Source organism: Phyllobates terribilis, unplaced genomic scaffold (genome assembly GCF_046119375.1).
Source record: "Phyllobates terribilis strain yellow unplaced genomic scaffold, ASM4611937v1 Scaffold_370__1_contigs__length_1879735, whole genome shotgun sequence".
Lineage (NCBI taxonomy): Eukaryota > Metazoa > Chordata > Amphibia > Anura > Dendrobatidae > Phyllobates > Phyllobates terribilis.
This window is the reverse complement of record NW_027363130.1, coordinates 94033-166121: the sequence shown is the minus strand read 5'-3', so window position 1 is coordinate 166121 and position 72089 is coordinate 94033. Positions and strand designations below refer to the sequence as shown.

General features: G+C 46.0%; 1 protein-coding gene across 1 annotated transcript; it reads left to right on the top strand.

Annotated features, from left to right (window-relative positions):
• Positions 1-22268: 22268 nt before the first annotated feature.
• LOC141223152 (uncharacterized) lies at positions 22269-52348 on the top strand. Its single transcript, XM_073666778.1, has 4 exons — positions 22269-22371; positions 26497-28370; positions 50298-51175; positions 51345-52348. The coding sequence occupies exons 1-4, from the start codon at positions 22305-22307 to the stop codon at positions 52234-52236; spliced, it is 3711 nt and encodes a 1236-aa protein (XP_073522879.1). The 5' UTR covers positions 22269-22304; the 3' UTR covers positions 52237-52348.
• The last annotated feature ends 19741 nt before the right edge of the window (positions 52349-72089 follow it).

The following is a 72089-nucleotide window of genomic DNA, read 5'->3' as shown; positions in this document are numbered from 1 at the left end:
TACTCAGCCTCATCAGGAGCATGCCCAGGCGTTGTAGGGAGGTCATACAGACACGTGGAGTCCACACACAATACTCAGCCTCATCAGGAGCATGCCCAGGTGTTGTAGGGAGGTCATACAGGCACGTGGAGGCCACACACAATACTCAGCCTCATCAGGAGCATGCCCAGGCGTTGTAGGGAGGTCATACAGGCACGTGGAGGCCACACACAATACTCAGCCTCATCAGGAGCATGCCCAGGCGTTGTAGGGAGGTCATACAGGCACGTGGAGGCCACACACAATACTCAGCCTCATCAGGAGCATGCCCAGGCGTTGTAGGGAGGTCATACAGGCACGTGGAGGCCACACACAATACTCAGCCTCATCAGGAGCATGCCCAGGTGTTGTAGGGAGGTCATACAGACACGTGGAGGCCACACACAATACTCAGCCTCATCAGGAGCATGCCCAGGCGTTGTAGGGAGGTCATACAGGCACGTGGAGGCCACACACAATACTCAGCCTCATGAGGAGCATGCCCAGGCGTTGTAGGGAGGTCATACAGACACGTGGAGGCCACACACAATACTCAGCCTCATCAGGAGCATGCCCAGGCGTTGTAGGGAGGTCATACAGGCACGTGGAGGCCACACACAATACTCAGCCTCATGAGGAGCATGCCCAGGCGTTGTAGGGAGGTCATACAGGCATGTGGAGGCCACACACAATACTCAGCCTCATCAGGAGCATGCCCAGGCATTGTAGGGAGGTCATACAGGCACGTGGAGGCCACACACAATACTCAGCCTCATCAGGAGCATGCCCAGGCGTTGTAGGGAGGTCATACAGGCACGTGGAGGCCACACACAATACTCAGCCTCATCAGGAGCATGCCCAGGTGTTGTAGGGAGGTCATACAGGCACGTGGAGGCCACACACAATACTCTGCCTCATCATTAGCATGCCCAGGCGTTGTAGGGAGGTTATACAGGCACGTGGAGGCCACACACAATACTCAGCCTCATCAGGAGCATGCCCAGGCGTTGTAGGGAGGTCATACAGGCACGTGGAGGCCACACACAATACTCAGCCTCATCAGGAGCATGCCCAGGCGTTGTAGGGAGGTCATACAGGCACGTGGAGGCCACACACAATACTGAGCCTCATCAGGAGCATGCCCAGGCGTTGTAGGGAGGTCATACAGGCACGTGGAGGCCACACACAATACTCAGCCTCATCAGGAGCATGCCCAGGCGTTGTAGGGAGGTCATACAGGCACGTGGAGGCCACACACAATACTGAGCCTCATCAGGAGCATGTCCAGGCGTTGTAGGGAGGTCATACAGGCACGTGGAGGCCACACACAATACTCAGCCTCATCAGGAGCATGCCCAGGCGTTGTAGGGAGGTCATACAGGCACGTGGAGGCCACACACAATACTCAGCCTCATCAGGAGCATGTCCAGGCGTTGTAGGGAGGTCATACAGGCACGTGGAGGCCACACACAATACTGAGCCTCATCAGGAGCATGCCCAGGCGTTGTAGGGAGGTCATACAGGCACGTGGAGGCCACACACAATACTCAGCCTCATCAGGAGCATGCCCAGGCGTTGTAGGGAGGTCATACAGGCACGTGGAGGCCACACACAATACTGAGCCTCATCAGGAGCATGTCCAGGCGTTGTAGGAAGGTCATACAGGCACGTGGAGGCCACACACAATATTGAGCCTCATCAGGAGCATGCCCAGGCATTGTAGGGAGGTCATACAGGCACGTGGAGGCCACACACAATACTCAGCCTCATCAGGAGCATGTCCAGGCGTTGTAGGGAGGTCATACAGACACGTGGAGGCCACACACAATACTCAGCCTCATCAGGAGCATGCCCAGGCGTTGTAGGGAGGTCATACAGGCACGTGGAGGCCACACACAATACTCAGCCTCATCAGGAGCATGCCCAGGCGTTGTAGGGAGGTCATACAGGCACGTGGAGGCCACACACAATACTGAGCCTCATCAGGAGCATGCCCAGACGTTGTAGGGAGGTTATACAGGCACGTGGAGGCCACACACAATACTCAGCCTCATCAGGAGCATGCCCAGGCGTTGTAGGGAGGTCATACAGGCACGTGGAGGCCACACACAATACTCAGCCTCATCAGGAGCATGTCCAGACGTTGTAGGGAGGTTATACAGGCACGTGGAGGCCACACACAATACTCAGCCTCATCAGGAGCATGCCCAGGCGTTGTAGGGAGGTCATACAGGCACGTGGAGGCCACACACAATACTGAGCCTCATCAGGAGCATGTCCAGACGTTGTAGGGAGGTTATACAGGCACGTGGAGGCCACACACAATACTGAGCCTCATCAGGAGCATGCCCAGGCGTTGTAGGGAGGTCATACAGGCACGTGGAGGCCACACACAATACTCAGCCTCATCAGGAGCATGCCCAGACGTTGTAGGGAGGTCATACAGGCACGTGGAGGCCACACACAATACTCAGCCTCATCAGGAGCATGCCCAGGCGTTGTAGGGAGGTCATACAGGCACGTGGAGGCCACACACAATACTCAGCCTCATCAGGAGCATGCCCAGGCGTTGTAGGGAGGTCATACAGGCACGTGGAGGCCACACACAATACTGAGCCTCATCAGGAGCATGCCCAGGCGTTGTAGGGAGGTCATACAGGCACGTGGAGGCCACACACAATACTCAGCCTCATCAGGAGCATGCCCATGCGTTGTAGGGAGGTCATACAGGCACGTGGAGGCCACACACAATACTGAGCCTCATCAGGAGCATGCCCAGGCGTTGTAGGGAGGTCATACAGGCACGTGGAGGCCACACACAATACTCAGCCTCATCAGGAGCATACCCAGGCGTTGTAGGGAGGTCATACAGACACGTGGAGGCCACACACAATACTCAGTCTCATCAGGAGCATGTCCAGGCGTTGTAGGGAGGTCATACAGGCACGTGGAGGCCACACACAATACCGAGCCTCATCTGGAGCATGCCCAGGCGTTGTAGGGAGGTCATACAGGCAAGTGGAGGCCACACACAATACTCAGTCTCATCAGGAGCATGCCCAGGCGTTGTAGGGAGGTCATACAGGCACGTGGATGCCACACACAATACTCAGCCTCATCAGGAGCATGCCCAGGTGTTGTAGGGAGGTCATACAGGCACGTGGAGGCCACACACAATACTCTGCCTCATCATTAGCATGCCCAGGCGTTGTAGGGAGGTCATACAGGCACGTGGAGGCCACACACAATACTCAGCCTCATCAGGAGCATGCCCAGGCATTGTAGGGAGGTCATACAGGCACGTGGAGGCCACACACAATACTGAGCCTCATCATTAGCATGCCCAGGCGTTGTAGGGAGGTCATACAGGCACGTGGAGGCCACACACAATACTCAGCCTCATCAGGAGCATGCCCAGGCTTTGTAGGGAGGTCATACAGGCACGTGGAGGCCACACACAATACTGAGCCTCATCAGGAGCATGTCCAGGCGTTGTAGGGAGGTCATACAGGCACGTGGAGGCCACACACAATACTGAGCCTCATCAGGAGCATGCCCAGGCGTTGTAGGGAGGTCATACAGGCACGTGGAGGCCACACACAATACTGAGCCTCATCAGGAGCATGCCCAGGCGTTGTAGGGAGGTCATACAGGCACGTGGAGGCCACACACAATACTCAGCCTCATCAGGAGCATGTCCAGGCGTTGTAGGGAGGTCATACAGGCACGTGGAGGCCACACACAATACTGAGCCTCATCAGGAGCATGTCCAGGCGTTGTAGGAAGGTCATACAGGCACGTGGAGGCCACACACAATACTCAGCCTCATCAGGAGCATGCCCAGGCGTTGTAGGGAGGTCATACAGGCACGTGGAGGCCACACACAATACTCAGCCTCATCAGGAGCATACCCAGGCGTTGTAGGGAGGTCATACAGACACGTGGAGGCCACACACAATATTGAGCCTCATCAGGAGCATGCCCAGGCGTTGTAGGGAGGTCATACAGGCACGTGGAGACCACACACAATACTGAGCCTCATCAGGAGCATGCCCAGGCGTTGTAGGGAGGTCATACAGGCACGTGGAGGCCACACACAATACTTAGCCTCATCAGGAGCATGCCCAGGCGTTGTAGGGAGGTCATACAGGCACGTGGAGGCCACACACAATACTGAGCCTCATCAGGAGCATGGCCAGGCGTTGTAGGGAGGTCATACAGGCACGTGGAGGTCACACACAATACTCAGCCTCATCAGGAGCATGCCCAGGCGTTGTAGGGAGGTCATACAGGCACGTGGAGGCCACACACAATACTCAGCCTCATCAGGAGCATGCCCAGGTGTTGTAGGGAGGTCATACAGGCACGTGGAGGCCACACACAATACTCTGCCTCATCATTAGCATGCCCAGGCGTTGTAGGGAGGTTATACAGGCACGTGGAGGCCACACACAATACTCAGCCTCATCAGGAGCATGCCCAGGCGTTGTAGGGAGGTCATACAGGCACGTGGAGGCCACACACAATACTCAGCCTCATCAGGAGCATGCCCAGGCGTTGTAGGGAGGTCATACAGGCACGTGGAGGCCACACACAATACTGAGCCTCATCAGGAGCATGCCCAGGCGTTGTAGGGAGGTCATACAGGCACGTGGAGGCCACACACAATACTCAGCCTCATCAGGAGCATGCCCAGGCGTTGTAGGGAGGTCATACAGGCACGTGGAGGCCACACACAATACTGAGCCTCATCAGGAGCATGTCCAGGCATTGTAGGGAGGTCATACAGGCACGTGGAGGCCACACACAATACTCAGCCTCATCAGGAGCATGCCCAGGCGTTGTAGGGAGGTCATACAGGCACGTGGAGGCCACACACAATACTGAGACTCATCAGGAGCATGTCCAGGCGTTGTAGGGAGGTCATACAGGCACGTGGAGGCCACACACAATACTCAGCCTCATCAGGAGCATGCCCAGGCGTTGTAGGGAGGTCATACAGACACGTGGAGGCCACACACAATACTCAGCCTCATCAGGAGCATGTCCAGGCGTTGTAGGGAGGTCATACAGGCACTTGGAGGCCACACACAATACTCAGCCTCATCAGGAGCATGCCCAGGCGTTGTAGGGAGGTCATACAGGCACGTGGAGGTCACACACAATACTCAGCCTCATCAGGAGCATGCCCAGGCGTTGTAGGGAGGTCATACAGGCACGTGGAGGCGACACACAATACTCAGCCTCATCAGGAGCATGCCCAGGCGTTGTAGGGAGGTCATACAGGCACGTGGAGGCCACACACAATACTCAGCCTCATCAGGAGCATGCCCAGGCGTTGTAGGTATGTCATACAGACACGTGGAGGCCACACACAATACTCAGCCTCATCAGGAGCATGCCCAGGTGTTGTAGGGAGGTCATACAGGCACGTGGAGTCCACACACAATACTCAGCCTCATCAGGAGCATGCCCAGGCGTTGTAGGGAGGTCATACAGGCACGTGGAGGCCACACACAATACTCAGCCTCATCAGGAGCATGCCCAGGCGTTGTAGGGAGGTCATACAGACACGTGGAGTCCACACACAATACTCAGCCTCATCAGGAGCATGCCCAGGTGTTGTAGGGAGGTCATACAGGCACGTGGAGGCCACACACAATACTCAGCCTCATCAGGAGCATGCCCAGGCGTTGTAGGGAGGTCATACAGGCACGTGGAGGCCACACACAATACTCAGCCTCATCAGGAGCATGCCCAGGCGTTGTAGGGAGGTCATACAGGCACGTGGAGGCCACACACAATACTCAGCCTCATCAGGAGCATGCCCAGGCGTTGTAGGGAGGTCATACAGGCACGTGGAGGCCACACACAATACTCAGCCTCATCAGGAGCATGCCCAGGTGTTGTAGGGAGGTCATACAGACACGTGGAGGCCACACACAATACTCAGCCTCATCAGGAGCATGCCCAGGCGTTGTAGGGAGGTCATACAGGCACGTGGAGGCCACACACAATACTCAGCCTCATGAGGAGCATGCCCAGGCGTTGTAGGGAGGTCATACAGACACGTGGAGGCCACACACAATACTCAGCCTCATCAGGAGCATGCCCAGGCGTTGTAGGGAGGTCATACAGGCACGTGGAGGCCACACACAATACTCAGCCTCATGAGGAGCATGCCCAGGCGTTGTAGGGAGGTCATACAGGCATGTGGAGGCCACACACAATACTCAGCCTCATCAGGAGCATGCCCAGGCATTGTAGGGAGGTCATACAGGCACGTGGAGGCCACACACAATACTCAGCCTCATCAGGAGCATGCCCAGGCGTTGTAGGGAGGTCATACAGGCACGTGGAGGCCACACACAATACTCAGCCTCATCAGGAGCATGCCCAGGTGTTGTAGGGAGGTCATACAGGCACGTGGAGGCCACACACAATACTCTGCCTCATCATTAGCATGCCCAGGCGTTGTAGGGAGGTTATACAGGCACGTGGAGGCCACACACAATACTCAGCCTCATCAGGAGCATGCCCAGGCGTTGTAGGGAGGTCATACAGGCACGTGGAGGCCACACACAATACTCAGCCTCATCAGGAGCATGCCCAGGCGTTGTAGGGAGGTCATACAGGCACGTGGAGGCCACACACAATACTGAGCCTCATCAGGAGCATGCCCAGGCGTTGTAGGGAGGTCATACAGGCACGTGGAGGCCACACACAATACTCAGCCTCATCAGGAGCATGCCCAGGCGTTGTAGGGAGGTCATACAGGCACGTGGAGGCCACACACAATACTGAGCCTCATCAGGAGCATGTCCAGGCGTTGTAGGGAGGTCATACAGGCACGTGGAGGCCACACACAATACTCAGCCTCATCAGGAGCATGCCCAGGCGTTGTAGGGAGGTCATACAGGCACGTGGAGGCCACACACAATACTGAGACTCATCAGGAGCATGCCCAGGCGTTGTAGGGAGGTCATACAGGCACGTGGAGGCCACACACAATACTCAGCCTCATCAGGAGCATGCCCAGGCGTTGTAGGGAGGTCATACAGACACGTGGAGGCCACACACAATACTCAGCCTCATCAGGAGCATGTCCAGGCGTTGTAGGGAGGTCATACAGGCACTTGGAGGCCACACACAATACTCAGCCTCATCAGGAGCATGCCCAGGCGTTGTAGGGAGGTCATACAGGCACGTGGAGGTCACACACAATACTCAGCCTCATCAGGAGCATGCCCAGGCGTTGTAGGGAGGTCATACAGGCACGTGGAGGCCACACACAATACTCAGCCTCATCAGGAGCATGCCCAGGCGTTGTAGGGAGGTCATACAGGCACGTGGAGGCCACACACAATACTCAGCCTCATCAGGAGCATGCCCAGGCGTTGTAGGGAGGTCATACAGACACGTGGAGGCCACACACAATACTCAGCCTCATCAGGAGCATGCCCAGGCGTTGTAGGTATGTCATACAGACACGTGGAGGCCACACACAATACTCAGCCTCATCAGGAGCATGCCCAGGTGTTGTAGGGAGGTCATACAGGCACGTGGAGTCCACACACAATACTCAGCCTCATCAGGAGCATGCCCAGGCGTTGTAGGGAGGTCATACAGGCACGTGGAGGCCACACACAATACTCAGCCTCATCAGGAGCATGCCCAGGCGTTGTAGGGAGGTCATACAGACACGTGGAGTCCACACACAATACTCAGCCTCATCAGGAGCATGCCCAGGTGTTGTAGGGAGGTCATACAGGCACGTGGAGGCCACACACAATACTCAGCCTCATCAGGAGCATGCCCAGGCGTTGTAGGGAGGTCATACAGACACGTGGAGGCCACACACAATACTCAGCCTCATCAGGAGCATGCCCAGGCGTTGTAGGGAGGTCATACAGGCACGTGGAGGCCACACACAATACTCAGCCTCATCAGGAGCATGCCCAGGCGTTGTAGGGAGGTCATACAGGCACGTGGAGGCCACACACAATACTCAGCCTCATCAGGAGCATGCCCAGGTGTTGTAGGGAGGTCATACAGACACGTGGAGGCCACACACAATACTCAGCCTCATCAGGAGCATGCCCAGGCGTTGTAGGGAGGTCATACAGGCACGTGGAGGCCACACACAATACTCAGCCTCATGAGGAGCATGCCCAGGCGTTGTAGGGAGGTCATACAGACACGTGGAGGCCACACACAATACTCAGCCTCATCAGGAGCATGCCCAGGCATTGTAGGGAGGTCATACAGGCACGTGGAGGCCACACACAATACTCAGCCTCATGAGGAGCATGCCCAGGCGTTGTAGGGAGGTCATACAGGCATGTGGAGGCCACACACAATACTCAGCCTCATCAGGAGCATGCCCAGGCATTGTAGGGAGGTCATACAGGCACGTGGAGGCCACACACAATACTCAGCCTCATCAGGAGCATGCCCAGGCGTTGTAGGGAGGTCATACAGGCACGTGGAGGCCACACACAATACTCAGCCTGATCAGGAGCATGCCCAGGCATTGTAGGGAGGTTATACAGGCACGTGGAGGCCACACACAATACTCAGCCTCATCAGGAGCATGCCCAGGCGTTGTAGGGAGGTCATACAGGCACGTGGAGGCCACACACAATACTCAGCCTGATCAGGAGCATGCCCAGGTGTTGTAGGGAGGACATACAGGCACGTGGAGGCCACACACAATACTCAGCCTCATCAGGAGCATGCCCAGGTGTTGTAGGGAGGTCATACAGGCACGTGGAGGCCACACACAATACTCAGCCTCATCAGGAGCATGCCCAGGCGTTGTAGGGAGGTCATACAGACACGTGGAGGCCACACACAATACTGAGCCTCGTCAGGAGCATGCCCAGGCGTTGTAGGGAGGTCATACAGGCACGTGGAGGCCACACACAATACTCAGCCTCATCAGGAGCATGCCCAGGCGTTGTAGGGAGGTCATACAGACACGTGGAGGCCACACACAATACTCAGCCTCATCAGGAGCATGCCCAGGCGTTGTAGGGAGGTCATACAGGCACGTGGAGGCCACACACAATACTCAGCCTCATCAGGAGCATGTCCAGGCGTTGTAGGGAGGTCATACAGGCACGTGGAGGCCACACACAATACTCAGCCTCATCAGGAGCATGTCCAGGCGTTGTAAGGAGGTCATACAGACACGTGGAGGCCACACACAATACTCAGCCTCATCAGGAGCATGCCCAGGCGTTGTAGGGAGGTCATACAGACACGTGGAGGCCATACACAATACTCAGCCTCATCAGGAGCATGCCCAGGCGTTGTAGGGAGGTTATACAGGCACGTGGAGGCCACACACAATACTCAGCCTCATCAGGAGCATGCCCAGGCGTTGTAGAGAGGTCATACAGGCACGTGGAGGCCACACACAATACTCAGCCTCATTAGGAGCATGTCCAGGCGTTGTAGGGAGGTCATACAGACACGTGGAGGCCACACACAATACTCAGCCTCATCAGGAGCATGTCCAGGCGTTGTAGGGAGATCATACAGGCACGTGGAGGCCACACACAATACTCAGCCTCATCAGGAGCATGTCCAGGCGTTGTAAGGAGGTCATACAGACACGTGGAGGCCACACACAATACTCAGCCTCATCAGGAGCATGCCCAGGCGTTGTAGGGAGGTCATACAGACACGTGGAGGCCACACACAATACTCAGCCTCATCAGGAGCATGCCCAGGCGTTGTAGGGAGGTTATACAGGCACGTGGAGGCCACACACAATACTCAGCCTCATCAGGAGCATGCCCAGGCGTTGTAGGGAGGTCATACAGGCACGTGGAGGCCACACACAATACTCAGCCTCATCAGGAGCATGCCCAGGCGTTGTAGGGAGGTCATACAGGCACGTGGAGGCCACACACAATACTGAGCCTCATCAGGAGCATGCCCAGGCGTTGTAGGGAGGTCATACAGGCACGTGGAGGCCACACACAATACTGAGCCTCATCAGGAGCATGTCCAGGCGTTGTAGGGAGGTCATACAGGCACGTGGAGGCCACACACAATACTCAGCCTCATCAGGAGCATGCTCAGGCGTTGTAGGGAGGTCATACAGGCACGTGGAGGCCACACACAATACTGAGCCTCATCAGGAGCATGCCCAGGCGTTGTAGGGAGGTCATACAGACACGTGGAGGCCACACACAATACTCAGCCTCATCAGGAGCATGCCCAGGCGTTGTAGGGAGGTCATACAGGCACGTGGAGGCCACACACAATACTCAGCCTCATCAGGAGCATGCCCAGGTGTTGTAGGGAGGTCATACAGGCACGTGGAGGCCACACACAATACTCAGCCTCATCAGGAGCATGCCCAGACGTTGTAGGGAGGTCATACAGGCACGTGGAGGCCACACACAATACTCAGCCTCATCAGGAGCATGCCCAGGTGTTGTAGGGAGGTCATACAGGCACGTGGAGGCCACACACAATACTGAGCCTCATTTTGACGTGTTTTAAGGACATTACATCAAAGTTGGATCAGCCTGTAGTGTGGTTTTCCACTTTAATTTTGACGGTGACTCCAAATCCAGGCCTCCATTGGTTAATAAATGTGATTTCCATTGATGATTTTTGTGTGATTTTGTTCTCAGCACATTCAGCTTCTACAGAACAAAGTATTCAATGAGAAGATTTCATTCATTCAGATCTAGGATGGGGGATTTCACTGTTCCCTGTATTTTTTGAGCAGTGTATATGAATTGAAATGTCTGCTAACATGCTGCACCTAATCTAATACTCTATCTATATATACTGACCCTATAACTAACACATCAGACATTAGGTCACATACATACTCATATATAAACACAGGGTACAACAATATGTGCAGAAAGAGGGAAGAGGCGCATGACCGTCCTGGTCACCCTCTTACACATTTCCTCCCCCCCGTGATATTAATATCTCACTCCTGCTACGTGTTATCTCTTCTGAAATCTGCATTGTATCTCCATGTTACTTGCAATGCTCTGCAGCTAATCACTGGTATATACACTGCTCAAAAAAATAAAGGGAACACTTAAACAGCAGAATATAACTGCAAGTGATCAAACTTCTGTGGAATCAAACTGTCCACTTAGGAAGCAACACTGATTGACAATCAATTTCACATGCTGTTGTGCAAATGGAATAGACAATAGATGGAAATTATTGGCAATTATCAAGACACCCTCAATAAAGGAGTGGTTCTGCAGGTGGGGACCACAGACCACATCTCAGTACAATGCTTTCTGGCTGATGTTTTGGTCACTTTTGAACGTGTAAACCTGCCGCCGTTTCACTCGGGTGCGCCAGTTACGTTGCCTTCACCAGCCTTTGTTGCGCCTTCACCCAGGCTTGCATTGTACATCGCCTCCTGCTCTGCAGCTTAGCAAACAAACCACTGACACCCAAACCTTTGCTGAAGGTTTGCTAATGGATTCTTTGGCCATGAGCCACTTGTAAGACTCGGCTGGAGGGAGTGGACCGCCCCACTGCCCCCCTGCAGATCACTACCAAAATAAAAGCCCACGCTGGGTTTTCTTAAATCCAACTTGGTCAAATAGTTTCACCAAGTCCAAACTTTCCTTTTATTTTGCTCTGCAGCGACAGGTGTTTCTGTGACTCCAGTGCACTCCAGCGGGTTCAATGTGCCTCTATGAGCATCCTGGGGGATACATACCGTCCCCCGCATATAATTCCCCTCACTGCCTCACGACTGTAATACAGGGATAAAAACCTGTGATCCCAATGTATTACCTGTGACAATACAGCTTTTCTTCTCAGTTATTCCAGACGATTAGATTTGTTAAATCAAGAGAAATGGCATTTATAGAAGGGCCGGATGATTGTCTCACAGTGAATGTCATTGTAGGTTAAAATAATTGATAAAGAATGTAGAACTCGTGGAGGCCGGTTGGACTTGATGGACCTGAGTCTTATTTAAACCTATATAACTATGTATTCATGGGGTTAACCGCAAAGGTCAGAGTTTAAGCGCCGATCGCTGCCGTTACAGGTAGATGCTGGATATTGGGAAGGGATTAAATACTTTATAGGAAAATGTATATTTTATTAGAACAGATGTTTTTCGGTCATCCCATCTGAAAATAACTATAAAGTGAAGACCCCGATGGGCTCATACTGGGACCCCCTCACATAGACTCCTCAGGTGCTATTACTTTCAACAATAACGAGGTTAAATAGCCGGAGGTTTACTTATTTCTAGTTCTCAGAAGGAAGAAACTCCTCAGACAACCCCCATGGGGAATCGGCATGTGTCCCTTATTCATTATCCTGTGACTATGACATAAATCTGTGTTGGGAATCCTCCTATAATCCATGTGGTGACGGCTCGGAGGACCTGCTTCTCCCGCTGCTCAGTGACTGGGTTTCTGTGCTCTGCTGATCACCATTATTGGCATCCCTTCATTTTTTTCATGGCCTGTACAATATCTTCAGAAATAATGAAAGTTACAGTATATCCTTAGGATTTTTTTAATTGTTGGTCCAAAGTAATACAACAATAGAACATTGTTTAACCTCCTTGTGGCAATTTCAAAGATTAAACCGAATAAACAGCATGTGCAGCAATAAAGGCCCCCCTAAACCCCTAATTAATACTTGGCAGAAAAACAAGAACCTCCTCCAGCAGTAGCCAGAAATATAAAAAGCAAAGTTTATTGATCACATTAGAAACTGTAGTAGCAAGTCACCAAAAGAGATCCATAGATATTCTATTCTATTTTCTGCTGTTTGTCTCCACGTCCGAGACTGGGACGGCTCCGCGCGCTGCCTTACAGATGAAGACTGCTAATCAACGGTGGGTGAGCTGACTATTCCTTTACCCCATTCCCCTCTGTTCTTCAAGTAATTAATACTTGGTTGCACACCCTTTGGCATTGCTGACGGCCTCCACACATTTCTTGTAGCCATCTATAAGCTTCTTGCACTTCTCAGCTGGGATTTTCTCCCGCTCTTCCTTTGCAGTTTGTTCGAGCTCTTGAATGTTTGCAGGTTCTTTTTCCCAGCGGCAGATTTCAGCTCACCCCAAAGATTTTCAGTGGGATTGAGGTCTGGACTCGTTGCTGGCCATTATAAAACAGTCCATGTTTTTTCTTTTTCAACCATTCCTGTGTACTTTTGGATTTGTACTTTGGGTCATTGTCTTGCTGGAGGACCCATGATCTTTGACTCAAACCAAATTTTCTTTCACTGGGTAGGACATTTCTGTTAGAACCCTCCTGTTTGTTTTTTCCATCTTGTGTTTTGTGGTCATGTGACCATCTGCCTTTATATTCCAGCTCCGCCCTTGTGGCTGTGCTGGACTTCAGTGTTTGACTGTTTCTCTAGCCTGGTGCTTCGGTGCCTTTCTCTGTCAAGTTCACTTGGTCCTCTGGGACCTCCAGTACATTTTTGTCAGTTTGTCTTTTTGTGTTCTGCAACAACTTCTTTGTTTAGGAGGTGTCCCATTTTTGTCCCAGTCTTTAGTGCTTTTAGGGACACCTCCCTTTTATGCTATAGGTCTTCGTTCAGACTAGCCGAGGACTAAGTCGGGTCTGTTCACTAGGAAGAGGCTGCCCGCTACATCGTAGGGATTCAGCTTAGTCTTACTGTAGGGACAGCTAAAACCTCTTGATAATTCTTTGATTTCATGATTCCTGTGATATGGTCAAGGCCTCCAGTACCAGATGCTGCAATGCAACCCCACAGCATTGTGGATCTTCCACCATGCTTAAGTGTTGGTAAGGTTTTCTTTCCTTATATCAAAAGAATCTAGTCAGCACTCCGTACAGCTGGGGTGGTGCACGTGGAAAACAGTGTTTCTAGGAAAAGTCAATCCCGGCACTCACGTATTGATGATTAATTCGTTTATTCCACAGCTCACATTGTGAGTTGTGGAATAAACAAATTAATCATTAACACGTGAGTGCCGGGATTTTCTTTCCTTATATAACCTTCATTGCATCGTCTGTAAACAAACTGTTGCTTTGCATTGCCAAAAACCTCTATTTTTGTTTCATCTGTCCACAGAACATTTTCCCAGAAGGATTGAGGCTTGTCAAGGTACTCTTTATCAAAGATCAGTCGTTCCTTTTTATGTCTTTTACTCAGCAATGGTTTCTTCCTTTGCCTTCCCCCATAAAGCTCTGCTTGGTTTAGTGTGCGGCGTATGGTACTTGTTTTAACCATGACCCCAGACTGTTCCAGGTTGGCCTTCAGGTCTTTGGATGTTTGACGTGATGTTTTTTTTCCACTATTTCCACCAATCTTCGAAGACCTTTTTTGCCAATTTTCCTCTTCCCAGGGAGGTTCTTGACGGTTCCATGCTTGGCAAACTTATTAATGACATTGCACACTGTTGAAACTGGGATACCAAGGTTTTTGGAGATGGCCTTCTACCCTTTGGAAGTCTTGTGTTTCCTAATAGCAGTTCTGATGTCCTCAGGCAGCTCCTTTGTCTTCACCATTGTGACAAAGGAACGGGGCCTACCATGTGGCTTTTTAAAACATTGAAGTCACCATTCATTGGCTAATTCTTGTCACATAGGCACTGACCATCACAGGAGAATCTCTTTTGTGATTTACCACAGGCGAGTCAAAATGTGTTTCCATACTAAATTAAGGTAAAGGTGGAAATACCAGTGACACAGAAAGCTTTAGATTTTTCTATTTTTCCCTCCCATTGGTTTTTGTTTTAAATTATCATTTGCTCTTTTGTATTTAACATGAGTCTCTATACAAAAAAACTGTTTCACTTTATTCATTTTTTTCAGGAGATATTCCACATTATGTACTTAAAGCGCATCTGTCAGCAGGATTGTGCTTAGTAAACTACATAGACTGTCAGGTGGGCGACATTACACTGATTAAAATGATACCTTTTTTGATGAAATCCGTCCTGTGGTTCTTGTGTAATCTTTACTTTCAGTTTGGAGATAATTATATGCCTATGCTCCAGGGCGACCTGTGGGGGGCGCTCTATCTGGTGCTCTGATTACATATTCACCTGTATGCTCTTATGGCAGCTCACTGTGCCTTCACTGACCTGCCTCCTATTTTACCTAGCCACGCACTACTAGATGCATTATGTAAAATAGGAGGCAGGTCAGTGAACGATCAGTGAGCTGTCATAAGAGCATACAGATGAATATGGAAGCAGAAACCCAGATAGAGCGCCCCCCATAGGCTGCCCCGGAGCACGAGCATATCATTATCTCCAAACTGAAAGTAAAGATTACACAAGAACCACAAGACGGATTTCATCAACCAAGGTGTCATATTAATCAGTGTAATGTCGCCCTCCTGACAGTGTATGTAGTTTACTGAGCACAATCCTGCTGACAGGTGCGCTTTACATTTCATGGGTGTCAGCAACGATTACCAGGAATGTATCGCATATGAAGTTGTCCTCTGTTTTCATCTTCTCCTTTTATTGTAAAGACGCCGGCAGGACGAGATCCCTCCAGCTGATCCAGTGTTCATCCCTCCTTCTCCTGAATGACCCCCCGAGAATGGACGAGGACGAGACCACCAGAAGATTATTACACTTCACCCTGCAGATCATCTCCCTGCTGAGCGGAGAGGTAACTCCTCTACATTTCTATCAGCTTTATTGTGTTATGTAACAAGTCCGACATCGGGAAGAGGAAATCCAGAAGAGGAAGAGAAGGATTCTTTACTGTAAGAGCAGTGATTGTGTGCAGCTCTCTGCCAGGAGGAGTTGTCATGGGGATTCCCTATAAGAGCTGTAGAGGGGCCTGGATGTCTGTCCTGAGTGTAATAATATTCCAGGTTATGGCCCCAGATTACTGGAGACGGTTATTGATCCCGGGATTTCTACTGATTGTCAGATCTGGAGTCGGGAAGGAATTCTTCTCCCTAAGTGTCTCTCTCCATACACAGGATTACACAATAGCGAGGAAGACACCGGGGGAGGGAGTGACTCCCATCATCCATCTCCAGGAGTCAGGAGGGCGGAGCCCGGGCCCCATCACAGAGCCTCCCCTGCACCCCCCGATACATGAGAGGAAGAGGAAGATCCTAGAGCTCAGCAACAAGATGATTGAGCTGCTGAGCGGAGAGGTGACTGCTGGGACATTATACAGGACAGCACTGGAGGATTCTGGGTGATGAGCGGAGAGGTGACTGCTGGGACATTATACAGGACAGCACTGGAGGATTCTGGGTGATGAGCGGAGAGGTGACTGCTGGGACATTATACAGGACGGCACTGAAGGATTCCGGGTGATGATAGGAGAGGTGACTGCTGGGACATTATACAGGACAGCACTGGAGGATTCTGGGTGATGAATGGTGAGGTGACTGCTGGGACATTATACAGGACAGCGCTGGAGGATTCTGGGTGATGTCCGGAGAGGTGACTGCTGGGACATTATACAGGACAGCACTGGAGGATTCTGGGTGACGACCGGAGAGGTGACTGCTGGGACATTATACAGGACAGCACTGGAGGATTCTGGGTGATGAATGGTGAGGTGACTGCTGGGACATTATACAGGACAGCGCCGGAGGATTCTGGGTGATGTCTGGAGAGGTGACTGCTGGGACATTATACAGGACAGCACTGGAGGATTCTGGGTGATGACGGTGTCGTTGTTGTCAGGTTCCTATAAGGTGTCAGGACGTCGCTGTCTATCTCTCCATGGAGGAGTGGGAGTATCTAGAAGGACACCAGGATCGGTACCAGGAGGTGATGATGGAGGAGCTCCGGCCTCTGACATCACCAGGTGAGAGGAGACTCTTGTTGGCTCCGGGGGATGTGATGACGTCTCTCGGCCTCCTCCTATAATAGATGAGTTTTCTCCAGACTTGCTCTGGTTTTCTCTACATTTTCTCACAGCTTTCATTCCCTGATTCTTCTCTTCTGATCTGTGAGTCGCGGTTTCTCCGCTGTCGTCTTCATCAGTCTTGAGTCTTCGTCTTCGGCGGCTTCTTTCAGAATCTTTCACCTTCCTTAGAGCATCGGTCACATTTTGTCTGCAGATGTCCCAGCGCTTCTGTCCCTTCTCTCCTATGATTTCTTTCGGGACCGGAGTCTGATCTTTACTCAGCAGAGTCGGGGTTAACTTACTGATGATTTTCCCCCTAATCCGCTGTCGCTCGTCCGTCCCTCTGAATCGGTGCCGGCTGAATGTCGTCATCAGTCGTGGTCGGGCGTCCGGCTTTTTGGGTTTTGTTTCTCAGCATTTATTGGGCGGTAAGAACGACGTCGCTGCCATTTTCCAGGTCAGTACAGTTACAGCAATTCCAAACTTGTCGGGTTTATTTTTTAGAATATATTTTATGGGTTAAATATTCAGAACTGTTCCTGACACCCATCACTTTATCTTCCGTTATCGAAGCTGTGTGAGGGCTTCTCTTCTTGAATGGCCGCTGACCTTTTTGTTGGTGACTTTTTTGATCGTTGTTTTTTCATTGCAGTTTTGGGGAGGTGTTTTTGATGTGTTTTTTTTCTTTTGGCGTTTACCGTGTGAGATAAATCCTGACGTGAAACTGCCAAATAATAAATATATATATATACAGTACAGACCAAAAGTTTGGACACACCTTCTCATTTAAAGATTTTTCTGTATTTTCATGACTTTGAAAATTGTACATTCACACTGAAGGCATCAAAACTATGAATTAACACATGTGGAATTATATACTTAACAAAAAAGTGTGAAACAACTGAAAATATGTCTTATATTCTAGGTTCTTCAAAGTAGCCACCTTTTGCTTTGATGACTGGTTTGTACACTCTTGGCATTCTCTTGATGAGCTTCAAGAGGTAGTCACCGGAAATGGTTTTCACTTCACAGGTGTGCCCTGTCAGGGTTAATAAGTGGGATTTCTTGCCTTATAAATGGGGTTGGGACCATCAGTTTTGTTGTGAAGAAGTCTGGTGGATACACAGCTGATAGTCCTACTGAATAGACTGTTAGCTGGCCATCATTACTTTAAGAAATGAAGGTCAGTCAGTGCGAAAAATTGGGCAAACTTTGAAAGTGTCCCCAAGTGCAGTTGCAAAAACCATCTATCGCTACAAAGAAATTGGCTCACATGAGGACTGCCCCAGGAAAGGAAGACCAAGAGTCACCTCTGCTTCTGAGCATAAGTTTATCCGAGTCAACAGCCTCAGAAATCGCAGGTTAACAGCAGCTCAGATTAGAGACCAGGTCAATGCCACACAGAGTTCTAGCAGCAGACACATCTCTACAACAACTGTTAAGAGTAGACTTTGTGCAGCAGACCTTCATGGTAAAATAGCTGCTAGGAAACCACTGCTAAGGACAGGCAACAAGCAGAAGAGACTTGTTAGGGCTAAAGAACACAAGGAATGGACATTAGACCAGTGGAAATCTGTGCTTTGGTCTGATGAGTCCAAATTTGAGATCTTTGGTTCCAACTACCGTGTCTTTGTGTGACGCAGAAAAGGTGAACGGATGGACTCTACATGCCTGGTTCCCACCGTGAAGCATGGAGGAGGAGGTGTGATGGTGTGGGGGGGCTTTGCTGGTGACACTGTTGGGAATTTATTCAAAATTAAAGGCATACTGAACCAGCATGGCTACCACAGCATCTTGCAGCGGCATGCTATTCCACCCGGTTTGCGTTTAGTTGGACCAGCATTTATTTTTCAACAGGACAATGACCCCAAACACACCTCCAGGCTGTGTAAGGGCTATTTGACCAAGAAGGAGAGTGATGGGGGGGCTACGCCAGATGACCTGGCCTCCAGTCACCAGACCTGAACCCAAAGGAGATGGTTTGGGGTGAGCTGGACCGCAGAGTGAAGGCAAAAGGGCCAACAAGTGCTAAGCATCTCTAGGAACTCCTTCAAGATTGTTGGAAGACCATTTCCGGTGACTACCTCTTGAAGCTCATCAAGAGAGTGCCAAGAGTGTGCAAAGCAGTCATCAAAGCAAAAGGTGGCTACTTTGAAGAACCAAGAATATAAGACATATTTTCGGTTGTTTCACACTTTTTTTGTTAAGTATATAATTCCACATGTGGTAATTCATAGTTTTGATGCCTTCAGTGTGAATGTACAATTCTCATAGTCATGAAAATACAGAAAAATCTTTAAATGAGAAGGTGTGTCCAAACTTTTGGTCTGTACTGTATGTATATATTTTATTATTTGGCAAAATAATGTATGTGTGTGTGTAAATAAATAAATATATATATTTTATACAAAAACATTTGTTCTAATTTTGGGAGACAAAGCAAAATTAATGGGGACTTCAATCTGAGATCCTGGTCTGGTGGTAATAAGTGTAAGTCTCCCTTTAAAGGGATGTTTGTTCAGAAGAATATGTATTATGGAGCTTTTCTGTGGAGTCTGACCAGACAATCTCTCCTTGGCTCCCCGTGTGCATCAGTAAGCGCCCATGACCCCGGTGCCGGCTCTCTAGTTGTCCTTTCTACACATTGATAGGTACTAACCGCTGCGTACCGGGTGCTCCCCACAACACCGTCCTTCCGGGTGCGGAGACTTCATCCGTCAGCCGTACATGTGCCCTTTTTTCCTCCTTTAGAGTCAAACGCAGAACTTGCTGCCTATTTTAGTGTTTATACCGAGGCGGATGTGGAGATTTATCTCTATTTAAAGAAGAAGAAAAATGCGGTAACTCGTCTTTTAATAGATCAGGTTCTCTCCTCTTAGTGATCCCAGAGGATCCTGTCCAGGAGGGAGGCCGTGTCCTCATGGTGACATCATGAGCTCTCAAAATGCAATCACTGGTAAATGGTCACCGTCCTTCCCCCAATCTCCATACAGTGAATTAGGAGAGAAGAAACCAATGGATAGAAATGTGGAGCTTTCTCCAGCTCCTCTGTGGTTACATCCCTGGAGACGGAACTTGGAGAAGTTGTGTTTTTTAGTACGGCTCCTCCATCTGACTGACGAGGGTCTTCTCTGTCCCTCTCCTCAGGGTCCTCATCCTCTCTGCAGAGCATTAGGTTTTGGCCTTGCTGATTATCACTTCATACTTGAGGCCCACAATGTGCTGGGACCTCGGTACCGGTGGTGAGGACCACAACAATGTAATTTAGTCCCTGATACATAAATATAGAATTACCGGTTCTGAGAGACGAGTCTCATATATAGACAGATACACGGCAGGTCATGTATTCAGTCTCTGTGTCTCCACAGATGGATCCAGGAGGAGAAATCCACCGGAGAGATGTCCCCGTCCTCTGTATCCCCAGGACTGTCCAGAGGAGAATCACAACATCCCGGAGGATCATCAGGTAGATGACACTGAAGTCCCCACAACATCTGACCATGACGTGATGGGATTTGAGCTCATGTTACATTGTTCTTTTTAGGATGAAGATCTGATTGATATTAAGGTTGAGGTTATACATGGAGCACAAGAGGCGACCGCAATATGGGCCGATCAGCAGGGTGAGGAGGGGAGACTGTCATGTTGGCTCTGTGGCCATCTACTACTACTCCCATCATCTCATGATCACATGATACAATCTACAGTGGCATGTAAAAGTTTGGGCACCCCTGGTCAGAATTACTGTTATTGTGACCAGATAAGCAAGTTGAAGATGAAATGATCTCTAAAAGACCTAAAGTTAAAGATGACACATTTCCTTTGTATTACCCTTGGACATTTGTGTGCTCAGATAACTTTGACCAATGATTCAGACTTTACTTCGCCTGTTAGGGTAAGGGCTCGTTCACTATCATCGTTAGGAAAGGCCAGCTTTATAAAAACCCAGCCTACTCTAACAATGTGCCAAATAAACAGCAGCCATGGCTTCTTCTAATCCGCTGTCTAGCACTCTGAAAATGGTGGAGGCCCACAAAGCAGGAGAAGGCTATGAGCAAAGCGTTTTCAAGTTGCCCTTTCCTCAGTTCAAAATGTAATAAAAAAATGTCAGTTAATAGAAACAGTGGAGGTCAAGATAAGGTCTGGAAGACCAAGCAAATTTTCAGTAAGATTGCTAGAGAGGCAAATCAGAACCCCCGCCTGACTGCAAAAGACCTTCAGAAAGATTTAGCAGACTCTGGAGTTGTGGTACATTGTTGTACTCTTCAGAGACACCTGCACAAATATGGCCTTCATGGAAGAGTCATCAGAAGAAAACGTCTCCTGCGACCTCACCATGAAATTCAGCGTCAGAAGTATGCAAAAGTACATCTAAGAAGGTCTGATGCATTTTGGAAGCAAGTCTTGTGGACCGATGAGGTTAAAATAGAGCAATGATCAAAGTTGTGTGGAGTAAAAAGGGCACAGAATTTTAGGAAAAGAACATCTCGCCAACCATCAAGCATGGTGGTGGATCAATCATGCTTTGGGGTTGTGTTGCAGCCAATGGCACAGGGGACGGGTAGAGGGAAGAATGGATTCCATTAAATTTCAGCAAATTCTTGATGCAAACATAACACCATCTGCAAAAAAGCTGGAGGTGAAAAGAGGATGGCAAATGATGATGATACTAAACACACGTCAAAAGGCGCAAGCTGAAGGTTTTACAATGGCCCTCATAGTCCCCTGATTTGAATATCATTGAAAATCTGTGGCTAGACCTCAAAATAGCAGACGATGCAAGACGACAAAAGAATCTCACGGAACTGGAAGAATTCTCCAAAGAAGAATGAATGAAAATCCCTCAAACAAGAACTGAAAGACTATTGTCTGGCTACAAAAAGCATTTACAAGCTGTGATACTTTCAGAAGGGGGCGCTACTAGGTGCTAACCTTGCCGGGTGCCAAAACTTTTGCATTTGCCCATTTTCCCTTATTGAATTTTTTTTTAAATGTAAAAGATGAAAATATATATAGTTTATTATTTATTGTTTTGCCTAAAATACAAAGGAAATGTCATCTGTAACTTTAGGCCGTTTAGAGATTATTTCATCTTCAACTTAACTGTTCACAATAACAGTAATTTTGACCATTGGAGCCCAAACTTTTACATGTCACTGTATTCTGTCACTATGTGTTTCCTACAGATGGACTCATGGAAAGAAATCCACCAGAGAGATGTCCCCGTCCTCTGTATCCCCAGGACTGTCCAGAGGAGAATCACAACATCCCGGAGAGTCATCAGGTAGACGGTGCTGAGCCCTGTACCGGATCTGTATATGGGGGGACATTTCTGATCGAGGTCATAGATGTCACAGATTTTGGTGGTTTCTTGTATTGTGCTGATTGTTACATCTGATATATCAGGAGGAAGATCCGACTAAGAATAAAGTGAAGGACGAGACAGAAGAAGAAGTGATGACGAGGGGGGATCAGCCGTGTGTGAGTGACGTGAAGGAGGAGATTCCTCTAGATGTTTCCACAGGTGTGTAATAATGACCGGCGTATGATGGTGATGGTGATGATCGGCGTGTGATGATGATGATGATTGGCATGTGACTATGATTAGCGGCGTGTGATGATGATGACTGGCGTATGACGATGATGATTGGCTTGTGACTATCATTAGTGACGTGTGATGATGACTGGCGTATGACGATGATGATTGGCATGTGACTATGATTAGCGGCGTGTGATGATGATGACTGGCGTATCATGATGATGACTGGCATGTGACTATGATTAGCGGCGTGTGATGATGATGACTGGCGTATGACGATGATGATTGGCATGTGACTATGATTAGTGGCGTGTGATGATGATGACTGGCGTATGACGATGATGATTGGCATGTGACTATGATTAGCGGCGTGTGATGATGATTGGCATGTGACTATGATTAGCGGCGTGTGATGATGATGATTGGCATGTGACTATGATTAGCGGCGTATGATGATGATGATTGGCATGTGACTATGATTAGCGGCGCCTGACGATGACCGGTGTGTGATATTGTATGAAGTCTCCGGTGCAGTGAAGCTTTATCCGCCGTCCACATCACAGCAGAAGCGTCCGGTGATGGCGCGGCTGCTCCTGTACAGAGTCCGGTTGCGCACCGATGAATAACTGGGCCGCATTCACACCTCTTCTTAATGATTTAATAAGCACATTTTTAATTTTTCTAATTGTGTTTTTTAATATTACTTCCATCTTTTATTTTCGTATTATTCTTACACAAGTCTCATGCTGCCATATAAATGACTGAGCTTGCGATTCGGACAGAACCCCGGGGGAAGATTCCGTATAATGAGGCGCTGTGGACGCCGTCTGGCCTATGATCCAGTGATGTCCATCTTTTTCAGCGTGCATAAAAGCACAGTCGACCAGAGGCTAGACGGAGTCCGGTGTAACTCTGCTGCCTCATTATTCTCAATGGATCCCTCGGGGGTGTCATCTGAATCATGTATTTTGTAGATTTAGATGGAAACCCCGATGTACAGTGGGTACGGAAAGTATTCAGACCTCTTTAAATTTTTCACTCTTTGTTTTATTGCAGCTATTCGGTAAGTTCTAAAAAGTTCATTTTTTTTCTCATTATAGTACACTCTGTTCCCATCTTGACTGAAAAAAACAGAAATGTAGACATTTTTGCAAATTTATTAAAAAAGAAAAACTGAAATATCACATGGTCATAAGTATTCAGACCCTTTGCTCAGTATTGAGTAGAAGCCCCTTTTGAGCTAGTACAGCCATGAGTCTTCTTGGGAATGATGCAACAAGGTTTTCACCCCTGGATTTGGGGATCCTCTGCCATTCTTCCTTGCAGATCCTCTCCAGTTCCATCAGGTTGGATGGTGAACGTTGGTGGACAGCCATTTTCAGGTCTCTCCAGAGATGCTCAATTGGGTTTAGGTCAGGGCTCTGGCTGGGCCAGTCAAGAATGGTCACAGAGTTGTTCTGAAGCCACTCCTTTGTTATTTTAGCTGTGTGCTTAGGGTCATTGTCTTGTTGGAAGGTGAACCTTCAGCCAAGTCTGAGGTCCAGAGCACTCTGGAAGAGGTTTTCATCCAGGATATCTCTGTACTTGGCTGCATTCATGTTTCCTTCAATTGCAACCAGTCATCCTGTCCCTACAGCTGAAAAATACCCCCATAGCATGATGCTACCACCACCATGTTTCACTGTAGGGATTGTATTGGGCATGTCAGGAGCAGTGCCAGGTTTTCTCCACACATACCGCTTAGAATTATCACCAAAAACTTCTATCTTCGTCTCATCAGACCAGAGAATCTTATTTCTCATAGTCTGTGAGTCCTTCATGTGTTTTTAAGCAAACTCTATGCGGGCTTTCGTATGTCTTGCACTGAGGAGAGGCTTCCATCTGGCCACTCTGCGATAAAGGCCCGACTGGTGGAAGGCTGCAGTGATCGTTGACTTTTGTGAGCTTTCTCCCATCTGCCTACTGAATCGCTGGAGCTCAGCCACAGTGATCTTGGGGTTTTTCTTTACCTCTCCTACCAAGGCTCTTCTCCCACGATTGCTCAGTTTGGCTGGACGGCTAGGTCTAGGTAGACTTCTGGTGGTCACAAACTTCTTCCATTTAAGGATTATGATGGCCACTGTGCTCTTAGGAACCTTGAGTAATGCAGAAATTCTTTTGTAACCTTGGCCAGATCTGTGCCTTGCCACAATTCTGTCTCTGAGCTCCTTGGGCAGTTCCTTTGAGCTCATGATTCTCATTTGGTCTCACATGCACTGTGAGCGGTGACGTCTTATATAGACAGGTGTGCGCCTTTCCAAATCAAGTCCTATGAGTTTCATTAAACACAGCTGGACTCCAATGAAGGAGTAGAACCATCTCAAGGAGGATCACAAGGAAATGGACAGCATGTGACTTAAATATGAGTGTCTGAGCAAAGGGTCTGAATACTTATGACCATGTGATATTTCAGTTTTTCTTTTTTAATAAATTTGCAAAATTGTCTGCATTTCTGCTTTTTTCAGTCAAGATGGGGTGTAGAGTGTACTTTAATGAGAAAAATAAATGAACTTTTTAGAATTTACCAAATGGCTGCAATGAAACAAAGAGTGAAAAATGTAAAGGGGTCTGAATACTTCCCGTACCCACTGTAAGTGTTCAGCGTACAGCACAGGATAAATATGATCCAAAATGTTCTGTACCCCAAAATGCCACCATTAAGAGCTTCTACTCAACCCACAAAAAACAAGTCCCCACTCAGGTTCATCATCTGTAAACAGTAATATAGGGGGTGTCCATATCACTGGTAGCACAAAGGCTCTGGAAAAGTGACTTGGCTCCCACTTAAAGAAATCCAGTGACATCTGCGCTCCCAAATCCAAATGCCCCCTCCTCCTGAGCCCCACCGTGTGCAGTTACCATCCACATGTTTGGCATTACTGTAGCGGGGAGAGACAATTTATTTCTCCAGAAAGCACTAGCTGGGAATCATGTACTGGGCGCTACAACGTAAGGGCACTGCAATGTACCGGACACTACAATGTACTGGCCACTATAAGGGAATATTTGCATTTTCACTTCACAACATCCATTACTGCTTGTTTCTGGAAAGCACCCATGGAGTCAAATTCATCACTACACCTGTAGATACATCTCCATAGGGGTGTAATTTCCAAACTGGTGTCACTTGAGGGGGGATTCTGCTCTTCTGCCACTTAGGGGCTCTGTATATGGAGTCTGCAAACTGTTCTACTAAAGTTTGTTCTCCAAGAGTCAAATAGCGCTCCTTCCCTCCCGAGTCTCGCCATGTGGCTAAGCAGTACAGTACAGACACATATGGGGTATTGCCCCGTTCAGCAGAAATTGTGTAAAATTATGTGATCATTTTTACCCATTTTACCTTGTGAAAATGTAAGATCTGGGGCTAAAATAACATTATAGTGGAAAAATGTAATTTTTTTTTTCTTCCCCTTTCAATTGTATAACATTTTGTGAATCACAATTACCTTGTATTCATTGGGAAAGTGCGCGGTGGATGCTGGGTGTGACGCGTGGGGAAACCCCACCCACAGCCCGGCATCCACCGCGGGGATCGCATCACCGAGTCACGCCTCACTTGACGTGACATCAGGGGAAGCAAGAGCCGGCTGCAGCCGGGGGTCGCGTGATGCCGGTGAGTGGCCAGCGATAGCGCCGCTCACAGGCAATAAAGACAAAGCTAGGTAATTAGAAAAAATCTTCTCTCAACGGGTTAATTACATTGGGGGCATTTAGTAGTGGACATCTTTTTTAACTGCGTGGACACTTTTCTGTACTAACGCCGAGATATGAAGCTTGAGAGAGTGAAATGGCACCGGAGGTACATTAAGGGAACCTGTCATCAGTAATTACCACTTAAAGAACTATTTGCTGTCTAATCTCTGCCGCCCCTGACTTGTGCCAATGTCACCAGTTTATAAGTGTCATTCACTTTACCCGTCATTGTGTTAATGTTATGGCATGTAGTTGTCCTCCTTATTCCCGGTACTTTCACTGACGAGGGTCTTCATTGTGAGATCCAGAAAATACATTCAGAAATCTCTTTTGTGTTGAAGAAAAAACTCACATCTAATCTATCTTTCCTCCTTACAGGAAATCCTTGTGAGAATAACGGTTCATCACTAAATTGTAAAAAAGAAGATATCAGGAAACACTCTAATAGAGAAAACCTCATCACCCTTCCTGCACCTCCTGGACTTCACAGCACTTCACTTTCTTATAATCCTCCTAATCATGAGGAATCATCTCCTGAGCAATCTCGCATTATTACCAAAAGTCCAGGGGACAAAGTGGATTCAAGATTTCAGTGTGACAAGCAATTTACAAAAAGCTCAGATTTCTTAACACACAGAAAACACAAAGGTAAAAAGCCATACTCCTGTTCAGAATGTGGGAAATGCTTTACATATAAATCACAATTTGTTATACATGAGAGAATTCACACAGGAGAGAAGCCATTTTCTTGTTCGGAATGTGGGAAATGTTTTGGAAGTAAATCAGAGCTTGTTACACATCAGAGAATTCATACAGGAGAGAAGCCGTATTCATGTTCAGAATGTGGAAAGTCCTTCACAGGTAAAGGGACTTTTATTATACATCAGAGAATTCACACAGGAGAGAAGCCATTTTCTTGTTCGGAATGTGGGAAATGTTGTAGAAGTAAATCAGAGCTGGTTAAACATCAAAGAATTCACACAGGAGAAAAACCTTTTTCATGTTCGGAATGTGGGAAGTCCTTCAAACATAAAGGGAATCTTATTACACATCAGAGAATTCATACAGGAGAGAAGCCATTTTCATGTTCGGAATGTGGGAAATGTTGTAAAAATAAATCAGACCTTGTTAAACATCAAAGAATTCACACAGGGGAAAAGCCGTATTCATGTTTACAATGTGGAAGGTGCTTTACAAAGAAATCACAACTTGTTAAACATCAGAGAATTCACACAGGAGAAAAGCCGTATTCATGTTCAGAATGTGGAAAGTCCTTCACAGGTAAAGGGGATCTTATTATACATCAGAGAATTCACACAGGAGAGAAGCCATATTTATGTTCAGAATGTGGGAAATGTTGTAGAAGTAAATCAGACCTTGGTAAACATCAAAGAATTCACACAGGGGAAAAACCTTTTTCATGTTTACAATGTGGAAGGTGCTTTCCAGATAAATCACAGCTTGTTCTACATCAGAGAACTCACACAGGAGAAAAGCCATATTCATGTTCAGAATGTGGGAAATGCTTTACATTTAAAGGGAGTCTTATTACACATCAGAAAATTCACACAGGAGAGAAGCCATTTTCCTGTTCAGAATGTGGGAAATGCTTTACATTTAAAGGGAATCTTATTACACATCAGAAAATTCACACAGGAGAGAAGCCATATTCATGTTCAGAATGTGGGAAATCCTTTACAGATAAAAGGAGTCTTATTCAACATCAGCGACTTCACACAGGAGAGAAGCCATATTCATGTTCAGAATGTGGGAAATGCTTTGCAAATAAATGGAGTCTTATTAGACATCAGAGAAATCACACAGGAGAAAAAACATTTTCATGTTCACTATGTGAGAAGTCCTTCACAAATAAAGGGAATCTTTTTACACATCAAAGAAATCATACAGGAGAAAAAACATTTTCATGTTCGGAATGTGAGAAGTCCTTCTCAAATAAAGGGAGTCTTATAACACATCAGAGAATTCACACAGGAGAGAAACCATTTTTGTGTTCACTATGTGGGAAGACCTTCACAGCTAAAGGGCATCTTAGTAGACATCAGAGCATTCATACTGGAAAGAAGCCATATTCATGTTCAGAATGTGGGAAGTGTTTTAGTTATAAATCAGAGCTTGTTACACATCAAAGAATTCACACAGGAGAGAAGCCGTATTCATGTTCAGAATGTGGGAAATCTTTTATACATAAATCACACCTTGTAAAACATGAGAGAAGTCATACGGGAAAGAAAGTGTAATTATGTTCACTGTGTTTTATAAAGTTTAATAAACATTGTTCAGCATAAATGAGTACACCCCCTTTGATGAGTAAGATTTTATTTAATAGCTCACTGAACACAAGATCAATTTCTACAATTTTGCCAACACTAAGTTTCATAGAACATTTTTTTGTAATCAAAACATGAAAGTAAGGTTAATAATATAACTCTCATTACAAAATCTTCAGTTTTACTCAAATTAGTTGATGCAAAAATGAGTACACCCCACATAAAAAGCTACTACATCTATTATTTTGTATGGCCTCCATAATTTTAAAGGACGGCATCAAGTTTTCTAGGCCTGGAATGAACAAGTTAGTGACAATACTACATCTATCTTTATTCTCTTTTTCGATAACGAGCTCTTAGAGCCTGGATGCTGGATGGAGCGATGACAACTTGTCTCTTCAGAATTCCCCATAGGTGTTTGGTTGGGTTCAGATCAGGAGACACTTGGCCACTGAATCACTGTCACCCTGTTCTTCAGAAATGTAACAGTGGCCTACCAAGGGAACAGAGTGATGGCAGCATCTTTTCTGTCACTATAGAACAGAACATCTGTGAATTCAAGATACCATCAATGAAATGTAGCTCCTCATGCAGCCGCACATAAGGACACGGCCACCACCAGGTCTCACTGTAGACACCATGCATTCTCATTGTATTCCTCACCTCTTCAATGTCATACAGTTTTGAAGCCATCAGTTCCAAAAAAACCTTTATCTTGGTCTCATCACTCCAGAGTATAAAGTCCCAGGAGTCTTCATATGTTTCCGCATGTGTCCTGGCAGATTGTAGGGCGGCTTTTTTGTGTATGGGATTTAGGAGAGGCTTTCTATGTGGACAACACCCATGTCTGCCATTCCTCTATAGAAAAATATGTCTGCTTTCAGCTCATCTCTCAATGCTTGGATGAAAAATCACAGTTGGGAAGGAATGGACGGGACAAAGAAAGTTACTGATAATCCAGCACTTGTTTTCCAGTGTGAATAAAACCAAAAACTTTTATTGAACAAATCAAATTAAAATCATAGAAACATTAAAAAACAGATAGGAGCAAAACATCTCTGCGTTTCTACCTGGTATTTGTGTTCAGTTCTTCTTCATGACATAATAAATAACCAGTAACCGGCTTCTTCTACACATCATAGGGTCTAATGCACAGCGGAGACCCCCAGCCCCAAATGGACGTGTGCAAGTATGTCTACATTACCCCTATGGACGATCATATGTCCACAACAAAAAGCATCCGTGCAATAGAAGAATGAAGTGTCTGCATCTATAATGTGTATATTATGTATAATTACTATAAAAGAGGAAAAAACACAATTCAGTAAATGGATACAAGGTCTGAAGGAAGATTCATATCACTGGGGAATCTGGAGTCCAATTCCAGAATCCACAAGGCTTCTCGGGGGTGTACTTTTTATACCAATCTCCCCCTTAGCTGGTCTGGTGACATATTCAATACCCACAACTGTAAAGTGATTAATCCCTATTGTGTTGTATGAGATGTTGTGATGCTGCAGATGTATTACGTGTTGTGGGGCCAAGAACGTCCCTAACGTGTCCCCCAATGCGGTGACGTAAGGGTCTGACCGTGCCCCCCACATATTGCAGCAGACAAGCTTCACATTGTATGGTGTCAATGACGTGTGGAACTACAACTAATGAGATGTCGGATATTATAGGGTTTATTATGGTTAGTAGATGCAGACATTTTTGCTTTGTGCACAGACTTGCACAAACCACATTTATTTCTCCCACATTCAATGAAACCTTTGGTGTTTGTCCTCCACGTGTCAGTTGTCTTTCTTGTTGCTGGATCCTTGTCGGTGTATAACATAGGTAAATGTTTTCTGGTAATATTCACTATATTATAGGAATCTTCTCTGCAGCCAGTATTGAATGTATCTCTAGACTGATGGATGTTTCCTTCTTTGTGGGTTTTCGGTAATGTATGAAATATTGGACATTGTGGGTGATTTTCCTTTAATCGTTCTATTTGTTTGGCATTAAGTACAGCCGATACCAAACCCTCCTCCAAAAGACAATGTAAGGGGGTATTGTATGAATTAGTAGGATCTCCATCTAGAGTGCGGCATATATTAGTATCGTCATCCATGTTCATAACCTCCGGCTCATACAACCCACTATCCAGAGCTGTGATCGAGCCCCCTTTATCTGCAGCTCTAATGACTTTATTAGGGCTGTGCTCAGGGCCGTATCTGGCATTCATGCTGCCCTAGGCACTTTAAGTGGTCACGCCCCCTACTGGTAATTCATACTAAAAGTGCTCATACCCTTTAGGCCCCCTTCACACGTACCGGAGACACACACGTACACCCATTATAATCTATAGGCTGCGCACATGTTCACACGGACCGGACATGTCCGTTTTTTGCCGGCAGCTCGGACGTCAGTACGTCCTGCACACAGATGACATAAAGTGTGACATCCGCACACACGTCTGTGTGACACGTGCCGGAAGAGAGCGCAGAATAGAAATGACAGATATTTAGGTGTTAGATGTACAAAGATCGAGATAGATGATCGATATCCGTGAGATATATAATTACTGCCCTGTGTGTGGAGTTTACTGTACTTGTGTTTAGCTAATAAATTAAAAAGAGATGTGGAGTCCTACCTATTTTTGATAACCAGCAAAGGTAAAGCAGACAGCTGTGAGCGGATATTATCAGGGTGGGAAGGTCCTCGGTTACTGGGCCCTTCCCAGCCTAAAAATACCAGCCCTCAGCCGCCTCAGAAATGGCGCACCAATTCAGGTGCTTTGCACGGCTCTTCACGATTGCCCTGGTGCGGTGGCGATTGGGGTAATGGTGGTTAGGGTTGATGACAGCTGTGATTTGTCATAAAACACCGCTGTCTTCAAGCCCTCAGGTTAGTAATGGAGGGGGAAAGGAAAGAGATCCCGGCCCTCACCTGTAGTCAATCATTTATTCCACATCCACAAATCTGCAAAACGTTTCAGCTCCTCCAGAGCTTTTCTCAATTGTGGCCAATCACATAGAAATACAACATTTATATAGAAAGAAAAACAAGGAAATGACATCACAATGAAATAAAAAATGAAGAAAACCACAAACAGTCATATAATCATATTAGTCTCATTATATAAAATATACACTGCTCAAAAAAATAAAGGGAACACTTACACAACAGAATATAACTCCAAGTAAATCAAACTTCTGTGAAATCAAACTGTCCACTTAGGAAGCAACACTGATTGACAATCAATTTCACATGCTGTTGTGCAAATGGAATAGACAATAGATGGAAATTATTGTCAATTATCAAGACACCCTCAATAAAGGAGTAGTTCTGCAGGTGGGGACCACAGACCACATCTCCGTACCAATACTTTCTGGCTGATGTTTTGGTCACTTTTGAATGTTGGTTGTGCTTTCACACTCGTGGTAGCATGAGACAGACTCTACAACCCACAGAAGTTGCTCAGGTAGTGCAGCTCATCCAGGATGGCACATCAATGCGAACTGTGGCAAGAAGGTTTGCTGTGTCTGTCAGCGTAGTGTCCAGAGGCTGGAGGCGGTACCAGGAGACAGGCCAGTACACCAGGAGAGGGGAGGGGAGTGGAGGGGGCCGTAGGAGGGCAACAACCCAGCAGCAGGACCGCTACCTCCGCCTTTGTGCAAGGAGGAGCACTGCCAGAGCCCTGCAAAGTTACCTCCAGCAGGCCACAAATGTGCATGTGTCTGCACAAACGGTTAGGAGCCGACTCCATAAAGGTGGTATGAGGGCCCGACGTCCACAGATGGGGGTTGTGCTCAGAGCCCAACACCATGCAGGACGCTTGGCATTTGCCACAGAACACCAGGATTGGCAAAGTCGCCACTGGCGCCCTCTCCTCTTCACAGATGAAAGCAGGTTCACACGAAGCACATGTGACAGACGTGACAGAGTCTGGAGACGCCGTGGAGAGCGATCTGCTGCCTGCAACATCCTTCAGCATGACCGGTTTGGCAGTGGGTCAGTAATGGTGTGGGGTGGCATTTCTTGGAGGGCCGCACAGCCCTCCATGTGCTCGCCAGAGGTAGCCTGACTGCCATTAGGTACCGAGATGAGATCCTCTGACCCCTTGTGAGACCATATGCTGGTGCGGTTGGCCCTGGGTTCCTCCTAATGCAGGACAATGCCAGACCTCATGTGGCTGGAGTGTGTCAACAGTTCCTGCAAGATGAAGGCATTGAAGCTATGGACTGGCCTGCCCATTCCCCAGACCTGAATCCGATTGAGCACATCGGGGACATCATGTCTCGCTCCATCCACCGTCACGTTGCACCACAGACTGTCCAGGAGTTGGCGGATGCTTTAGTCCAGGTCTGGGAGGAGATCCCACAGGAGACCATCCGCAACCTCATCAGGAGCATGCCCAGGCATTGTAGGGAAGTCATACAGGCACGTGGAGGCCACACACAGTACTCAGCCTCATCAGGAGCATGCCCAGGCGTTGTAGGGAGGTCATACAGGCACGTGGAGGCCACACACAATACTCAGCCTCATCAGGAGCATGCCCAGGTGTTGTAGGGAGGTCATACAGGCACGTGGAGGCCACACACCATACTGAGCCTCATTGTGACTTGTTTTAAGGACATTACATTAAAGTTGGATCAGCCTGTAGTGTGTTTTTCCACTTTCATTTTGGGGGTGACTCCAAATCCAGGCCTCCATTGGTTAATAAATGTGATTTCCATTGATGCTTTTTGTGTGATTTTGTTATCAGCACATTCAACTTTGTACAGAACAAAGTATTCAATGAGAATATTTCATTCATTCAGATCTAGGATGGGTTATTTCAGTGTTCCCTTTATTTTTTTGAGCAGTGTATATACACAAAAATGAAAAAACGTCCATAACAAAGTATATTAACTATCAAATAAAATATGTAATTTTACACCAATACACATCGCCACAAATATATATATAGGAAATGCGAAAAAAACAATCATTTTTATTTATATAGCGCCAACATATTCCGCAGCACTTTACAATTCAGCGGGGACATGTACAGACAATATATTCAATACAAGGTAAGACAGTTTAAACAGTTACATTAGGAGCGAGGGTCCGGCCGCTCGCACGCTTACAATCTACAAGGGAATGGGGGGGGACACAATAGGTGAAAAGTGCTTGTTATTTCAGGTCTGACAATTATAATAAATAGGGATTTTCATATAAAGCTGCATGATCCGGTCATCAGCCCGTATGTATAAGTGCAATAATCAAGTATCGAGTGCAGTTATCGTGTGCATGGAGGGTGTGGAGACAGATGAAGAGTAGGGAGCAGATTCTGAATAATATTTAGAAGGAGGGGACAGGGGAAAGTTAATTTACTGAGTAGTTGAGGTGGTCGGCTTGTTTAAAGAGATGGGTTTTAAAAGCGCGCTTGAAGACATGGGGGCTAGGCATCAGTCGGATCGTCTGGGGTAGAGCATTCCAGAGAACTGGTGCAGCATGAGAGAAGTCTTGGAGACGGAGGTGCGAGGTTCGGATTATGAGGGATGTTAGGTCATTTGTAGAACGGAGGGCACGTGTAGGGCGATAGATAGAGATGAGAGAGGAGATATAAGGCGGTGCAGAACTGTGGAGAGCTTTGTGGGTGAGACCGATGAGTTTATATTTGATCCTGTAGCGAATGGGTAACCATTGTAATGACTGGCACAAGATGGAAGCATCGGTGAAGCGGCTGGACAGAAATACGACATTGGCTGTCGCATTCGGGACGGATTGGAGAGGAGAAAGTTTGGTAAGAGTGAGACCGATCAGAAGAGAGTTGCAGTAGTCCAGACGAGAGTGAATAAGAGTGACAGTAAGAGTTTTAGCAGTTTCAAAGGTGAGAAAAGGAAGGATTCTGGAGATGTTTTTAAGATGCAGGTGACAAGAGCGAGTGAGTGATCGGATATAGGCAGTAAAGGAAAGGTTAGTGTCGAATATGACTCCAAGGCAGCGGCCGTGCTGCTTGGGGGTTATGGTTGAACCATCCAAGGTAATTTCGATGTTAGGTAGAGTTGGGCTGGTAAAGGGGAGAAACACAAGAAGTTCAGTTTTGGAGAGATTCAGTTTAAGATAGAGGGAGGACATGATGTTAGAGACAGCACACAGTCAATCCTTGGTATTTTGTATTAGGGTAGGGGTGATGTCAGGTGAAGAGGTGTATAGTTGGGTGTCGTCAGCATAGAGATGATACTGGAAACCAAATCTGCTGATTGTTTGTCCAATAGAGGCAGTGTGTAGAGAGAAGAGGAGGGGGCCTAGGACTGAGCCCTGCGGGACCCCGATAGTAAGGGGATGAGGAGGGGAAGAGGAGCCAGCAAAAGATACAGTGAAGGAGCGGTCAGAGAGGTAGGAGAACAAGGAGAGAACAGTGTCCTTGAAGCCGATAGAGTGGAGCATAGTGAGGAGAAGCTGGTGATCCACAGTGTCAAATGCAGCAGAGAGATCCAGGAGAATCAGCAGGGAGCAGTGACCTTTGGATTTAGCTGTTCGTAGATCATTAGAGACTTTGGTGAGGGCAGTTTCAGTGGAGTGTAAGGAGCGGAAACCAGATTGTAGAGGGTCGAGGAGAAAGTTATCTGAGAGATAGCGGATTAGACGGGAGTGGACCAAGCGTTCCAGGAGTTTAGAGATGAAAGGAAGATTAGAGACAGGTCTGTAGTTAGCAGTGCGGTTCTGGTCCAGGGATGGCTTTTTAAGTAAAGGGGTTATGATGGCATGTTTAAATGAGGAGGGAAAGATACCTTACGAAAGAGAGAGGTTAAATATTTTAGTCAGGTGAGTGGTGACCACCGGTGAGAGAGACTGCAGGAGATGTGAGGGAATGGGGTCACTGTTGCAGGTTATAGGTCGAGAAGAAGTGAGAAGCTGGGTAACTTCTTCTTCTGTAACAGGCTCAAAGATGGCTAGTGAGCTTGAAGTGCGGCAGGTAAAGGGATCCAGGCACTGAGGAGATTGGGCTGAGATGTCCTGATGGATGTGGTTGATTTTTTCTAGTAAATAAGTGGCCAGTTCCTCCCCGCTGAGGTTGGTGGTGGGGACCTGTGCATTAGGTTTCAGGAGGGAGTTTAAGGTTTCAAAAAGTCATTTTGGATTGTTGGACAGTGAAGTGATGAGGGTGGTGAAGTAGGATTGTTTGGCCAGATGAAGGGCAGAGTTATAGGTTTTGAGCATGAATTCATAGTGGATGAAGTCCTCTGCTAAAAGAGATTTTCTCCACTGATGCTCAGTGCACCTTGAGCAACGCTGAAGAAAACGTATTTGCATTGTGTGCCAGAGCTGCCGTTGTCTGTGTCGGGTCTTTCTGCGTGTAGAAGGTGCTGCTTCATCTAGGGCGCTCTTCAGTGTATTATTGTAGTGTGACAATGCCAAGTCCGGGCAGGAGAGGGAGGAGATGGGGGCTGAAGATGTGTGGAGATTGTCCATAAGCTGCTGGGTATTAATGGTACGTATATTCCTATAAGTGAGGTAAGTGGGGGTGTCCCGGGTGAGGAGACGGTTCTTGACAGAGAAGGAAAGAAGGTTGTGGTCCGACAGCGGGAGAGGAGAGTTAGTAAAGTCATGCAGCGAGCAGAGACGGGAGAAAACCAGGTCCAGAGTATTCCCGTCTTCATGCGTAGCAGAGTTAGTAACCTGTGAGAGGCCGAATGAGGAGGTTAGAGAAAGTAGATGAGAGGCAGATTGGGAGAGGGGATCATTGATGGGGATGTTAAAGTCTCCCATGATGAGGATGGGGATGTCACAGGATAGAAAGTGAGGAAGCCAGGTGGCAAAGTGATCCAGTAACTGGCGGCAGGAGCCTGGAGGGCGATACACAACCGCCACTCACAGGGAGAAGGGTTTTAAGAGTCTGACGGTGTGGACTTCAAAGGAAGGAAACATAAGTGAGGGAACTGGGGGGGATGACCTGGAAAGCACATTGTGGTGAAAGGAGCAAACCAACACCTCCACCTTGTCTGTTCTCAGGTTTGGCGGTATGCAAAAATTTCAGCCCACTAAACGAGAGAGCAGCAGGTGCGGTGGTGTCTGAATGCTGGATCCAGGTTTCTGTAATAGCCAGAAGGTGAAGGGAATTAGAGAGGAAAAAATCGTGAGTGTAAGTTAGTTACACACAGACCGTGCGTTACAGAGAGCATAGTGGAAAGCAATAGGAGAGGGCATGCACTGAATGTTAATAAGATTAGCAGGGTTTCTATATGCCGCTGGAGGAGAGTGGTGTATGCTAGCACACGGAGGCCCAGGGTTGGGAGAGATGTTGCCAGCGACTAGGAGAAGGAGAAAAAAGAGAAAGAGCAGGTGGTGCAATGATTTGTATGAACATTTTGCGTGCTGTATGGAGGTAGTGGATGGTTTGGAGTGGGTGAGAAATGTCAGTAGAGCTTCAGAGTTATACATGAGAGAGGGGAGAAGGGAGGGGTGGATATGGAGAGAGTGCACAGAATGTGTTAAAGGGCGGGCGAGAAGTGAGAAAGCAGAAGTTAAAACAAGTAAGATAATAATCATCGTATCATTTAACAGTGATCAGGTCATAGAAGGGTTATGGATTTAGAATTGCTTTCATTTGTCATTGGGTGAATATTTTAATATCTGAACGGACGACTAAATTATCAGCATTAGAACATTTTAATAACATTTTATAAAATTAAAAAATAGGAGAAAAAAAATAATAATTAAAATATTAAAAATTCTCCAGACCCTGATCACAAGATGGCGCCGAGAACTCTGCACAACAACATGGAGAGGAGGAGATGGCGCGGGAGGATGCTGAGGCTGAGTCGCACCCGGAAGAACCTGAGCCTACGTAAAGACAGGTATCTGTACAACTCGGCTCTGCTATACAAGACACAGACGTATCTCTTAGGCCGGGGTCCCACTAGCGTACGGTATGCGATGCGAGACCCCCCGATGCGATATGCTAATGACACTCGCTGCTGCTCTGCTGCGAGCGGGAGCCGAATGTCAGTGCTCCATGCTCTGATCCTCTCGCACGGCTGCAGAGGGGACGGGGAAATCACTATCTCCATCTCCTCTGGTGCTGGCATTGGCGGGAATCGCACTGCACTCGGGTGGTATCTGAGTGCAGCGCGATGTTTCACACGCACCTGTAGATTATATGGGTGCATGCGATCCGATCGGAGCTGGAAAACAAAACGCCGCTGAGCAGAGAATCCGAGGATTACTGGGTACGGACGCAGTCTGGGGTTTTATCAGATTGAAGTGAGAGCGAGCCCTGACTGGGGAAACAGATGAACTTACTATAGATGTGGACCTGATGAGACTACTGGACTTACAAAACCTCCGGGAGCGGAGAAATCCTCATCACTGGAGAAAGCGGCCACTATGTGACGTCAGAGGGAGGAGGAGCCGGAGGAGCGACTGCGCCGGGATCATCTGCAGATCTGGGCGGGGCAATGACCCCTGAGGGGGAGGAGCTGCGGTGACGTCATCACTGTCACATGACCGCAGCCTCATCACAGCTCCTTCACCATTATAATAACTTTATAGTTTATAGAATCATTACAGTCTGTGAGGAAACACTGCGGAGCCAATCACCACCCGAAGCCCCGCCCCCTGATCACATGGCGGCGACGTCACCACAGGACCTTCACGACATCTCTCCTGAGCTCCGCCCCCTAATCACATGGCGGTGACGTGACCACAGGTCCTTCACAAACTCTCTCTTGGGCTCCACCCCCTCATCACATGGCGGTGACGTCATCACAGGTCCTTCACAGCTTCTCTCCTGAGCCCCGCCCCCTGATCACATGGTGGTGACGTCACCACAGGTCCTCCACCACTACTCTCCTGAGCTCCGCCCCCTGATCATATGGCGGTGACGTCACCACAGGTCCTTCACCACTTCTCTCCTGAGCTCCGCCCCCTGATCACATGGCGGTGACGTCACCACAGGTCCTTCACCACTTCTCTCCTGAGCTCCGCCCCCTGATCACATGGCGGTGACGTCACCACAGGTCCTTCACCACTTCTCTCCTGAGCCCCGCCCCCCTGATCACATGGCGGTGACGTCACCACAGGTCCTCCCGCTCTCAGTGCAGCAGCTCCGTCCTGGTTGTGTGCAGCTCTTGCTCTCTGGTATCAGCCAGCAGCAGGTTTCCGCTTCCCGCCATTCCGGTGAGATTACAGGGAGGGTTTGTGGTGAATCTGTGAGAGGAGAGTGTGGGGTGAGATCAGAGCTGTTCCTGTGGAGGCTCCTGCTCCATGTGACTGCGGCTCCTCAGTGTTGTATGGGGGATGTGCAGCGGCTCCTCCTCACCTCACCGCCCCCGCTGGAGGTGGAGTTACCATGGTGACCGTCTCCCGCTGGAGGTGGAGTTACCACGGTGACCGTCCCCCGCTGGAGGTGGAGTTACCACGTTGACCGTCCCCCGCTGGAGGTGGAGTTACCACGGTGACCTTCCCCCGCTGGAGATGGAGTTACCACGGTGACCGCCCCCCGCTGGAGGTGGAGTTACCACGGTGACCATCCCCCGCTGGAGGTGGAGTTACCACGGTGACCGCCCCCGCTGGAGGTGGAGTTACCACGGTGACTGTCCCCCGCTGGAGGTGGAGTTACCACGGTGACCGTCCCCCGCTAGAGGTGGAGTTACCACGGTGACCGTCCCCCGCTGGAGGTGGAGTTACCACGGTGACCGTCCCCCGCTGGAGGTGGAGTTACCACGGTGACCGCCCCCGCTGGAGGTGTAGTTGCCACGGTGACCGCCCCCGCTGGAGGTGTAGTTACCACGGTGACCGACCCCCGCTGGCGCTGTAGTTACCACGATGACCGCCCCCGCTGGCGCTGTAGTTGCCACGGTGACCGCCCCCGCTGGAGGTGTAGTTACCACGGTGACCGACCCCCGCTGGCGCTGTAGTTACCACGATGACCGCCCCCGCTGGCTGTGTAGTTACCACGATGACCGTCCTTCTGCGAGGCTGATAATGAGCGGTCAGATCGGCGGAGGAGGTCGCGGTGGAGTTTGTGGCTTTTCCTCCAGATTCTTCCTGATAAATGTCAGATATTTGGGGCAGAATTCAGTGATTGTCGTTATATCGTCCCCTGTGATCTCCATCTTCTCCTTTATCATGAAGACGCCGGCAGGACGAGATCCCTCCAGCTGATCCAGTGCTCATCCCTCCTTCTACTGAATGACCCCGAGTATGGACGAGGACGAGACCACCAGAAGATTATTACACTTCACCCTGGAGATCATCTCCCTGCTGAGCGGAGAGGTAACTCCTCTACATTTCTATCAGCTTTATTGTGTTATGTAACAAGTCCGACATCGGGAAGAGGAAATCCAGAAGAGGAAGAGAAGGATTCTTTACTGTAAGAGCAGTGATTGTGTGCAGCTCTCTGCCAGGAGGAGTTGTCATGGGGATTCCCTATAAGAGCTGTAGAGGGGCCTGGATGTCTGTCCTGAGTGTAATAATAATCCAGGTTATGGCCCCAGATTACTGGAGACGGTTATTGATCCCGGGATTTCTACTGATTGTCAGATCTGGAGTCGGGAAGGAATTCTTCTCCCTAAGTGTCTCTCTCCATACACAGGATTACACAATAGTGAGGAAGACACCTGGGGAGGGTGTGACTCCCATCATCCATCTCCAGGAGTCAGGAGGGCGGAGCCCGGACCCCATCACAAAGCCTCCCCCTCACCTCCCGATACATGAGAGGAAGAAGAAGAAGATCCTAGAGCTCAGCAACAAGATGATTGAGCTGCTGAGCGGAGAGGTGACTGCTGGGACATTATACAGGACAGCACTGGAGGATTCTGGGTGATGAGCGGAGAGGTGACTGCTGGGACATTATACAGGACGGCACTGGAGGATTCCGGGTGATGATAGGAGAGGTGACTGCTGGGACATTATACAGGACAGCACTGGAGGATTCTGGGTGATGAGCGGAGAGGTGACTGCTGAGACATTATACAGGACAGCACTGGAGGATTCTGGGTGATGACCGGAGAGGTGACTGCTGGGACATTATACAGGACAGCCCTGGAGGATTTTGGGTGATGACCGGAGAGGTGACTGCTGGGACATTATACTGGACGGCACTGGAGGTTTCTGGGTGATGACCGGAGAGGTGACTGCTGGGACATTATACAGGACAGCACTGAAGGATTCTGGGTGATGACCGGAGAGGTGACTGCTGGGACATTATACAGGACAGCACTGGAGGATTCTGGGTGATGACCGGAGAGGTGACTGCTGGGACATTATACAGGACAGTACTGGAGGATTCTGGGTGATGAGCGGAGAGATGACTGCTGGGACATTATACAGGACAGCACTGGAGGATTCTGGGTGATGAGCGGAGAGGTGACTGCTGGGACATTATACAGGACAGCACTGGAGGATTCTGGGTGATGACCGGAGAGGTGACTGCTGGGACATTATACAGGACAGCACTGGAGGATTCTGGGTGATGACTGGAGAGGTGACTGCTGGGACATTATACAGGACAGCACTGGAGGATTCTGGGTGATGAGCGGAGAGGTGACTGCTGGGACATTATACAGGGCAGCACTGGAGGATTCTGGGTGGTGACGGTGTCGTTGTTGTCAGGTTCCTATAAGGTGTCAGGACGTCGCTGTCTATCTCTCCATGGAGGAGTGGGAGTATCTAGAAGGACACCAGGATCGGTACCAGGAGGTGATGATGGAGGAGCTCCGGCCTCTGACATCACCAGGTGAGAGGAGACTCTTGTTGGCTCCGGGGGATGTGATGACGTCTCTCGGCCTCGTCCTATAATAGATGATTTTTCTCCAGACTTGCTCTGGTTTTCTCTACATTTTCTCACAGCTTTCATTCCCTGATTCTTCTCTTCTGATCTGTGAGTCGCGGTTTCTCCACTGTCGTCTTCATCAGTCTTGAGTCTTCGTCCTCGGCGGCTTCTTTCAGAATCTTTCACCTTCCTTAGAGCATCGGTCACATTTTGTCTGCAGATGTCCCAGTGCTTCTGTCCGTTCTCTCCTGTGAGATCTTTCGGTACCTGAGTCTGTCGTGGATTGTTACTCAGCAGAGTCGGGGTTAATTTACTGATGATTTTCCCCCTAATCCGCTGTCGCTCGTCCGTCCCTCTGAATCGGTGCCGGCTCCATGTCGTCATCAGTCGTGGTCGGGCTTCTGGCTTTTTGGGTTTTGTTTCTCAGCATTTATTGGGTGGTAAGAACGACGTTGCTGCCATTTTCAGAACTGTTCCTGACACCCATCACTTTATCTTCCGTTATCGGAGCTGTGTGAGGGCTTCTCTTCTTGAATGGCCGCTGACCTTTTTATTGGTGACTTTTTTTGATCATTGTTTTTTCATTGCAGTTTTGGGGAGGTGTTTCTGATGTGTTTTTTTCTTTTGGCGTTTACCATGTGCAATAAATCCTGACTTGAAAATGCCAAATAATAATACTTTATTTTGCCAAATAATAATATATATATGTGTGTGTGTATATGTATGTAGATAGATTAGATAGGTAGATTTATTTTTATAAAACAAAAACATTTGTTCTAATTTTGGGAGACAAAGCAAAAATAATGGGGACTTCAATCTGAGATCCTGGTCTGGTGATAATAAAAAGTGTAAGTCTCCCTTACAGGGATGTTTGTTCAGTAGAATATGTATTATGGAGCTTTTCTGTGGAGTCTGACCAGACAATCTCTCCTTGGCTCCCCGTGTGCATCAGTAAACGCCCATGACCCCGGTGCCGGCTCTCTAGTTGTCCTTTCTACACAGTGATGGGCACTAACCGCTGTGTACCGGGTGCTCCCCACAACACCGTCCTTCCGGGTTCTGTGACTTCGTACGTTAGTCGTACATGTGCCCTTTTTTCCTCCTTTAGAGACAAACGCTACATTTGCTGCCTATTTTAGTGTTTATACCGAGGCGAATGTTGAGATTTATCTCTATTTAAAGAAGAAGAAAAATGCGGTAACCCGTCTTTTAATAGGAGGAAGTCAGGTTCTCTCCTCTCAGTGATCCCAGAGGATCCTTTCCAGGAGGGAGGCCGTGTCCTCATGGTGACATCATGAGCTCTCAAAAATACAATCACTGGTAAATGGTCACCGTCCTTCCCCCAATCTCCATAACGGTGAATTAGGAGAGAAGAAACCGATGGATAGAAATGTGGAGCTTTCTCCAGCTCCTCTGTGGTTCCATCCCTGGAGACGAAACTTGGAGAAGTTGTGTTTTTTAGTACGGCTCCTCCATCTGACTGACGAGGGTCTTCTCTGTCCCTCTCCTCAGGGTCCTCATCCTCCGAGTGCAGGGCATTAGGCTTTGGCCTCGCTGATTATCACTTCATACTTGAGGCCACAATGTGCTGGGACCTCGGTACCGGGGGTGAGGACCACAACAATGTAATTTATTCCCTGATACATAAACATAGAATTACTGGTTCTGAGAGACGAGTCTCATATATAGACAGATACACGGCAGGTCATGTATTCAGTCTCTGTGTCTCCACAGATGGATCCAGGAGGAGAAATCCACCAGAGAGATGTCCCCGTCCTCTGTATCCCCAGGACTGTCCAGAGGAGATTCACAACATCCCGGAGGATCATCAGGTAGATGACACTGAAGTCCCCACAACATCTGACCATGAAGTGATGGGACCTGAGCTCATCTTACATTTTTCTTTTTAGGGTGAAGATCTGATTGATATTAAGGTTGAGGTTATACATGGAGCACAAGAGGCGACCGCAATATGGGCCGATCAGCAGGGTGAGGAGGGGAGACTGTCATGTCTGTTCTGTGGTCATCTACTACTACTTCCATCATTGCATGACACAATCTACAGTGGAATGTAAAAGTTTGGGCACCCCTGGCCAAATTCCTGTTATTGTGACCAGTTAAGCAAGTTAAAGATGAAATGATCTCTAAAAGACCTAAAGTTAAAGATGACACATTTCCTTTGTATTACCCTTGGACATTTGTGTGCTCAGATAACTTTGACCAATGATTCAGATCTTACTTAGCCTGTTAGGGTTATGGCTCGTTCACTATCATCGTTAGGAAAGGCCAGGTGATGCAAATTTCCAGCTTTATAAAAACACAGCTTACTCTAACATTGTGCCAAAATAACCGCAGCCAGGGCTTCTTCTAATCCGCTGTCTAGCACTCTAAAAATGGTGGAGGCCCAGAAAGCAAGAGAAAGCTATGAGCAAAGCATTTTCAAGTTGCCCTTTCCTTGGTTCAAAATGTAATAAAGAAATGGTAGTTAACAGAAACAGTGGAGGTCAAGATAAGGTCTGGAAGACCAAGCAAATTTTCAGTAGGATTGCTAGAGAGGCAAATCAGAACCCCCACTTGACTGAAAATGACCTTCAGAAAGATTTAGCAGACTCTGAAGTTGTGGAACATTGTTGTACTCTTCAGAGACACCTGCACAAATATGGCCTTCATGGAAGAGTCATCAGAAGAAAACCTCTCCTGCGACCTCACCATAAAATTCAGCGTCAGAAGTATGCAAAAGTACATCTAAGAAGGTCTGATGCATTTTGTAAACAAGTCTTGTGGACCGATGAGGTTAAAATAGAGCAATGATCAAAGTTGTGTGGAGAAAAAAGGGCACAGAATTTTAGTAAAAGAACATGGTGGTGGATCAATCCTGCTTTGGGGTTGTGTTGCAGCCAATGGCACAGGGAACGGTTAGAGGGAAGAATGGATTCCATGAAATTTCAGCAAATTCTTGATACATACATAATACCATCTGCAAAAAAGCTGGAGGTAAAAAGAGGATGGCTTCTACAAATGGATAATGATACTATACTAAACACATGTCAAAATCCACAATAGACGACCTCAAAAGGCGCAAGCTGAAGGTTTTACAATGGCCCTCACAGTCCCCTGATCTGAACATCATTGAAAATCTGTGGCTAGACCTCAAAATAGCAGACGATGCAAGACGACCCAAGAATCTCACAGAACTGGAAGAATTCTCCAAAGAAGAATGAATGAAAATCCCTCAAACAAGAATTGAAAGACTATTGTCTGGCTACAAAAAGCATTTACAAGCTGTGATACTTTCAGAAGGGGGCGCTACTAGCTACTAACCTTGCCGGGTGCCAAAACTTTTGCATTTGCCCATTTTGCCTTATTGAATTTTTTTTTAAATGTAAAAGATGAAAATATATATAGTTTATTATTTATTGTTTTGCCTTAAATACAAAGGAAATGTCATCTGTAACTTTAGGCCGTTTAGAGATTATTTCATCTTCAACTTAACTGTTCACAATAACAGTAATTTTGACCATTGGTGCCCAAACTTTTACATGTCACTGTATTCTGTCACTATGTGTTTCCTACAGATGGACTCATGGAAAGAAATCCACCAGAGAGATGTCCCCGTCCTCTGTATCCCCAGGACTGTCCAGAGGAGAATCACAACATCCCGGAGGATCATCAGGTAGACGGTGCTGAGCCCTGTACCGGATCTGTATATGGGGGGACATTTCTGATCGAGGTCATAGATGTCACAGATTTTGGTGGCTTCTTGTATTGTGCTGATTGTTACATCTGATATATCAGGAGGAAGATCCGACTAAGAATAAAGTGAAGGACGAGACAGAAGAAGAAGCGATGACGAGGGAGGATCAGCCGTGTGTGAGTGACGGGAAGGAGGAGATTCCTGTAGATGTTTCCACAGGTGTGTAATAATGTCCGGCGTGTGATGATGATGATGACCGGCGTGTGATGATGATGATTAGCGGTGTGTGATGATCATGACTGGCGTATGACGATGATGATTGGCATGTGACTATGATTAGCGGCGTGTGATGATGATGACTGGCGTATGACGATGACGATTGGCATGTGACTATGATTAGCGGCGTGTGATGATGATGACTGGCGTATGACGATGATGATTGGCATGTGACTATGATTAGTGACGTGTGATGATGATGACTGGCGTATGACGATGATGATTGGCATGTGACTATGATTAGCGGCGTGTGATGATGATGACTGGCGTATGATGATGATGATTGGCATGTAACTATGATTAGCGGCGTGTGATGATGATGATGACTGGCGTATGATGATGATGATTGGCATGTGACTATGATTAGCGGCGTATGATGATGATGATTGGCATGTGACTATGATTAGCGGCGTGTGATGATGATGACTGGCGTATGACGATGATGATTGGCATGTGACTATGATTAGCGGCGTGTGATGATGATGACTGGCGTATGATGATGATGATTGGCATGTGACTATTATTAGCGGCGTGTGATGATGATGATTGGCATGTGACTATGATTAGCGGCGTGTGATGATGATGATGACTGGCGTATGACAATGATGATTGGCATGTGACTATGATTAGCGGCGTGTGATGATGATGACTGGCGTATGACGATGATGATTGGCATGTGACTATGATTAGTGGCGTGTGATGATGATGACTGGCATATGATGATGATGATTGGCATGTGACTATGATTAGCGGCGTATGATGATGATGATTGGCATGTGACTATGATTAGCGGCGTGTGATGATGATGACTGGCGTATGACGATGATTGGCATGTGACTATGATTAGCGGCGTGTGATGATGATGACTGGCGTATGATGATGATGATTGGCATGTGACTATGATTAGCGGCGTGTGATGATGATGACTGGCGTATGACGATGATGATTGGCATGTGACTATGATTAGCGGCGTGTGATGATGATGACTGGCGTATCATGATGATGATTGGCATGTGACTATGATTAGCGGCGTGTGATGATGATGATGACTGGCGTATGACGATGATTGGCATGTGACTATGATTAGTGGCGTGTGATGATGATGACTGGCGTATGATGATGATGATTGGCATGTGACTATGATTAGCGGCGTGTGATGATGATGATGACTGGCGTATGACGATGATGATTGGCATGTGATTATGATTAGCGGCGTGTGATTATGATGACTGGCGTATGATGATGATGATTGGCATGTGACTATGATTAGCGGCGTGTGATGATGATGACTGGCGTATGACGATGATGATTGGCATGTGACTATGATTAGCGGCGTGTGACGATGACCGGTGTGTGATATTGTATGAAGTCTCCGGTGCAGTGAAGCTTTATCCGCCGTCCACATCACAGCAGAAGCGTCCGGTGATGGCGCGGCTGCTCTTGTACAGAGTGCGGTTGCGCACCGATGAATAACTGGGCCGCATTCACACCTCTTCTTAATGATTTAAGAAGCACATTTTTAATTTTCCTAATTGTGTTTTTTAATATTACTTCCATCTTTTATTTTCGTATTATTCTTACACAAGTCTCATGCTGCCATATAAATGACTGAGCTTGCGATTCGGACAGAACCCCGGGGGAAGATTCCGTATAATGAGGCGCTGTGGACGCCGTCTGGCCTATGATCCAGTGATGTCCATCTTTTTCAGCGTGCATAAAAGCGCAGTCGACCAGAGGCTAGACGGAGTCCGGTGTAACTCTGCTGCCTCATTATTCTGAATGGATCCCTCGGGGGTGTCATCTGAATCATGTATTTTGTAGATTTAGATGGAAACCCCGATGTACAGTGGGTACGGAAAGTATTCAGACCCCTTTACATTTTTCACTCTTTGTTTCATTGCAGCTATTCGGTAAGTTCTAAAAAGTTTATTTTTTTCTCATTATAGTCCACTCTGCACCCCATCTTGACTGAAAAAAACAAGAAATGTAGAAAATTTTGCAAATTTATTAAAAAAGAAAAACTGAAATATCACATGGTCATAAGTATTCAGACCCTTTACTCAGTGTTGAGTAAAAGCCCCTTTTGAGCTAGTACAGCCATGAGTCTTCTTGGGAATGATGCAACAAGTTTTTCACCCCTGGATTTGGGGATCCTCTGCCATTCTTCCTTACAGATCCTCTCCAGTTCCATCAGGTTGGATGGTGAACGTTGGTGGACAGCCATTTTCAGGTCTCTCCAGAGATGCTCAATTGGGTTTAGGTCAGGGCTCTGGCTGGGCCAGTCAAGAATGGTCACAGAGTTGTTCTGAAGCCACTCCTTTGTCATTTTAGCTGTGTGCTTAGGGTCACTGTCTTGTTGGAAGGTGAACCTTCGGCCAAGTCTGAGCTCCAGAGCACTCTGGAAGAGGTTTTCATCCAGGATATCTCTGTACTTGGCTGCTTTCGTGTTTCCTTCAATTGCAACCAGTCATCCTGTCTCTGCAGCTGAAAAATACCCCCATAGCATGATGCTGCCTCCACCATGTTTCACTGTAGGGATTGTATTGGGCAGGTCATGAGCAGTGCCAGGTTTTCTCCACACATACCGCTTAGAATTATCACCAAAAAGTTCTATCTTCGTCTCATCAGACCAGAGAATCTTATTTCTCATAATCTGTGAGTCCTTCATGTGTTTTTGAGCAAACTCTATGCGGGCTTTCATATGTCTTGCACTGAGTAGATCCTTCCATCTGGCCACTCTGCCATAAAGGCCCGACTGGTGGAGGGCTGCAGTGATCGTTGACTTTTGTGAGCTTTCTCCCTACTGCATCGCTGGAGCTCAGCCACAGTGATCTTGGGGTTTTTCTTTACCTCTCCTACCAAGGCTCTTCTCCCACGATTGCTCAGTTTGGCTGGACGGCCAGGTCTAGGAAGACTTCTGGTGGTCCCAAACTTCTTCCATTTAAGGATTATGGAGGCCACTGTGCTCTTAGGAGCCTTGATTAATGCCGAAATTCTTTTGAAACCTTGGCCAGATCTGTGCCTTGCCACAATTCTGTCTCTGAGCTCCTTGGGCAGTTCCTTTGAGCTGATGATTCTCATTTGGTCTGACATGCACTGTGAGCTGTAAGGTCTTATATAGACAGGTGTGTGTCTTTCAAAATCAAGTCCTATAAGTTTAATTAAACTCAGCTGGACTCCAATGAAGGAGTAGAACCATCTCAAGGAGGATCACAAGGAAATGGACAGCATGTGACTTAAATATGAGTGTCTGAGCGAAGGATTTGAATACTTATGACCATGTGATGGGGTGCAGAGTGTACTTTAATGAGAAAAATAAAGGAACTTTTTAGAATTTACTAAATGGCTGCAATGAAACAAAGAGTGAAAAATGTAAAGGGGTCTGAATACTTCCCGTACCCACTGTAAGTGTTCAGCGTACAGCACAGGATAAATATGATCCAAAATGTTCTGTACCCCAAAATGCCACCATTAAGAGCTTCTACTCAACCCACAAAAAACAAGTCCCCACTCAGGTTCATCATCTGTAAACAGTAATATAGGGGGTGTCCATATTACTGGTAGCACAAAGGCTCTGGAAAAGTGACTTGGCTCCCACTTAAAGAAATCCAGTGACATCTGCGCTCCCAAATCCAAATGCCCCCTCCTCCTGGGCCCCACCGTGTGCAGTTAGCATCCACATGTTTGGCATTACTGTAGCGGGGAGAGCCAATTTATTTCTCCAGAAAGCACTAGCTGGGAATCATGTACTGGGCGCTACAACGTAAGGGCACTGCAATGTACCGGACACTACAATGTACTGACCACTATAATGAAATATTTGCATTTTCACTTCACAACATCCATTACTGCTCGTTTCTGGAAAGCACCCATGGAGTCAAATTCATCACTACACCTATAGATACATTTCCATAGGGGTGTAGTTTGCAAACTGGTGTCACTTGAGGGGGGATTCTGCTCTTCTGCCACTTTGGGGCTCTGTATATGGAGTCTGCAAACTGTTCTACTAAAGTTTGTTCTCCAAGAGTCAAATAGCGCTCCTTCCCTCCCGAGTCTCGCCATGTGGCTAAGCAGTACAGTACAGCCACATATGGGGTATTGCCCCGTTCAGCAGAAATTGTATAACAAATTATGTGGTCATTTTTACCCATTTTCCTTTGTGAAAATGTAAAATCTGGGGCTAAAATAATATTATAGCTGTAAAAATGTAATTTTTTTTTCTTCACCGTTCAATTGTATAACATTTTGTGAATCACAATTACCTTGTATTCATTGGGAAAGTGCGCGGTGGATGCTGGGTGTGACGCGCGGGGAAACCCCACCCACAGCCCGGCGTCCACCGCGGGGATCGCATCACCGAGTCACGCCTCACTTGACGTGACATCAGGGGAAGCAAGAGCCGGCTGTAGCCGGGGGTCGTGTGATGCCGGTGAGTGGCTAGCGATAGCGCCGCTCACAGCCAATAAAGACAAAGCTAGGTAATTAGAAAAAACCTTCTCTCAATGGGTTAATTACATTGGGGGCATTTTTAATAGTAGTGGACAACTTCTTTAATTACGTGGACACTTTTCTACACTGAGGGCAAGATACGAAGCTTGAGAGAGTGAAATGGCACCGGAGGTACATTAAGGGAACCTGCCATCAGTAATTACCACTTAAAGAACTATTTGCTGTCTAATCTCTGCCACCCCTGACTTGTGCCAATGTCACCAGTTTATAAGTGTCATTCACTTTACCCGTCATTGTGTTAATGTTATGGCATGTAGTTGTCCTCCTTATTCCCGGTACTTTCACTGACGAGGGTCTTCATTGTGAGATCCAGAAAATACATTCAGAAATCTCTTTTGTGTTGAAGAAAAAACTCATATCTAATTTATCTTTCATCCTGATAGGAAATCCTTGTGAGAATAACGGTTCATCACTAAATTGTAAAAAAGAAGATATCATGAAGCACTCTAATGGAGAAAACCTCATCACCCTTCCTGCACCTCCTGGACTTCACAGCACTTCACTTTCTTATAATCGTCCTAATCATGAGGAATCATCTCCTGAACAATCTCACATTATTACCAAAAGTCCAGGTGGCAAAGTAGATTCAAGATTTCAGTGTGACAAGCAATTTCCAAAAAGCTCAAATTTTTTAACACGCAGAAAACACAAAGGAAAAAAGCCATACTCCTGTTCAGAATGTGGGAAATGCTTTACATATAAATCACAATTTGTTATACATGAGAGAATTCACACAGGAGAAAAGCCATTTTCATGTTCGGAATGTGGGAAGGCCTTTAAACATAAAGGGGATCTTATTACACATCAGAGAATTCATACAGGAGAGAAGCCATATTCATGTTCAGAATGTGGGAAATGTTGTAGAAGTAAATCAAACCTTGTTAAACATCAAAGAATTCACACCGGGGAAAAACCTTTTTCATGTTTACAATGTAGAAGGTGCTTTCCAGATAAATCACAGTTTGTTATACATCAGAGAATTCACACAGGAGAAAAGCCGTATTCATGTTCAGAATGTGGAAAGTCGTTCACAAATAACTTTAGTCTTATTAACCATCAGAGAATTCATACAGGAGAGAAGCCATATTCATGTTCAGAATGTGGGAAATGTTTTGGAAGTAAATCAGATCTTGTTAAACATCAAAGAATTCACACAGGGGAAAAACCTTTTTCATGTTTACAATGTAGAAGGTGCTTTCCAGATAAATCACAGTTTGTTATACATCAGAGAATTCACACAGGAGAAACGCCGTATTCATGTTCAGAATGTGGGAAATGCTTTACATTTAAAGGGAGTCTTATTATACATCAGAGAATTCACACAGGAGAGAAGCCGTATTCATGTTCGGAATGTGGGAAATGCTTTACATTTAAAGGGAGTCTTATTACACATCAGAAAATTCACACAGGAGAGAAGCCATATTCATGTTCAGAATGTGGGAAGTCCTTTACAGATAAAAGGAGTCTTATTCCACATCAGCGAATTCACACAGGAGAGAAGCCATATTCGTGTTCAGAATGTGGGAAATGCTTTAGAAATAAAGGGAATCTTATTACACATCAGAGAAATCACACAGGAGAAAAAAACATTTTCATGTTCCTTATGTGAGAAGTCCTTCACAAATAAAGGGAGTCTTATAACACATCAGAGAATTCACACAGGAGAAAAACCATTTTTGTGTTCACTATGTGGGAAGACCTTCACAGCTAAAGGGCATCTTAGTAAACATCAGAGCATTCATACTGGAGAGTCGCCATATTCATGTTCAGAATGTGGGAAGTGTTTTAGTTATAAATCAGATCTTGTTAAACATCAGAGAATTCACACAGGAGAAAAGCCGTATTCATGTCCAGAATGTGGGAAATGCTTTACAGAGAAATCAAAACTTGTGACACACGAGAAAATTCACACAGGAGAGCAGCCGTATTCATGTTCAGAATGCGGGAAATCTTTTATGCGTAAATCAAATCTTTCTACTCATAAGAGAATTCATACAGGAGAAAAGCCATTTTCTTGTTCAGAATGTGAGAAATGTTTTAAAAGTAAATCAGAGCTGGTTTTACATCAAAGAATTCACACCGGGGAGAAACCGTTTTCATGTTTAGAATGTGGAAAATGCTTTACAGGTAAATCAGATCTTGTTAGACATCAGAGAACTCACACAGGAGAGAAGCCGTATTCATGTTCAGAATGTGGGAAATCTTTTATGCGTAAATCAAGTCTTTCTGTTCATAAGAGAATTCATACAGGAGAAAAGCCATTTTTTTATTCAGAATGTGGGAAGTCCTTCAATCATAAAGGGGATCTTATTACACATCAGAGAATTCACACAAGAGAAAAACTTTTTTCATGTTTAGCATGTGGAAGATGCTTTGCAAATAAATCAGATCTTGTTAAACATCACAAAATTCACACAGGAGAAAAGCCGTATTCATGTTCATTCTGTGAGAAATGCTTTACAAAAAAACCTTATCTTGTGCAGCATGAGAGAAGTCACACAGGAGAGAAGCCGTATTCATGTTCAGAATGTGGGAAATCTTTTATACATAAATCACACCTTGTAAAACATGAGAGAAGTCATATGGGAAAGAAAGTATAATTATGTTCACTGTGTTTTATAAAGTTTAATAAACATTGTTCACCATAAATGAGTACACCCACTTTGATGAGTAAGATTTTGTTTAATGGAAAACAAAAACAGTAGGAGCGCCAGTGGTGAAGAGCCTGAGGTTTGGGGGGGGGGAAATGAAGGGGGAGATGTAGTGACCACTCACCTGGTCCTGTTGTGCAAAGGAGCCCCGCACAACAAGGGAAAACGCTTCCAGGTGGGAGTCTGTAAGATGATCACAACTTGGCAGGAACTGTTGTAGGGAGCTTCTGTCTGCTTCAGCGGTCACATGACCAGGACCGTGTGACCGAAGTGGGCATTCCACAATGAATGAATCTACCTGAGGAAGATAGCGTCTGCTATCGAAACGCGTCGTGGCGTTAGAGAGCGTACTAAACAATAAAAGGTTTGTGTGTTATAACCTAATCCACTGTCTAGTTGTTCTAGCGCTTCACTAACACCGCAGAATTCCTTCTTTCTAGATTTTATTTAATAGCTCACTGAACACAAGATCAATTTCTAAAATTTTGCCAACACTGAATTTCATAGAACATTTTTTTGTAATCAAAACATGAAAGTAAAGGTAATAATATAACTCTCATTACAAAATCTTCAGTTTTACTCAAATTAGTTGATGCAAAAAATGAGTACACCCCACATCAAAAGCTACTACATCTATTATTTTGTATGGCCTCCATAATTTTAAAGGACGTCCCCAAGTTTTCTAGGCCTGGAATGAACAAGTTAGTGACAATACTATATCTATCTTTTATCTCTTTTTCAATAACGAGCTCTTAGAGCCTGGATGCCGGATGGAGCGATGACAACTTGTCTCTTCAGAATCCCCCATAGGTGTTTGGTTGGGTTCAGATCAGGAGACACTTGGCCACTGAATCACTGTCACCCTGTTCTTCAGAAATGTAACAGTGGCCTACCAAGGGAGCAGAGTGATGGCAGCATCTTCTCTGTCACTACAGAGCAGAACATCTGTGAATTCAAGATACCATCAATGAAATGTAGCTCCTCATGCAGCCGCACATAAGGACACGGCCACCACCAGGTCTCTCTGTAGACACCATGCATTCTCATTGTATTCCTCACCTCTTCAATGTTGTAAAGTTTTGAAGCCATCAGTTCCAAAAAAAACATTTATTTTGGTCTCATCACTCCAGAGTATAAAGTCCCAGGAGGCTTCATATGTTTCAACATGTGTCCTGGCAGATTGTAGGGCGGCTTTTTTGTCCATGGGATTTAGGAGAGGCTTTCTATGTGGACAACACCCATGTCTGCCATTCTATAGAAAACATTGTCTGCTTTCAGCTCATCTCTCAATGCTTGGATGAAAAATCACAGTTGGCAAGGAATGGACGGGACAAAGAAAGTTACTGATGTTATGGAGACCCTCTTTGGTTTAAGGAGAACTTTGGTTTAGACAGCAAAGGGTCTTCACGTTGCCAGCGAGATTCAAATTAAGGTACTTCATCGATGAAGGGAGAGAGACAGAATACATGTGACATTCATTGTCAGCAAGTAGAGTCTTCTGGTGTGGCAACCTAGACTCACCAATTTATTAGCTAGACAAAAAAGCGGAACTTCGTTTTTGTATACAACTGAACAGACAACCAAAATAGCTTATCAGTAACAAATACATTTCCCTTGACCCAACGTAAAATCTTCTCAGAGACTTTCACAGGAAACCAGTATCTTAGTCAGACATTTCACAATGTATGTCTTAAAACACTCAAGCAGAGGCCTCATGAATCAGAATTGTTTTATCTAATTAATAATATATAGGTATTAAAAATTAACCATAACACTATCATGGCAAAATATTTTATACCACTATCTTGTATGAGTCTGCCTTGGGGCACGACTATTCACCACCTGATTAACATGTATACATAAGCTGACATTTATCTAGCGGTTACTGATATTATGGCAGTGATAGATATCAACTATCATCACTCACTCTCTGCCCAATCCCGTAGTTGTCCATAATGAATTGCACAGTGTGTGTATTTGTACTTGTTATAGCTGAGCCGGCACCATTTGAAATCATTAGCAGGAGGAAAACCTCATTGCCAAGCGATCATATCTCTTATAACACCGAGGAGCCAGATTTATTAGTGGGTACCATCTTTATACTCCAATAGATGGTTACCTTATATGCATCTATTGATGCATGAGAAATTTTGTGTTTAAAAGTATTTTAATAAATTAATAAAGTTTATACATTTTAAATATTTCTATATATCCACAATTCTCCTACTTCACCTTTCCTCTACCTAACATGACTATTTTGGTGGTGCACACCTGTGGATATAGATCTGATGAGAATAGACCATCCTTTTGACTTTATGGGCTGCAGTCAAGAACTGGAAGGAGACCATACATTGTAGGCTACATTCTGCTAGCTTCACTAACATATACCTGGGAAAGGATCATAGATTCTGCTGGCTCCAATAATATACAGTTAGGTCCATATATATTTGGACAGAGACAACATTTTTCTAATTTTGGTTCTAGACATTACCACAATGAATTTTAAACAAAACAATTCAGATGCAGTTGAAGTTCAGACTTTCAGCTTTCATTTGAGGGTATCCACATTAAAATTGGATGAAGGGTTTAGGTGTTTCAGCTCCTTAACATGTGCCACCCTGTTTTTAAAGGGACCAAAAGTAATTGGACAGATTAAATAATTGTAAATAAAATGTTCATTTCTAGTACTTGGTTGAAAACCCTTTGTTGGCAATGACAGCCTGAAGTCTTGAACTCATGGACATGGACTCATGACACTACGGATGTCCTAACGCGGGTCGACGGCGTTCGCCTGGATGAAGGTGTCTTGCTCGTCACGGCAGATGTTGAGAGTTTGTATACCTGCATTGAACATGCAATTGGTCTGGACGCGGTCCGTCTCTTCCTCGGGGCGTCCGACCTGGGCGGCCCTTGTGCGAATTAATTCTTGAGCTGCTGCACTTCGTGCTCACATATAATTATTTTTTGTTTAAAGATATGATATATCTGCAGAGGCGTGGCACGGCCATGGGGGCGGCCTGCGCTCCCTCGTACACCAATCTCTTCTTGGGCGCATGGGAGAGACAGATTTTTGGCTACAGGGGTGCCCGGGCTACGGACCGTGTGCTCTGCTGGCTCCGCTATATCGATGATATTTTATTTTTTTGGCGTGGCACGGTGCCGCAGCTCGAGAGTTTTATGGCACAATTAAATTGTAATATGTGGGGAATTCGGCTGACGTACAAATTTGACAAGCACAAGATGGAGTTCCTGGATGTCTGTCTTGAGGTGGACAGCGCCGGGCACCTCCAGACAGACATACACAGGAAACCTACGTCGGTCAATTCCCTCGTTCATGCCACAAGTGCACACCATCCCACAACTATTAGGGCTGTTCCAGTCGGACAGTTCCTGAGGGCGAGACGGATCTGCTCTTCAGACCCTAAATTCGAACAACATGCTACCGATTTAAAAAACAGATTTGAACTACGTGGTTATAGCAAAAGATGTATAAGGCTATGTGCACACGATGCAGAAATGAAGCAGAAAATTTCTGCATCATTTCTGCATCTCCCTGGCAGAAAAAACGCATGCAGATTGTGCCTGCGTTTTTCCTGCAGAATACATGCAGATCCACATGCAGATTCACATGCGTTTCCGCATGCAGATTGACAAGCGCTTTCCAGGCGATTTTAGCATCACCTGGAAAGTGCTTGACAACTAGGTCACACTATATAAATCCATGCAAACAGCATGGATTTATATAGTGTGACCCGAGAGAGTGTATATACTTACCTCCGATGGCCCGCGCTGTCCCGCTCACTCCGTTCTCCCGGCTGCCGGCAACTTTGAATTGAAAGACCTGCCGACGTCAGCGTCACGTGACCCGTCACATGACTCTGACGTCACCGCAGGTCCTACAACTCACTGCAAGTGCCGGGAACCAAGCGGGAGCGCTGCGCGGGCCGACAGAAGGTAAGAATACATTTATTTTTTATTTTATTCTTTTTTTTACAGCTTTTTAATGGTACCTGGGTGTGGATGAGACTCTCCTCTCCTCCACACTCGGGTACCATCCGCATATTAGAACGCGGCAATAACGCAAGTACAAATGCTGTCTTGCGGAATTGGCGCGTTCTAATGCAAGTCAATGGCGGCGAAATCACCGCGTTTCCGCAAAATTAATTGACATGCTGCGGATTTTTGACCGCAGCGTTCACGCTGCGGAAAAATCCGCATCATGGGCACAGCACATGCGGATTTCCATTGGGGAACATTGCTTCCCTTCTACCATGCGTTTTTCATGCGTTTCCGCGGCGTTTACGCAACTGCAAAAACGCCGGGGAAACGCATGAAATACGCATCGTGTGAACTCAGCCTAAAGCAGGGCTATGACTATTATATCCCAATAAACAAAATACATCTAAGGATAGGCAGAGAAAGATACGTTATATATCTACCTATAATCAATCATGAATGGGAGAACATGAGAAAAATAATGAGGAAACACTGGGACATCCTGACGACCGATACCTCCCTGGGACCAATCCTTGGGTGTTATCCCCTCATGACCCCCAGACGATCCCACAACCTTAAGGATATGCTGGTCTCCAGCCATTATATTCCAGCGAAACCTAACCCCTTTGGTTCGCATGGCCCCACATTGGGGACATTCCCATGCGGCCACTGTCGTGCCTGCACCAATGTCCTACGCTGCACCACATTTACGTCCTCGGATGGTAAAAGTGAATTTAATATTAGACATCATATCTCCTGTAGTACAAGCAATGTAATCTACTATGCAACATGTGATTGCTCATTGATTTACATTGGACTTACATCTAGAGAACTCCGAGTACGTGTGCGGGAGCACGTGCGGGACATTGGTGCGGCCAGGACGGTGGCCAAAGTTACAGAACTTAAGACTATCCCTAGACACTTTAGGGAGGTCCATAATTGCGACCCTGGGGGCCTAAAAGTCAGTGGAATTGATGTTATTCATCTGGGCACCCGGGGGGGCAATGTAAAGAAAATCTTAGCCCAAGTAGAGGCCAAGTGGATTGTTTTGCTGGGCACCCTATCACCAGAAGGCCTTAACGAATCCTTATCATTTTCTTCCTTCGTGTGATGACATTTCAATTTATTGAATGTCAATGTGGATCCCTATAATTTTACCGTTTCCATCCTTCCTTTCCTTTCCCCCTCCCCCTTCTCCTCTTCCTTTTCTCTCCCCAATCCCTCCCCGCTTCTCCACTATTTTTATTGCCATGGCGTGCTTTTGTTTTTAATCTGTAGTTTGGGATTTTTGGTTTTTCCATTATTCGTTATTTATTGCATTTTTCTCAGTTTTCATTGACATGTACTACGGCTCATATCCCTGTCACATTGCCTGAATGTGCCTCCACCTGACCTGGATGAAATAAGAATTTCTTTGCATGAAGGATGATTGATCATCTGCGGAGTTAAATATGAATGCAACATTGGACAAGATTTGATGATCATATATATTGTTATAATATGTCTCCCTCTGTGTATGTATCCATTAACCAGTGATGTCTGGCAAAGATGTTCTCCACTTACTGGGTACGTTGGCATACAATGATGCAGTGCGCGTGCGCTGCTGTCTCCGTTGCTGGTGCGCGCGCTTGGCTGTCTCTGCGGGGCTGGTGTTCGCGCGGACGCCCAGGCACTCTTTGTGCCGCGTGCCCGCGCTTGCGCACTGGCTCCTGATGGCTTGGGCGCGCGGCCAGGACGGGCACGGCGACGCATGCGCTGTATACCAGCATCAGGCCACACCTGGATGTACCCCATGTGATCGGTCACGTGAGGCCACACGTGACCGACACAATGGGGATTAACCCCCTTCCAACCCTTGCCGTATTAGTACGCACATTTGAGTACCCCCGGTTCAGTGAGGGCTGCTGCGCTGAGCCCTCACTGAACCGAGCACATGTCAGCTGATTCTTACAGCTGACATGTGCCCGCAACAGCCGCGGGTGGAATCGCGATCCACCCGCGGCTGTTAACATGTTAAATGCCACTGTCAATCTCCGACAGCGGCATTTAACACGCGCTTCCGGGTTGTGCGTCATAAGCCCCACCCATCGGCGACCCCGTCACGTGTTCGCGGGTCACCGATGGGTGGGCATGACAACCCAGGGTCTGCAGCAGACGCCTGTGGTTGTCATGATCTGGTCGCTATGAGCGCCACCTAGTGGTCGGCGCTCATAGCACAGGACCATTTCTGCTGCATGCAGGGAATCTGCTCGTCCCCTGTATGTAGCAGAGACGATCAGACAACTGCTGGTTCTAGTGTCCTATGGAGACTATAGAAGCATGCAGTAAGTGAAAAAAAAAAGTTTTTAAAAATATAAAAAAAATATAAAAGTTTAAATCACCCCCCTTTCGCCCCATTCAAACTAAAATATAAAAAAAACAACCCACATACACATATTTGGTATCACCGCATTCAGAATCGCCCGATCTATCAATATAAAAAAAGAATTAATCCGATCGGTAAACGGTGTAACGAGAAAAAAATCCTAAACGCCAGAATTACGTTTTTTGGTCGCCGCAAAATTGCAATAAAATGCAATAACGGGCGATCAAAACATCGGATCTACCCCAAAATGTTATCAATAAAAACATCAGCCCGGCGCGCAAAAAATAAGCCCTCACCCGGCCCTAGATCACGAAAAATGGAGACGCTACAGGTCTCGGAAAATGGCGCTATTTTTTTTTAGTTTTTTTTACCAAATTTTGGAATTTTTTTTCACCACTTAAATATAAAAGAACCTATACATATTTGGTGTCTACGAACTCGTAATGACCTGGAGAATAAGAATGGCAGGTCAGTTTTAGCATTCAGTGAATGTGGTAAAAAAAAAAAAAAAAAACAACTGTGGTATTGCACTTTTTTTTGCAATTTTACCGCACTTGGAATTTTTTTCCCGTTTTCCCGTACACGATATGGTAAAACTAGTAATGGCGTTGAAAAGTACAACTTGTCCTGCAAAAAATAAGCCCTCACACGGCCATATTATCTAAAAAATAAAAACGCTATGGCTCTGAGAACAAGAGGAGCAAAAAACGAAAAAGCAAAAACGACAAAACCCCAGGTTGCGAAGGGGTTAAGGGATCCGCTCCTCCGTCCCTCCTCATTCCCCTTGAGGAAGCGGCCATTGGGGGCCGCGAAACGCGCGTCGGGGTACCCTGGGGTACGCCATTGCACACCCTTAAACCGCTGGTGTCCTATTGCCTGCTCACTTGGTAAGACTAATGATGATTTACTTAATCTTTAATAGATAGCTCTCTTTTGCCATGCACCATTGTTTGTGTAATATATGGGTAACTTAACAGTCCTATTTTGAAACTATTCCTTCTATTTAGTACCACTAATTTACATATTTATCTTAGGACCGACACATTAATTCACTAAATAATGTGGCTTGGCTATATTGTCTTCTATCCACTGCATGTGGAATACATGAGCTCTATCTACATATAGGACTAGTGACACCTGTGGTCATCGCTGCTATCTCCATGCACTTTATTTCTATCATTGCTTGAATACTCTTTTTATATATTGAATAATAATGTAATAAAATCTGTTTTTATGCCGATAAAACTCTTTCTTCTCAATTTGATATGTGTATCATGAGTCGGCACTCTTTGGGGCTTGTGGGAAGCACCTTCTCCCATAAACACCAACATAGCTATAGACGGGTTGTACTATTAGTACTAACTGTATACCTAGCAGGAGCCCATACATTCTGCTACCTCCAATAATATATACCTGACAGGAGCCCATACATTCTCCTGCCACCAATAATATATACCTGACAGGAGCCCATACATTCTGTTATCTCCAATAATATATATCTGACAGGAGCCCATACATTCTCCTGCCTCCAATAATATATACCTGACAGGAGCAAATACATTCTGCTGCCTCCAATAATATATACCTGACAGGAGCACATACATCCTGCTGCCTCCATTAATATATACCTGACAGGAGCCCATACATTCTGCTGCCTCCAATAATATATACCTGACAGGAGCACATACATCCTGCTGCCTCCAATAATATATACCTGACAGGAGCCCATACATTCTGCTGCCTCCAATAATATATACCTGACAGGAGACCATACATTCTGCTACCTCCAATAATATATACCTGACAGGAGTCCATACATTCTGCTATCTCCAATAATATATACCTGACAGGAGCCCATACATTCTCCTGCCTCCAATAATATATACCTGACAGGAGTCCATACATTCTCCTGCCTCCAATAATATATATCTGACAGGATCCCATACATTCTCCTACCTACAATAATATATACCTGACAGGAGCCCATACATTCTCCTGCCTCCAATAATGTATACCTGACAGGAGCCCATACATTCTGCTGCCTCCAATAATATATACCTGACAGGAGCCCATACATTCTGCTGCCTCCATTAATATATACCTGACAGGAGCCCATAGATTCTCCTGCCTCCAATAATATAGACCTGACAGGAGCCCATACATTCTCCTGCCTCCAATAATATATACCTGACAGGAGCCCATACATTTTGCTGCCTCCAATAATATATACGTGACAGGAGCCCATACATTCTGCTGCCTCCAATAATATATACATGACAGGAGCCCATACATTCTGCTGCCTCCAATAATATATACCTGACAGGAGCACATAGATTCTGCTGCCTCCAATAATATATACCTGACAGGAGCCCATACATTCTCCTGCCTCCAATAATATATACCTGACAGGAGCCCATACATTCTGCTGCCTCCAATAATATATACCTGACAGGAGTCCATACATTCTGCTATCTCCAATAATATATACCTGACAGGAGCCCATACATTCTCCTGCCTCCAATAATATATACCTGACAGGAGCCCATACATTCTGCTGCCTCCAATAATATATACCTGACAGGAGCCCATACATTCTGCTGCCTCCAATAATATATACCTGACAGGAGCCCATACATTCTCCTGCCTCCAATAATATATACCTGACAGGAGTCCATACATTCTCCTGCCTCCAATAATATATACCTGACAGGAGCATATACATTCTGCTGCCTCCAATAATATATACCTGACAGGAGCCCATACATTCTCCTGCCTCCAATAATATATACCTGACAGGAGCACATACATCCTGCTGCCTCCAATAATATATACCTGACAGGAGCCCATACATTCTGCTGCCTCCAATAATATATACCTGACAGGAGCACATACATCCTGCTGCCTCCAATAATATATACCTGACAGGAGCCCATACATTCTGCTGCCTCCAATAATATATACCTGACAGGAGACCATACATTCTGCTACCTCCAATAATATATACCTGACAGGAGTCCATACATTCTGCTATCTCCAATAATATATACCTGACAGGAGCCCATACATTCTCCTGCCTCCAATAATATATACCTGACAGGAGTCCATACATTCTCTTGCCTCCAATAATATATATCTGACAGGAGCCCATACATTCTCCTACCTGCAATAATATATACCTGACAGGAGCCCATACATTCTCCTGCCTCCAATAATATATACCTGACAGGAGCCCATACATTCTGCTGCCTCCAATAATATATACCTGACAGGAGCCCATACATGCTGCTGACTCCAATAATATATACCTGACAGGAAACCATAGATTCTCCTGCCTCCAATAATATAGACCTGACAGGAGCCCATACATTCTCCTGCCTCCAATAATATATACCTGACAGGAGCCCATACATTCTGCTGCCTCCAATAATATATACGTGAAAGGAGCCCATACATTTTCCTGCCTCCAATAATATATACATGACAGGAGCCCATACATTCTCCTACCTCCAATAATATATATACCTGACAGGAGCACATAGATTCTGCTGCCTCCAATAATATATACCTGACAGGAGCCCATACATTCTGCTGCCTCCAATAATATATACCTGACAGGAGTCCATACATTCTGCTATCTCCAATAATATATACCTGACAGGAGCCCATACATTCTCCTGCCTCCAATAATATATACCTGACAGGAGTCCATACATTCTCCTGCCTCCAATAATATATATCTGACAGGAGCCCATACATTCTCCTACCTACAATAATATATACCTGACAGGAGCCCATACATTCTCCTGCCTCCAATAATATATACCTGACAGGAGCCCATACATTCTGCTGCCTCCAATAATATATACCTGACAGGAGCCCATACATTCTGCTGCCTCCAATAATATATACCTGACAGGAGACCATACATTCTGCTGCCTCCAATAATATATACCTGACAGGAGCCCATACATTCTCCTGCCTCCAATAATATATACCTGACAGGAGCCCATACATTCTGCTGCCTCCAATAATATATACCTGACAGGAGCCCATACATTCTGCTGCCTCCAATAATATATACCTGACAGGAGACCATACATTCTGCTGCCTCCAATAATATATACCTGACAGGAGCCCATACATTCTGCTACCTCCAATAATATATACCTGACAGGAGCGCATACATTCTGCTATCTCCAATAATATATACCTGACAGGAGCCCATACATTCTGCTGCCTCCAATAATATATACGTGACAGGAGCCCATACATTCTCCTGCCTCCAATAATATATACATGACAGGAGCCCATACATTCTGCTACATCCAATAATATATACCTGACAGGAGCACATAGATTCTGCTGCCTCCAATAATATATACCTGACAGGAGCCCATACATTCTCCTGCCTCCAATAATATATACCTGACAGGAGCCCATACATTCTGCTGCCTCCAATAATATATACCTGACAGGAGCCCATACATTCTGCTGCCTCCAATAATATATGCCTGACAGGAGCCCATACATTCTCCTGCCTCCAATAATATATACCTGACAGGAGCCCATACATTCTGCTGCCTCCAATAATATATACCTGACAGGAGCCCATATATTCTCCTGCCTCCAATAATATATACCTGACAGGAAACCATAGATTCTCCTGCCTCCAATAATATAGACCTGACAGGAGCCCATACATTCTCCTGCCTCCAATAATATATACCTGACAGGAGCCCATACATTCTGCTGCCTCCAATAATATATACGTGACAGGAGCCCATACATTCTCCTGCCTCCAATAATATATACATGACAGGAGCCCATACATTCTCCTACCTCCAATAATATATACCTGACAGGAGCACATAGATTCTGCTGCCTCCAATAATATATACCTGACAGGAGCCCATACATTCTGCTGCCTCCAATAATATATACCTGACAGGAGTCCATACATTCTGCTATCTCCAATAATATATACCTGACAAGAGCCCATACATTCTCCTGCCTCCAATAATATATACCTGACAGGAGTCCATACATTCTCCTGCCTCCAATAATATATATCTGACAGGAGCCCATACATTCTCCTACCTACAATAATATATACCTGACAGGAGCCCATACATTCTCCTGCCTCCAATAATATATACCTGACAGGAGCCCATACATTCTGCTGCCTCCAATAATATATACCTGACAGGAGCCCATACATTCTGCTGCCTCCAATAATATATACCTGACAGGAGACCATACATTCTGCTGCCTCCAATAATATATACCTGACAGGAGCCCATACATTCTCCTGCCTCCAATAATATATACCTGACAGGAGCCCATACATTCTGCTGCCTCCAATAACATATACCTGACAGGAGCCCATACATTCTGCTGCCTCCAATAATATATACCTGACAGGAGACCATACATTCTGCTGCCTCCAATAATATATACCTGACAGGAGCCCATACATTCTGCTACCTCCAATAATATATACCTGACAGGAGCGCATACATTCTGCTATCTCCAATAATATATACCTGACAGGAGCCCATACATTCTGCTGCCTCCAATAATATATACGTGACAGGAGCCCATACATTCTCCTGCCTCCAATAATATATACATGACAGGAGCCCATACATTCTGCTACATCCAATAATATATACCTGACAGGAGCACATAGATTCTGCTGCCTCCAATAATATATACCTGACAGGAGCCCATACATTCTCCTGCCTCCAATAATATATACCTGACAGGAGCCCATACATTCTGCTGCCTCCAATAATATATACCTGACAGGAGCCCATACATTCTGCTGCCTCCAATAATATATGCCTGACAGGAGCCCATACATTCTCCTGCCTCCAATAATATATACCTGACAGGAGCCCATACATTCTGCTGCCTCCAATAATATATACCTGACAGGAGCCCATACATTCTCCTGCCTCCAATAATATATACCTGACAAGAAACCATAGATTCTCCTGCCTCCAATAATATAGACCTGACAGGAGCCCATACATTCTCCTGCCTCCAATAATATATACCTGACAGGAGCCCATACATTCTGCTGCCTCCAATAATATATACGTGACAGGAGCCCATACATTCTCCTGCCTCCAATAATATATACATGACAGGAGCCCATACATTCTCCTACCTCCAATAATATATACCTGACAGGAGCACATAGATTCTGCTGCCTCCAATAATATATACCTGACAGGAGCCCATACATTCTGCTGCCTCCAATAATATATACCTGACAGGAGTCCATACATTCTGCTATCTCCAATAATATATACCTGACAGGAGCCCATACATTCTCCTGCCTCCAATAATATATACCTGACAGGAGTCCATACATTCTCCTGCCTCCAATAATATATATCTGACAGGAGCCCATACATTCTCCTACCTACAATAATATATACCTGACAGGAGCCCATACATTCTCCTGCCTCCAATAATATATACCTGACAGGAGCCCATACATTCTGCTGCCTCCAATAATATATACCTGACAGGAGCCCATACATTCTGCTGCTTCCAATAATATATACCTGACAGGAGACGATACATTCTGCTACCTCCAATAATATATACCTGACAGGAGCCCATACATTCTGCTATCTCCAATAATATATACCTGACAGGAGCCCATACATTCTCCTGCCTCCAATAATATATACCTGACAGGAGCCCATACATTCTGCTGCCTCCAATAATATATACCTGACAGGAGCCCATACATTCTCCTGCCTCCAATAATATATACCTGACAGGAGCCCATACATTCTGCTGCCTCCAATAATATATACGTGACAGGAGCCCATACATTCTCCTGCCTCCAATAATATATACATGACAGGAGCCCATACATTCTGCTACCTCGAATAATATATACCTGACAGGAGCACATAGATTCTGCTGCCTCCAATAATATGTACCTGACAGGAGCCCATACATTCTCCTGCCTCCAATAATATATACCTGACAGGAGCCCATACATTCTGCTGCCTCCAATAATATATACCTGACAGGAGCCCATACATTCTGCTGCCTCCAATAATATATGCCTGACAGGAGCCCATACATTCTGCTGCCTCCAATAATATATACCTGACAGAAGCCCATACATTCTCCTGCCTCCAATAATATATACCTGACAGGAGCCCATACATTCTCCTGCCTCCAATAATATATACCTGACAGGAGCCCATACATTCTCCTGCCTCCAATAATATATACCTGACAGGAGCCCATACATTCTGCTGCCTGCAATAATATATACCTGACAGGAGTCCATACATTCTCTTGCCTCCAATAATATATACCTGACAGGAGCCCATACATTCTCCTGCCTCCAATAATATATACCTGACAGGAGCCCATACATTCTCCTGCCTCCAATAATATATACCTGACAGGAGCCCATACATTCTGATGCCTCCAATAATATATACCTGACAGGAGCCCATACATTCTCCTGCCTCCAATAATATATACCTGACAGGAGCCCATAGATTCTGCTGTCTCCAATAATATATACCTGACAGGGGCCCGTACATTCTCCGGCCTCCAATAATATATACCTGACAGGAGCCCATACACTCTGCTGCCTCCAATAATATATACCTGACAGGAGTCCATACACTCTGCTGTCTCCAATAATATATACCTGACAGGAGCCCATACATTCTCCTGTCTCCAATAATATATACCTGACAAGAGCCCACACATTCTCCTGCCTCCAAAAATATATACCTGACAGGAGCCCATACATTCTCCTGCCTCCAATAATATATACCTGACAAGAGCCCATAGATTCTCCTGCCTCCAATAATATATACCTGACAGGAGCCCATACATTCTGCTGCCTCCAATAATATATACCTGACAGGAGCCCATACATTCTCCTGCCTCCAATAATATATACCTGACAGGAAACCATAGATTCTCCTGCCTCCAATAATATAGACCTGACAGGAGCCCATACATTCTCCTGCCTCCAATAATATATACCTGACAGGAGCCCATACATTCTGGTGCCTCCAATAATATATACGTGACAGGAGCCCATACATTCTCCTGCCTCCAATAATATATACATGACAGGAGCCCATACATTCTCCTACCTCCAATAATATATACCTGACAGGAGCACATAGATTCTGCTGCCTCCAATAATATATACCTGACAGGAGCCCATACATTCTGCTGCCTCCAATAATATATACCTGACAGGAGTCCATACATTCTGCTATCTCCAATAATATATACCTGACAGGAGCCCATACATTCTCCTGCCTCCAATAATATATACCTGACAGGAGTCCATACATTCTCCTGCCTCCAATAATATATATCTGACAGGAGCCCATACATTCTCCTACCTACAATAATATATACCTGACAGGAGCCCATACATTCTCCTGCCTCCAATAATATATACCTGACAGGAGCCCATACATTCTGCTGCCTCCAATAATATATACCTGACAGGAGCCCATACATTCTGCTGCTTCCAATAATATATACCTGACAGGAGACGATACATTCTGCTACCTCCAATAATATATACCTGACAGGAGCCCATACATTCTGCTATCTCCAATAATATATACCTGACAGGAGCCCATACATTCTCCTGCCTCCAATAATATATACCTGACAGGAGCCCATACATTCTGCTGCCTCCAATAATATATACCTGACAGGAGCCCATACATTCTCCTGCCTCCAATAATATATACCTGACAGGAGCCCATACATTCTGCTGCCTCCAATAATATATACGTGACAGGAGCCCATACATTCTCCTGCCTCCAATAATATATACATGACAGGAGCCCATACATTCTGCTACATCCAATAATATATACCTGACAGGAGCACATAGATTCTGCTGCCTCCAATAATATATACCTGACAGGAGCCCATACATTCTCCTGCCTCCAATAATATATACCTGACAGGAGCCCATACATTCTGCTGCCTCCAATAATATATACCTGACAGGAGCCCATACATTCTGCTGCCTCCAATAATATATGCCTGACAGGAGCCCATACATTCTCCTGCCTCCAATAATATATACCTGACAGGAGCCCATACATTCTGCTGCCTCCAATAATATATACCTGACAGGAGCCCATACATTCTCCTGCCTCCAATAATATATACCTGACAAGAAACCATAGATTCTCCTGCCTCCAATAATATAGACCTGACAGGAGCCCATACATTCTCCTGCCTCCAATAATATATACCTGACAGGAGCCCATACATTCTGCTGCCTCCAATAATATAAACGTGACAGGAGCCCATACATTCTCCTGCCTCCAATAATATATACATGACAGGAGCCCATACATTCTCCTACCTCCAATAATATATACCTGACAGGAGCACATAGATTCTGCTGCCTCCAATAATATATACCTGACAGGAGCCCATACATTCTGCTGCCTCCAATAATATATACCTGACAGGAGTCCATACATTCTGCTATCTCCAATAATATATACCTGACAGGAGCCCATACATTCTCCTGCCTCCAATAATATATACCTGACAGGAGTCCATACATTCTCCTGCCTCCAATAATATATATCTGACAGGAGCCCATACATTCTCCTACCTACAATAATATATACCTGACAGGAGCCCATACATTCTCCTGCCTCCAATAATATATACCTGACAGGAGCCCATACATTCTGCTGCCTCCAATAATATATACCTGACAGGAGCCCATACATTCTGCTGCTTCCAATAATATATACCTGACAGGAGACGATACATTCTGCTACCTCCAATAATATATACCTGACAGGAGCCCATACATTCTGCTATCTCCAATAATATATACCTGACAGGAGCCCATACATTCTCCTGCCTCCAATAATATATACCTGACAGGAGCCCATACATTCTGCTGCCTCCAATAATATATACCTGACAGGAGCCCATACATTCTCCTGCCTCCAATAATATATACCTGACAGGAGCCCATACATTCTGCTGCCTCCAATAATATATACGTGACAGGAGCCCATACATTCTCCTGCCTCCAATAATATATACATGACAGGAGCCCATACATTCTGCTACCTCGAATAATATATACCTGACAGGAGCACATAGATTCTGCTGCCTCCAATAATATGTACCTGACAGGAGCCCATACATTCTCCTGCCTCCAATAATATATACCTGACAGGAGCCCATACATTCTGCTGCCTCCAATAATATATACCTGACAGGAGCCCATACATTCTGCTGCCTCCAATAATATATGCCTGACAGGAGCCCATACATTCTGCTGCCTCCAATAATATATACCTGACAGAAGCCCATACATTCTCCTGCCTCCAATAATATATACCTGACAGGAGCCCATACATTCTCCTGCCTCCAATAATATATACCTGACAGGAGCCCATACATTCTCCTGCCTCCAATAATATATACCTGACAGGAGCCCATACATTCTGCTGCCTGCAATAATATATACCTGACAGGAGTCCATACATTCTCTTGCCTCCAATAATATATACCTGACAGGAGCCCATACATTCTCCTGCCTCCAATAATATATACCTGACAGGAGCCCATACATTCTCCTGCCTCCAATAATATATACCTGACAGGAGCCCATACATTCTGATGCCTCCAATAATATATACCTGACAGGAGCCCATACATTCTCCTGCCTCCAATAATATATACCTGACAGGAGCCCATAGATTCTGCTGTCTCCAATAATATATACCTGACAGGGGCCCGTACATTCTCCGGCCTCCAATAATATATACCTGACAGGAGCCCATACACTCTGCTGCCTCCAATAATATATACCTGACAGGAGTCCATACACTCTGCTGTCTCCAATAATATATACCTGACAGGAGCCCATACATTCTCCTGTCTCCAATAATATATACCTGACAAGAGCCCACACATTCTCCTGCCTCCAAAAATATATACCTGACAGGAGCCCATACATTCTCCTGCCTCCAATAATATATACCTGACAAGAGCCCATAGATTCTCCTGCCTCCAATAATATATACCTGACAGGAGCCCATACATTCTGCTGCCTCCAATAATATATACCTGACAGGAGCCCATACATTCTCCTGCCTCCAATAATATATACCTGACAGGAAACCATAGATTCTCCTGCCTCCAATAATATAGACCTGACAGGAGCCCATACATTCTCCTGCCTCCAATAATATATACCTGACAGGAGCCCATACATTCTGGTGCCTCCAATAATATATACGTGACAGGAGCCCATACATTCTCCTGCCTCCAATAATATATACATGACAGGAGCCCATACATTCTCCTACCTCCAATAATATATACCTGACAGGAGCACATAGATTCTGCTGCCTCCAATAATATATACCTGACAGGAGCCCATACATTCTGCTGCCTCCAATAATATATACCTGACAGGAGTCCATACATTCTGCTATCTCCAATAATATATACCTGACAGGAGCCCATACATTCTCCTGCCTCCAATAATATATACCTGACAGGAGTCCATACATTCTCCTGCCTCCAATAATATATATCTGACAGGAGCCCATACATTCTCCTACCTACAATAATATATACCTGACAGGAGCCCATACATTCTCCTGCCTCCAATAATATATACCTGACAGGAGCCCATACATTCTGCTGCCTCCAATAATATATACCTGACAGGAGCCCATACATTCTGCTGCTTCCAATAATATATACCTGACAGGAGACGATACATTCTGCTACCTCCAATAATATATACCTGACAGGAGCCCATACATTCTGCTATCTCCAATAATATATACCTGACAGGAGCCCATACATTCTCCTGCCTCCAATAATATATACCTGACAGGAGCCCATACATTCTGCTGCCTCCAATAATATATACCTGACAGGAGCCCATACATTCTCCTGCCTCCAATAATATATACCTGACAGGAGCCCATACATTCTGCTGCCTCCAATAATATATACGTGACAGGAGCCCATACATTCTCCTGCCTCCAATAATATATACATGACAGGAGCCCATACATTCTGCTACCTCCAATAATATATACCTGACAGGAGCACATAGATTCTGCTGCCTCCAATAATATATACCTGACAGGAGCCCATACATTCTCCTGCCTCCAATAATATATACCTGACAGGAGCCCATACATTCTGCTGCCTCCAATAATATATACCTGACAGGAGCCCATACATTCTGCTGCCTCCAATAATATATGCCTGACAGGAGCCCATACATTCTGCTGCCTCCAATAATATATACCTGACAGAAGCCCATACATTCTCCTGCCTCCAATAATATATACCTGACAGGAGCCCATACATTCTCCTGCCTCCAATAATATATACCTGACAGGAGCCCATACATTCTCCTGCCTCCAATAATATATACCTGACAGGAGCCCATACATTCTGCTGCCTGCAATAATATATACCTGACAGGAGTCCATACATTCTCCTGCCTCCAATAATATATACCTGACAGGAGCCCATACATTCTCCTGCCTCCAATAATATATACCTGACAGGAGCCCATACATTCTCCTGCCTCCAATAATATATACCTGACAGGAGCCCATACATTCTGATGCCTCCAATAATATATACCTGACAGGAGCCCATACATTCTCCTGCCTCCAATAATATATACCTGACAGGAGCCCATAGATTCTGCTGTCTCCAATAATATATACCTGACAGGGGCCCGTACATTCTCCGGCCTCCAATAATATATACCTGACAGGAGCCCATACACTCTGCTGCCTCCAATAATATATACCTGACAGGAGTCCATACACTCTGCTGTCTCCAATAATATATACCTGACAGGAGCCCATACATTCTCCTGTCTCCAATAATATATACCTGACAAGAGCCCATACATTCTCCTGCCTCCAAAAATATATACCTGACAGGAGCCCATACATTCTCCTGCCTCCAATAATATATACCTGACAAGAGCCCATAGATTCTCCTGCCTCCAATAATATATACCTGACAGGAGCCCATACATTCTGCTGCCTCCAAAAATATATACCTGACAGGAGCCCATACATTCTGCTGTCTTCAATAATATATACCTGACAGGAGCCCATACATTATGCTGCCTCCAATAATATATACCTGACAGTAGCCCATACATTCTGCTGCATCCAATAATATATACCTGACAGGAGCCCATAGATTCTCCTGCCTCCAATAATATATACCTGACAGGAGCCCATACATTCTCCTGCCTCCAATAATATATACCTGAGAGGAGCCCATACATTCTGCTGCCTCCAATAATATATACCTGACAGGAGCCCATACATTCTGCTGTCTCCAATAATATATACCTGACAGGAGCCCATACACTCTGCTGCCT

Excerpts from the sequence above, each read along its gene's own strand:
- LOC141223152 (XM_073666778.1), top strand. The coding sequence starts at position 22,305 with ATGACGAGGGGGGATCAGCCGTGTGTGAGTGACGTGAAGGAGGAGATT. Across the intron at positions 22,372-26,496 it reads TCCTCTAGATGTTTCCACAG|GAAATCCTTGTGAGAATAAC; the intron begins GTGTGTAATAAT and ends TCCTCCTTACAG. Across the intron at positions 28,371-50,297 it reads GAAGTCATACGGGAAAGAAA|CCATACTCCTGTTCAGAATG; the intron begins GTGTAATTATGT and ends AAAGGAAAAAAG.